Here is a 69,460-nt window from a genome sequence, read left to right as displayed (position 1 = left end):
TCCAAATCCCTCGAAAAACCCAATACTATGCTATACAGTCTAAATACCTCATTCCGGTTATCGAGCATGCATACAGGAGTCAGCATGACAAAATCATTGAGCGGGTCAAACAACTCACTGCTTCAGGACAAAAAGTTTCCTTGGGTGGTGATGCAAGGTGGGATAGCCCAGGTAAGCATGGTTATTACTTTTACATTGGCAGAGTTTTAAACATATAAATTACAGCAAAACTTATTTTGTGTCTTGCTCTGTTTCAGGCTTCAGTGCAAAATATTCCACATACTCCTTTCAGGATGATGCCTCCAAGGAGATTATGCATTTTGAGTTAGTTCAGGTAAATCAGCACACATCTTATGAAATGAATTGCCATGACATGACGTAGGCAGCTGTTTTGTTTGGGAACATTTGTGCATTTTCAACTATGAACATTTTATTCAATAGGTCACAGAAGCTTCCAGCTCAGTTGCAATGGAGGTCATGGGATTTGAAAGAGGCCTGAATCATCTTCTGTACATGGGTGTGGATGTGATGACCACCGATAGAGCTCCATCAATAAGAAAAATTATGAGGGAGAACTATGGCAGAATCCGTCATGAGTTTGATCCATGGCATGTCAACAAGGGTGAGTGTCCCTGCTACACAAGTAACACAAAGTTTCACACACACTTTTGTATTTTTGCAAATGTCAAACAGCTATTTTTTCAGACTTTCATTTATTATGTAGGTGTTAAAAAAAACTTGTTGCTATTGCAAACAAGAAGGGCAATCAGGACCTACTGCCATGGCTCAATTCAATAAGTAACCACCTCTATTGGGCCTGTAGCTCCAGTCATGGAGACAGAGAGGTAAGAATGAATTTACACTGTAATTTTGTCATTTGTGCCAAAGCCAAAACAAAAACAACCAGGCAAGTGCTGTGTCAAATTTTGTTACTGAAACATACACACTTAAAAATGTTGGGTTAAAACAACCCAATATGGGTTATTTTTTAACCCAACACTGGTAAAATATTGGACAGAACACATGCTGGGTTATTTTGACCCAACAAGTTGGGTTGGTTTCCTTAAACTAACAGTTGGGTTGTTTATACAACCCAGTTGGGTTGCCATTTCATATACCGTAATTTCCGGACTATAAGCCGCTACTTTTTTCACAGGCTTTGAACCCTGCGCCTTATACAACGATGCGGCTAATTTATAGATTTTTACTGGCCAACGGCCTCCGGGGGGCGCTCTAGCAGGAAGCGCAAGTGAGACAGACATGTGGGGAAAGATTATGACTGAAGAAGACACTAGTTTTGAGTTTGGGTGCAGTGTTTTATTAAACCAGGCATGTTACTGTCGTGTTGGTGCCGTTCAGGCACAGTTTGAAAAAAAAGCAAGAGGAAGGATTTCTCCCGTGGCTATGCTACATGTTTACCTTAATTAAAAAGCTCCGGAGTAATTGTGATGGTTAACTAGTGAGAACGGAGGTTCTCTGTCTTCACCTGGCGTCTCACGGCTGAAAACCAACCTTGTAACATCACTACAGCTGCTGCCCCGGTCTCCCAGCTCTCGTCTCTGCCCCGCGACACAAACGCGCTCCGTAACATGTTTTGTTCATGACGGAGACTACACAAACACACCCGCCGTAACATCGTATATGTTATGTAACGTTATCCACCGCTCCGTATTGATTTTTCGCCGGCTTCGTTGTCAACAAATGCACATGGCTGAGAGCAGCGCAACTGAAACAGCGGAAAAGCGAGCGGACTTGCACAGTTCCACATCTTCCGTGCACTGTCTTTCTGTGTAAATATCTCATGTTACAACATGAAAAACCTGCGGCTTATATTCAAGTGCGCCTTATATATGTACAAAATCTATTTTCTTTTAAAATTTAGCTGGTGCGGCTTATATTCAGGTGCGCTTAATAGTCCAGAATTTACGGTATATATATATATATATATATATATATATATATATATATATATATATATATATATATATATATAAGCAATATCACACGAGAGGGAGTGCTGTTGTACTGTATATCACCAGTGCTGGTTCTGGTTCTGAGCCCGTGTCTGATTAGCACCGGAGCAACAGGACCAGCGTGAAGACATACAGAGACGTTATCGATACCGTATTACATTTGTTTATCTGCTATGTAATCAATATAAACACAGTTGAAGCTAAGTAGCTGAGCTACGTGGCTAACAACAGCTAGCGCTAATATCAAAACGTAGTTGCCCCTGCGGCGATTTTTTCCCCAGCCGGGTTTAGTAGAGATTCATCACCAATGAGACGGGCCAGGTCAGGTCCAGGTTTTAATGTTCAGGTCCGTTTCTAACTGTAGCAGCAGCAGCAGCAGCAGCAGCAGCAGCAGCAGCAGCAGCAGCAGCAGAGAGATGGGGCAGCTCCTGTATGGGGAGCGTGGCTCTGACTTAGCTCCTGTCCACAGCTGAACAGCGGAGTGATTATGTCTGTAAAAAGTCGCAGTGCTGTTATACTGTATATCAGCACTATGGAACGTCTCTTGTCCAATCAAATTGCTCGGTTGGGACCTGTCGGAACTAACTGTTGTATAAATATATATATATATATATATATATACACACACACACACACAAAAACATAAACTAAGCTATATAAACACCTATCATAGTCTATATAAACGTTATAAATAATGGGTTATATAAAGTTATGGTTGGTCAATATTAGATATTACCAGTAATATGAGAATATCACTGGTAGGTAGGGCTGGGCGATGTGGGGGGGCTGTTGTGAACTCAACAGTCGTTCTGGGGTGAGCAGCCAGGGCCGTTGTATAGGGGAGAAAGGTGATGATAATTCTAGGGGCCCATGCAGCGCCCAGTAGGGCCCACAAAAATCCCCAGTAGTCTAATCTTTGTATAACTGAATTATTCTGCATAAGACCCTGACTAATACTCATAGTAGGGGTGTGCATTGGCACTGCCCTCACGATTCAATTCGATTACGATTCAGCAGGTAACGATTCGATTCGATTCTCCGATGCATTGCGATGCATTGCAATGCATCAAAATTCTACTGCACTCAACACAGCAAATTTTTCATCAGTCATGAGACATTTAACAAGAGATTTTATTGGCTTCTATGTGTGTATTATCACTCTCCTGTATCTTTGACATAAATGTCATGAAATAAAATTGAATGGTATGTATTGGATATGGCATTTAAATCACTTCTAGGGCTGCCCCCAAAAATTAGCCTTGGTCGATTGGTCGCAGGAAAAAACAAACAAACCTTTGGAGCCGTGTCTCAAAATCAATATGAAAGACTATGGGGCTTTTATTTTGAAGGGCCAGATACAGGAAGTCGTGACACTTTTTGTTGTTTTTTTACACGGCACGGCAGGTCTCTCGCTCTCGCTGCATCAGAGACCCCCTGACAGCCTGAGCTCAGTCACTCACCCTCCTCTACTGTGTTTATCGGTGATAAACGGGCATACTGCCTGTAGTGACGGTAAAACCAGACCGGCTCGTTGAATCTCGGACCCAACACAGCCGGACTCATGAGCGTTAATTAATTCTCAACCCGACCGCTGGTGAAAAAAAAAAAAAAGGAAAAAGAAAGCCAGCGGCAACACTGCTACTGCTGGTGCTGCCGCTTAGCAGCTACAGGCTGCGCATGTCGTTGCTCCGGAAATGCCCCCGGAGGTAATTTGGGGGCAATTTTGGCCCCAGGATCATGATTTTTGGGGGCATTCTTGGTCAAATTTGGGGCCAAATGGCCCATGGCCCCCGCTAATTTCCGACGCTGCTCAATTTGACTATACTGCTGGGTTCTTTCTACTCAATCGTTGCTAATTTCTAATTATTCATATTTTTTTATAATTATATAATATTGTTATGGTCATTATTTATTGATTAAATATAATCTGACACAAAAAATTAAGAAAAAATATTTATCAAAATTTAAAATTTACAGAATACAAAAATATTTTAATTAACAAACTTTCTATCAAAAATAGGGAACAGTGATTTACACAAACTTTTAGAAACTAAACATTTGGGGCCCTAGTTTGGTGGCGCAGCACAGGTGGCGCAAGGTAGCGCAGCCGGTGTAATGCAAGTTTCGACCAGCGCAGCCTAGCGCAAAGTCAGATTGGCAGATTGGTAGATCGCGCTGCGCTGAGATAGGTGTGGCCGCGCAGCAGGGGGAGGCGTCACAGATTCAGCTTGGTGCAGTGGAAGTTTCGTGCGAAAATGTCCCGCCGAGGTTGCGCTGAAAGCTCGCCACCTCAAACCAGGTCTACTCTCAGCGCAGGGCGAAGTGCAGCAGGTGCAGTGGAAGTTTGGCTGACTGACCTGCAGTGCACACACGTCACCAAGACCTCACAGGCAGGTTTCCAAAGTTCCAGGCACATTTCAATGCAATAAATATCCACAATAACCACTATTTAATGCAACTAAGGGACTGTTCGTTATTTATCATCAGTGCCACCGGAGGGATTCACGGGACTTTTTTTTTTTTTTTACAAGACCCCCCTGTCGGAGTCGGTAAATTTTAACATGACCCTGCATTAAGCCTTATCAAAAGATACATGACCCCCCCCCAGCCATCGACACGTGACATCGCATCACGTAGCGCGTGACACTACTCATTTTGACAACCATGTGTGGAACACCTTCTCATCAATCCATGCCATTTATCAGCTGTTATTAAAACCCAACTCATCAATAACATAACCGCGATTTTGGACCAGCTCACATTACCCAACAAGCCATTAACAATTAATCCACACTCAAACCGAAGCAACAATAATGTGAACTGCACTCAACAACGTATTATTACAAGGTTTACGACAGATGACAGACAACCTGGGCTGTGTGTGTGTGTGTGTGTGTGTGTGCGCGCCTGCGTGTGTAAGAAAGAGAGGGAGAGAGAGAGAGAAAGAAAGTAGATAAAACTGTTAGCTACCGTAGCTCAGGCGTTGGTCTCCGTCAGGTAAAAGCTGCCGTTTATTCCTCAAATGTAGTTCATGAAGTTGAGCCTCTCTGGTACAGTTATCCATCACTGCTGTTGAATTAGCCGCTAAACTGCCGCTAAAACCGAGGGAGCGTCTGTTTGTTTACAATTCACGAAAGCAACGTGAACGTACGTGCTGCTCAGACTATGTAGAGTTACGCAATGAGGCAGGCAGGCAGCGTAGCCTATGTACAGTACTGAAGTTAAACTCACTCACCCATAAAAGACGTGCTAAGCCGCGGGCAAAATCCTTAGAGTTCTTGGCGAAGCGGTTAGCATCGTCGCCTGCGGTGCGGGAAATCCGAGTTCGAACCCCACTCAGGGCAGACCAGTGCAATATAAAATAACGTTGTGATTTGGGGGCCGTTGCTCTGTGCTTGCAGCTTTGAAATGTCCCGTTTTTTTTGTTTTGTTTTAGATTAATTGCAGTGTCCTCCAGACAAAATGTTGAATGACCCCCCCTCGCTGACCTTTTTTTTTTAGTGGACCCACCCCTCAACAAAGAATATTATGACATGACCCCCCCCCATTTTCCTCCGGTGGCCCATTCCATAAATAACGAACGGTCCCTAATGGAATCAACACGTGAATTTATATCTATATAGATTGTCCCGTCACATCTGACGTCAGATCAAAGCAGAGATCAAAGGCTGTCGGCACGCGTAATGGAAACTCCACCTGAATTAACACAGCAGGGACGAACTGGCACTGAAAAGCAGCTGCGGATGTCCCAAAAGCAGGACTGTCAGGGTGGATGACTGCATTTTGCTGCCGTGTTGAGATACGCACTGTGCCCTTGTGATGATCGCTTTATTTATTTACTTATTAATTCATTAGCGCGAGCGACCACGTCGTCAGGCAGCTGTAATGAAAAAAGAGAGAGAGAGAGACCTTTACGCTGATTTCATCCCGCATGGTGTTTGTTTATGTTGTGATTAGTGTACACCTCTCATCTTTCTCACACAGGGTTTGAATAAATGTGAGTTTCTGTTTATTAGTTGTTGTTTTTTACACTGGGCAGTGGTTCTCAGTGTATCAGATCAAACCTGATTAAGGATATTAGTAAACTCATTATTCGGCCACTCTGAGCTCGGACCTCCGGACCAAAACAGCTGTTTCCTCCTGGGAGAGGTTCGGCCTCTGGCGTCGCTGTCTCCTCTGTCCATGTCAAAGTATAAAATGACAAACTTGCAGTGCGCATCGCCCGCGGCGCAGTTAAAGGTGAGGAGAGGAGCTCATTTGATTGGTGAAGATCCGAATCGGCTGTGTTAATCCCACTTCTCCTCCTCCTGTCTCCCTCCCGCCCTCTCTCCTCCCCCTTTGCCGTTTGCGCCGGTAGGAGGGACAAGGGGCGGGCTTGCACTGGCCTAAGTCGGACTGCGCTGCCCACCAAACTTGGGAAATGGACCTGGACACGCCTCGTTGGCGTGGCGAAGCTGCGCTGCACTTAGACTTTGCTCGGTCTAGGAAACTAGGGTCCATGATCTAATTTGAAACTTTTTTTTTTAAGAATAATTATTTATCAAAATTTAAAATTTACAGAATACAAAAATATTTTAATTAACAAACTTTCTGTAATTGTATTAAAAAAAGGGAACAGTGACTTAATCTTTTTAGAACAAAAAACATTAAAACTATCTAAAAACAATTGTAGGAACTATATCTACAGGATAAACTGGGTGTCCTGGCCTAACTGGAGGCCAGTGATTGGAGCTGGCTCCTGAGAAAGCCAACTGCTGGCGAAACGATTCCCTCCATTTCAAAAACCACACTTTGGAGGAATTGCCATGTTGGCGTGCACTCTCTCGGGTAGTGCAAGTCGAACACATAAAAACTTTTAAAACAGGTATCCACCGCTGCAAGTGCTGTTTCGGCCTCAATCGTCCTCCCCGAGATCACAGAAAATGCCTGAGAATACTGCGTCCCGCTCTCCAGCAGGAGGACATAGGGGCAGGATCTCGACGTTTTTGCCTGGTCAAGGTATTCCACCATGTTGGTTCCGACCTATGATGAGAAATAAAATAAATAAGGTAAGTATCTCTACTGGGGCAAAGCAAGTATCATTAGCTCACAACTCAAGCTCTTTCATTTTTACCATTTCTGAAACTATACCTAAAGCATTGCATTCACAGATTCTCTCCCTCACACTCTTTCTCTCTCTCTCTCTCTCTCTCTCTCTCTCTCTCTCTCTCTCTCTCTCTCTCTCTCTCTCTCTCTCTCTCTCTCACACACACACGATAAAATATTGCGGTCTTTGGCCAGGAGCTGATTTCCTGTGTACAGTGGGTACTAGTTTCATTTGGACGTTTCCCTCACGTAAAGCGTGATTCACGCGTTGCGTGAAATTGTAGGTCACATTGTAGCCACTAGGTGGAAGCATCGTACTGAGATGCAGCTCAAAAGATTTTGGGATAATTCCCCGTTGGACCACAACGTAGCTGCAATGGAGAGTGGCGCTGTTCATAGGCCATAGGCTACTTCATTTGCAGCTGTGGTCGAGAGAGCTAGAGAGTGGATGGAGAGAGGGACCGCTACGCCGGTCAATCAGATCAATGTTGTTGTTTTATTGTTTCACAGTGGTTACAGTAGCCTACGTTCAACAGGATCAGTGGTTCTCAGCCTTTTGGGGGTCCCCTGCATATTTTTGATCTCTCCTGTAGCCTGGCTGGGTGGCTCCAAGTTTGAGTAGTTTGAGTTCTGCAAGTTCTGGTGAATGTAACAATCCACTCACAGCCCACGATCGCTACGTCCGTGCCAGCAGCCTGGACCCGATGCTACTGGACTCACGAGCGGAGCAATAATGCACATCTGTCAGCAGCTGCTCTTGAAGGGACAGATTAGATGCTGATTTTGTCAACAGTGACTTTGTTGCATCCAAACATTTAGCATATCTGTCGGGTGCTGTCTCTTATCCGGTACAAAGTGGGAGATGACAGAACTACTTTAATCGAGGGAAAGCTACATTGTTGCGAGTTGACTCCAGCCGGCGTGTGCACATGCACTAAGCCTGTGAATATTCTCGTTTGTCCCGGACTCCCGGTCATAGTTATCTCAAGGAAATTTTAATCGAATGCAACTGGACTTGGTTATTCGTCTAGGAAGACGTTTCACCTCTCATCCAAGAGGCTGAAGCCTCTAGGTGCATTCAATTTAAATTTCCTTGAGATAAGTGCACACTGTTTCTGCTGTCAAATCGGTCATAGTTCATTTGTAACGTGTTTTCTTCATTCTTCATTAGGCTAATGTTAACACTAGAACCACCCAGATGGTCTCACACAGACGTTTGTGTTTTTCTTACGTAAATGACTTTGTTTACATTAAAACTACAGGTCTCTCAGTCTGTGATTTTTCCATGTGTGATGGTTTCTGAAGCTTACAACTTACACAAATGAAACATTCGATTCCTGGGCATTTATACCTCGGGCCGACAATAGCTTATTTTTTTCTTCAATTATTGTTTTCATCTACAGTTATATTTATCATAATGTGCCCAATTCGGGAGGGAGAGAGGGGGGCGAGTGCCGCGGTCACGTTACATAGGCTAATGTAACAGTTTCCAGAAAATAACAAAACAGGATATTTATTCATGTTACCCTCTGTTTAGGTAGATAAAGGTCTCAGTCACATTTGAATAAAAATAATGCAATTAGGCTAAATATCATAGGATCTTTTTTTTTAAAGATAGGCCTATTTTATTTTTAGTTCCATAATTCAGAGATGATTTTCACTTAACGAAATGAAACGAAACAATGAAGCCTACAGTTTTGTCCTCCCGCTTATGAAAAGTGTGAGGAGAGGTAGCTACTGTAAGAACCGGTTTTTCTAAGCTGACTGAACAGCTGTGTGAAGTTCTGTGGGGGGCAGGGCTGTAGCCTACTTGAGTGAAGTATCCACAAGCACACCTATTGATCAGAGATAAATGAAGGTGCTAATGTGTCGCTGATGTGTCTATTAAGCTGGTCCTACAGACCGCTGCATATAAACCCCACTGTAGCGATTTTCACCTAGCCTCGCTTTCAATAAAACACACACTAGCATTCTATAGCCTAATTGCAATCAGTGAAATATATGAAATCAATATAAAACACAATTTAAATATGAGAGTTGCTGTTAGTTTAATAGCGCTGCAGCTGCATTTGCCGTGCGCCCCTGTCTGTATGTGAACCTGTGTCTGTCTATGTGCAGGCAGAGATCAGAGATGGTGTTTTAAATAACCATGCTAGCGTTTCACCAGCTCTCATCTCCGCCAGTCAGCCTCTCAACCTGCCGCCTCTCTCGCGTGCGGGCGCACCGCACGTAAACACACGTGAGACGGACACAACTCTCCGCAATATTCCATTGATAAATCACACCGGACCCAAGAATGGTGCGGACATGAACACACCTCATATTCCACCCCCAGAATGCCTCAGCACAACCATATATGGTCAGCACGTGCATAATTAAGTAGCCATGTGCGCTCTGTGGAGCGGCAACAAAGTAACAACAAAGACAACGGGCGGAGAGCGTGATTCACCCGGAATGATGCTTCGGCGGACCTGGCCTGCCCTCGCTTTTGAGGTCGGTTGTGAGAAAAATGCCTACTGTCCAGACAACTGTGTTTTTTTTAAAGCACCCCTGCATTACACAAACACACACATACGGTAGCTATATATAGCTGCACATATAGGCTATATCAGTGATCATAATAATGATGATAAGAGAAAATGCATTGTTCACTAAAACTGCACGTTGGGATTCGATCCCAGACTGAAATAAAATTTTTGCTTATAGTGAGAGCTGCTCTACTAAGTGAACTAATACCTTTCTTGCGTTACTAATGTTATTGTGTCTCGAGTGTTTCAGAGTCGGCCGGCTGTAAACCAGCTGACCCCCGACTGACTTTTTTTTTTGCGGTCACATCAGCACGGCTGCATCTTCGGTCGCGGCTGCTGTGGCATTTGCCCATATTGCCCTATGGCCAGTCCGTCCCTGCCACTGGTTGTTTGTGTTGTCTGTCAAAACATGGATGAATGAAACCTATATCCACACATCTTGTAGCCTATTTCTATCGAAGGAAAGTTATTTCAGGATATCCTGTTTTATCGCCCAGCCCGAAAGTGACATAGGCTATTGCCCGTTCATTCATGAGAAATCATCCAGCTACACTCTGAATCAAACAAGGTGGGGAATGAACACTACTGTACAGTAGTTGGCTCATTTTAAAAACACACCGGCAGCATCGCCCACTGAGTTAATTAACTGCTGTGTAGAAAACCACGCTGTGGTCCATAATCGCGGTGCAGATGGGTGTGTTTGGAGCTGACAAGAGGATTCTCATTGAAAAACTATACTGTATTATTATTATATTGCGTTCCCCATTCGTGTTCACTGCTCCGTGCTGCTGTCTTATAGAGGCGATCTGCTGCTCACAGATGCCACCTGGCGGTTGTTTGGGAACATTGCAGCTTCTGGTGAAAACACAATTACTCCTCCACAAAAAATCTGCGTGAGCCTCCCGTGACTCACGCGTGAATCTCGCGTGAAACCGTCCAAATGAAACTAGTACCCACTGTATGTTGCGTCAGACAGCTTGGAGAACAAGTTAAAAGTTGGACTTGATCTAAAAATCCTGCCATTTATTCTGAACCAGAGCAGGGACATATCAGGTGCCCTTAAAAGTCTATGGTATTATTTGGTCAGGAATCAAACACATGACATCTCAAGGTCAGGACAGAAACTTAAAAAACACAACAACCTTCATTAGATTTTACTCACGTTTCTCCGCACTTTTCAATCAGGTGGGACACCAAAATTCTGACCATGGCACGCCTCTGTTTAATCGTTATCAACTGGTCCGTTTCCAGGCTCTGAACAATGGCCCTGCCCTCAAGAACGTCGGAAAGGACAGTGCGGATATCCTGAAAGAATACGGACAAAAAAGGCAAATTAACTACGCACTATGCATTGCTATTGTCCAGCTTCAGTGCTAGAGAGGACACCAACACGAAGGTCATTTATTTAGAGATTACTTACAAATGTGGGAACTGTCTGCAGCACGATTGTGCTTGGAAGTGCAGTCATCTCAGGGGTTGCAGTTGCAGTCATCTCTGTGGGTGCAGGTGCAGTCATTTCTTGGAGGTCATTTGATGAAGCTGGCAATTGGGGTCCTGAGGGTGTGGCTTGTGAGCACACCATTTGCCCAACCTGTGCAGGGCAATTCTTCGCAGCTTTAAACTGACTTTATGAGTTGATAAAGCTTTAACACTTCAACTTCTATGCAGCCTACCACATCCCTGATCAAACCTAGTAAAAGGATTCTGCAGTAATAAGCAAAAGGTGTGGTCCTGCAGGGCGCCAATAGAAGTCTGCCCTGGAGGCTAGCTAGTTAAATATAAGCAGTATTAAAGCATCAGGGCAGATCTGAAACCACCCCCCACTGACCCCACCCCCTAGAATACTCTGTAGCGAAGAGAAATGTATAAACAGTCAGAATGTTCTTTGTACGGTTTTACAGCATGTAATGGGTGATGTTCAACCGGTTCGCTTGGATCAACAGCTGCCAAAGTTTGCGTCTGGATCACACTGTAGGCATGAAAATGTCTTTCAAAACCTTGTGTTTCCCACCTCTGTACAACAAACTTGGTTGTTGGAGTGTTTGTCATCTGACCGAGAAGTATGATGGACTTTATGAGGCCAAACTGGGGTTCACCATCAGGGTCATAAGAGAGGAACACTGTCATGCTTGGTCTGTATTTTGTGCCCTTGAAGGTCACCCAAGATGGCGCAAGAATCTCACTGAAGGCAGGGAAATCTGAAAGATCTTTTTGGATTTCTTTAAATCCATCAATGGTTGAAAGAAAGGTGCTTGGTCCTGGGCCAACCTCTGTATTGTGACTCAACACAGTGCCAGAGCGCAAGTTATAACAAAGTTGCATCTGATGGCGATACGCCATTGTCTTACAAATATTGCGAAAATTGCATGTGATGTGACTGACACGTTTGAAGAAGTTGTGTTTTGCTTCAAATCGCATTGACCAAAAATGCACCAAGGGTCCTAGTTTTCTGATAGCTTTTGGGTAATGAACCATGAAGTGGTGCTTGGGACGCAAGTGTAAATTTGGAAAAAAGTTCAAGGAAGAGGGAGTGATGCTCCTCAATGATCTTGGTCAAAAACAGTGTTCCAGCAACAGTAATAGAGGGAGAGAAAATGAACTCCATGCACAGCAGCAAGAGCAGGAGAAGTTCCCATTCCTTGTTTCCCTCGGGGATCAGGTCACCAATCATGGTTGGCAGTAGCCTAATAAGGCACCACATTTGAGCTGCTGACTGTCGCATAGATGCTTCAGGGTTTCTCAAGTCATTTTTGGTAATGACAGAGGGCTTGTTAGCCTTGTCACAAAAGCCGTAATCGAAGCTTGTGATCCTGTAGTTTATCTGGTCAAGTGTGACATGTTTTTGCTCAGAGTGTTCAAGACGAGTTTTATCTCATAAGACCCTACTCCTTCTAAAATGTCATGCATAATGTCTGGTGCAACATTGTCAGTGATATGATAAAAAGAGAGGTTGTTTAACTCGCTGTTTCTCTTCAACCCTATTAAGGCTTGCAAGTTGCAGATCTGCCTGATGGGTGTGAACATTACGCAGTTGTGCTGGATCTTCCAATGTCTGCTGCGCCGAGACTTGTTTATGCACTTTTCACCACCGGCACATATGGTTAGCTGCGAAACTTTCAGAGTAACCAAGGATGGCATTTAAGCCCAAATTGTCCCCGACTACTTGCAGAACAGAGAACTTCACAACAACTTGAAATGTAGGGGTCTGAAGAGGGAGGCCTTCTTTCTCTAGCAACTGCAGCTCTTCAACAATGGGGCGCAGAACAACATCAAGGCCATATGTTTTGGCGGTTACATGCTGCCATTCCGACATGCTGCCACTCCGACATACCGCCAATCCGACATTCTACTATTCAGACATGTCACCACTCAGACATACCACCATTCCGACATGCAAACGTCCTGCCATTCCGACAGTTTCGTCCCGCCATTCCGACAAGGCTTTAATTACCATAAGGAAATGTGCGTTACTCCGAGCGGCGGTTAGGTGTATGTGTGTTTTTATGTTTTAAGACATGTGTACAGATGTGATACAGTCAGTGGAAGCTTAATAAATAAACAAACACAAGTCTCGCCATTTACAATCACACACTCCGATGTCAGTTTGTAACAATTTCCCTTACAATAAGGATATAAGAGGAACTGGCACAACGCAGTCCTGCTGAAGGCGGACCTAGGCTCGCGCTACTGGTGCGTCCAGGGAAGCAATAATCAAAGTCGCTACTTAGTCTGAGTCTCTGTATTTCACTGAACTCAAAACACGCCCATCACAGGCGGCATATAATAAACAATTACACACAGATCAACAGAACCCGAACCCCCCTATCGCTGTCCATTAAGTCCGAGTCCCAGCTGTGGGAATGAGTGTGTATGTGTGTGGGTGCGCGAGCGCACTGTCACTGTCCGTGCCGGCGTACACAGTCAATGTGTTTGCGTGCGTGGTGCGGGTGAGTGAGAGAGAGTTTGTTTGTCCTACTGTCCACACGGGAGAGGCGCCGAGGTGACCACGCCAATCCTCTCCCTCGTCCCGCTTGGCTGAAAACGGCCCGGCCATGCGGTGTCCAAACGGGCCTTTATGATCCACAGGGTAATCCACCAGGAAAAATAATCCACTATGCCGCTCTCTCACTCTCCTCCCCTCTCACTACGTCACTTCTCCATTTAAACCCTCGGTCCCACTAATGCACTTTTACGCATTACGCACACAACTTACAGCAAAAAAGAAACATTCGGTCATTCATTAAAGGTCCGCACGTCCAAGTGCGCAAACCACAAGGATAATTGATCATTTCCCTGGCCTAATACACAATGAAAAAAGCCTGGGGAGCAAACCTGCAAATCAACTACCCCAGCTCCAATAGACTATGGCCAGGCAAAACCCAGTGTATCACTACAGGTTGTTGCAACTTTTGGGAATTTACTCCTGGTAAAAAGGCTTACAAACATGGACCAGGACGGCTCCATAATACACACAAAAATCCAAAGGAAACGAAAGATAACTTTAAAAAAAAAATAGCAACAGCACAAAGTAGTCAAAATATGTGTTTTACGCATGCCTCTGTGCGTCTGCAGATCAAATTGTCTATAATTAAACTTGGAGCCAGACCCGGCCAGGCTACAGGAGAGATCAAAAATATGCAGGGGTCCAGGACCCCCATGAGAACCACTGATCCTGTTGAACGTACTGTAACCACTGTGATACAATAAAAAACAACATCACTGATCTGATTCACCGGCGTAGCGGTCCCTCTCTCCATTAACTCTCTAGCTCTCTCGACCACAGCTGCAAACTAAGTAGCACAGCGCCAATAATAATAATAATAATGCATTTTATAATCGAGATGGGATGTGACAAGGGCGTTGACCAGAGTCGAAGTGCTGTTAGAGGAGAGAGATGGGCGGAGGCGGTGATCATAGTTATTAACCTACACATAGCCTACATTAATGACCTTATGTCGGAATGGCGGAACGTTTCCAAAAAGGAAAGTACCGCCATTCCGACAATGGAAAAATAAATTGTCGGAGTGGTGGGACGTTTTCAATCAATGGAAGTGCCGCCATTACGACAACTAGACGTCAACGTCGGGGTGGCGGTATGTCGGAATGACCCGCGGATACCTGTTTTGGCATCATCTGACTTGTATACTGCAAGCAGGAAGTGTGACCTTAAACTGGAGAGCAGATCTGGTGGTAGGCTCTTGATTTGAAAGTAAATAAAGCCTAGCTTGTGTGTTTCAGTCTTCGATCCAAGGGGGTTGACTGTTTCACAGTCATCATTGTAAAGAAGAAGTGGGATAGAAGTCTGTTTCCGGAAGAGTGGATGCGTTTTGCAGTACTCCCCATCTAAGACATCCTTAAGAACTCCACCATCTTTTCTTTGCTGCCAATCAAGGATTTTCTGTAAGACGCCAGGCATTTTAAGGACCTTTTCCAAAAGAAGTTTAAGAGGAATACGTTGAAAAGAGTCAAGAACTCCAACTTGTTTGACAGTGCCAGTGGCAGAGTCCCTTTTATTGTTCTATATCTTTTTCCTTCTAATCAGGAATGTGTGCGTCGGTGGACATCTCTAGTGCACCACATCTGTGGTGTTCATCGATGGGAAGAGTCAGGTGTCGAATACACATGTTTTCATGCACCATTGACAGAGGACGAACAAGAGAAGAAAAAATGGATGAATGCTGACTCTTCTGACTACATAGCCCTGAAAATTGTCATCCTGGACAATAACCTCCTGCGTGACTTGCATCAGATGGCCCTCTTCAAGCATACTGGTATGCATTTACAGTAATTTTCTACTGACTTATTGTGAAAAAAAACACCACTCATCCGTAGAAAGGATTCTTCTGTGAGGTGCTGGAGCTGAACTTAGACACTTGACAAACAAAATCAGCAATCGCACACTCAACTCTGTGCATATCTCAGTGTATTTGCAAGCTTACAGACCGAAAGCTGGCAAATAAATTGAGATATGCACAGAGTTGAGTGTGCGATTGCTGATTTTGTTTGTCAACTGACTTTTTGTGAAATTTATTTTATTGTTATACCACAATGAAAATAAGATCCCACAGATGCAAGATAATCTACAGGAATGTTCTAATGTACCACTTCAATAATTGTATGGGTTAAAATTACACTTCCACAGGATCTCTTGAAGTTTTCCATTCAGTGATGCTAAAGTACACACAAAAGAGACTACACTTCTCGTATGATGTGATGCGTGCCCGGACAGAACTGGCAGTGATGGACTACAACGCAAATGTTTGCAGGCCACAGGCCAAAACAAAACAAGGTAAAGACAAATAGTTATGCATACAAACTGTGTCAACATTACATCGGAGAGCATATATAATACTACACTGTGTGCTGGAGCTCAGGATTTACAATATTACATCTAAAATGTGATGAATCTTTGAATTTGTAGTATTGTCAAATCATTGTAATGCCAGCAGCATATCAGTAACAGAACCCACCAATGTACTTTCAGATGATATTTGACTAATGATTATGATTATGGTATATTGTGTGTTGTAGGACAATCCCACTACTCATGTGTGTATTCAAAGGCCACCCATCAGTGGGTGGCTAGACACAAAGACCTCACAGGAGTTCCGTTCCGGGCTTATGAATAGTGCTCTGGAGATGAGGGATGTCCACAGCATTTCTGCCTGACCCCGTCCTGCACCTCATCAAAAGAGACTTTTACAAAACATTGCCCCAATTCCAAGGCCTGAGAAAGCTGACTTGGTCACACACTTGACATCAAGATTCAAACCACTGTAAAATTTGTGGACACTGTTGACAATAAAACACTTATTCATGTACAACAAAAAAGCTTTTATTTTCATTATTCACATATATATTTACAGGAATGTAAATAAGGTGATGAAAATATGTTTACAATATTTGAGACATTTCCTCTGCCCCCTGAAAGCCGTGGTATTCTCCAGTCAGGGATGGATACTTTGCTCTTATTGCAATGACCACACAACTGGGCAGCACCCTCCTTTGTTTTCGGCCCAGTCGCTCTCCCTTCAAACCCCACTCCAGGACGATCCGATAGGCCACCAGCAGAGGTGGGTAGTAACGCGCTACATTTACTCCGTTACATTTACTTGAGTAACTTTTTGGATAAATTGTACTTCTAAGAGTAGTTTCAATGCAGCATACTTGTTACTTTTACTTGAGTATATTTCTTCAGAAGAAGCGGTACTTTTACTCCGTTACATTGAGCTTCATTCCGGTCGCTACTCGCTACTTTTTCTTATTGATCCAATGTGCGATCTGTTTGTTTATGTTTTAATCATAGAGGTTTTGGAGATACTTCCGAGCCTCTGTCACATGACTGCGTTTCACCAATCAGATGTAGCCACTTGCGACGTTTGCCTTCGTTTAACCAATCAGACAGAGCCAGGCAGTCACATGACCGCACACAAAATCTCCGCGGTAAACAGGGCGGCCACTCCGCCTCAAATTTGAGAAACTGTTAGTAAGTAGTAAATGATTAGCTAGTAAATGATTAGGATGACGTCAGCCCTGGTATGTCGTGGATACTGTCCGTGAAGGCAAAGATATTCAATATAAATCGTCTTTGGTGAAGGTTCTCAGTCATCCAGGTCATCTTATTCTTCTTCCTCCCCATGTGACCCCTAGTCACATGACCACCCCTCCAGTTTCGGGGTGTGGTCATGTGACTTTGGTTTCACTAGAAACCAAAAAAAAATGTCATTTAGGCTATTGTCTTAGTTGTTAAATGTTGTTCTTTGGCAATGTCTGAATTTTTCATTGCTATTATATTTTTGTGTATTTGATTAGGCCTACATTTATGCGCTGATCATTAAACGAACAAATCAGAGGTTACTCAGCAGTTACTCAGTACTTGAGTAGCTTTTTCACCAAGTACTTTCTACTCTTACTCAAGTAAATGTTTGAATGGCTACTTTTTACTTTTACTTGAGTAACATTATTCTAAAGTAACTATACTCTTACTTGAGTACAATTTTTGGCTACTCTACCCACCTCTGGCCACCAGCCTGCACTGACTGCAGGGGGAGGGGAAGTGGGGGGAAGAGAAGGGGAGGGGAGGGTGTTAGTCAAGAAGGTTCAGTAATACGTGAATGGTTATAAACAGGTAACTTACATAGCTCATTGTGAATGTTAGTAAATCTCAATCATGCAACCATGATAAAAAAAAAAAAGGTCTACTTACTTTGTGGATAACTGACCGTTTGGCCCCTCTGGAGTTGGCCTTTTCTTCCAATTTATTTTTGGTACATTGAAGAATGTCTCCACTGCGGCAGGGTGGATGAGAGGTGGAAACTCTTCCATGACCGTTATGCAGCGAGTGTCTGTGTCCACCACAGCATCCAGGCACTGCCGAAACACGTCCGACTCCTGGCAGCATAAACATTCATTTTCAGTGGCCATAGGCTGGCAGTGACCACAGCCACACCACCAAACCCCAGAACACAGAGACTCTTCTGGCTGCACCGGCAGTTCTCCCTCTGTTGCTTTTTTCTCCTTAATTTCCCTCAGCTCCTCTTCCGTGAATTCTGGCTCAAACTGATAGGGTTGCATCAAAAAGAAACCACTCATCAGTGTTCACCAACTCCGTAGAGTCATACGTGTTTTCTCTTGTCTGCTACTGTTACATGAATGTTTACACGGGTCAATGTGATCTCGTGTTGACGTCACGTAAAATCTCACGTTTTTTTAGGCGATTTCCCCCTGCAAAATACGTAAATTAAAAAATGCTCATCTGCGCTCATTTCGCGGCCAGCACTCGATAATAATAGTTATAAAGTGAAGTAATTCCATGAAGTAATTGTTCTTCCTTGAGATGCGGAACTCCGCTGCACTCGGTGATCGACTCGTCAGGGCTGCCCCACCAACAAGCGGCTGCTGGAGGACAGTGGGTGAGTTGTATCAAAGTCTCCTTGCCAAGGAAAACAAGCAAAGCTAGCAGATGTTTGATAGCTCGTACTACGTGCTGGGACCCTGTATGTACTGTTGATGAAGTTAAGTGCTGTTCTGAGCATTATTTGTGGCTACGAGTGGCTTTTTGGTTGCGGTTGGACAGTGGATCTGCACAACGCTGTGTGTGGCGATAGTGCGGTCTTTGCTGAAGTTGGCGTAACTCGAGAAGCTAGCGGTCGGGTAAATTGATCTCTCGAGGGGGGGTCTGACTCGGTGTTACGGTGTGTTTGACCATGGCTTAAATTTACGCCGGAATATCCCTTTAACTCTACACAAAAGGATATTATAGCTTTCACACCCTTACTAGCAATACGTTCATTATTGTTGTATTGGAAGTCTGCTAAATATCTTTCTATTCCCAGTGGCTTAAAGACATCATGGCAACCCTTTATTTCCTATTTCACAAATTTAGAGGCACTACGCACCTGGTTGAATGTGTTACTGTTGTACCTTTTATATTGCATGAATAACCAGTAGTATGTGTGTTGATCGTGACAAGCTGAGTGGGGGGTTGTTGGTATAATTGTATTTATGTAATTGGAAGTATCGTATTGTATTTTTCAATAAAAAATATTTGGGAAAAAAGTAGTATATGCGAAATGTTTTTTTTGCATATGTTTGTGCACTAGTTATTGGTTGTGTTTTACAGCGAATCAATGGGCTTTATGCACAGCTCCACTACTTCCTGAAATAAACCAGCTCCTTTATTTCCTGTCTTACATTATTGGACAAACTGATTAATCCAGGTGTGTCTGACCTCACGACAATGGTCAGGTTAAAGAGTAATTCACAAAGTATTTTAGGCCTAAAAATAGCTCCTAAGTCTGGGAGAGCTTAAAAGTCCTCTCGAGGACTCCTAACTCAGTAAGACCTATTCACAAAGAATCGGAAATGGCTGCAGCCAGGCGGATTGTTTTGGAGGAAATGGAGGACTGTGAATTGCTGAAAAGATATCAGCTGAATCGTGAGGGTATAGGTATTGTGGTTGAATTAGTGCGGGATGCAATAACGTCCCCAACTAATAGAAATAACCCGATCAGTGAAGAAATTAAATGTTTGGCAACTCTCAGATATTTAGCAACAGGGAAAATGCAACTTTGCAACGCGGACAATTTAGGAATATCACAACCATCAGTCAGCCGTGCCATAAATCAAACCATCAACGCGCTCTGTAGACCACATATCATCCGACAGTTTATCCGGTTTCCTTTGGACATTCAGCAACTTCACAGGATCAAAGCCAACTTCATGGCAATCGCAGGTATGCCCGGTGTGGTCGGTGCTGTTGACGGGACGCACATCAAAATCATTGCACCATCAATAGATAAGGATATTTTCGTCAATCGAAAGAAAGCCCACTCCATCAACACACAGATTGTTTTTGATCCAAATTTCATAATACTGGACATTGTTGCGAAGTGGCCTGGATCTACTCATGATTTGCGCATATTAATGGAGAGCGGTCTGAGGCAGCTTTTTGAGAGGCACCATGTACCAGCTGGATGTCACTTGCTGGGTGACAGTGGCTATCCCTGCAAGACGTGGCTCTTGACACCCTATCTCAATCCACGACCGGGAGCAGAGTTAAATTATAACATGTAAGTGATTACGCATATGAGTAAAAAATTGTATTGGCTCTTGTCGCTTTTTATTGTGGAATCCATATTTATTATTTTGTTTATTGTTTGTGTTTATGTTAGAGCGCACAAAAAAACACGAAATGTTGTGGAGAGAGGAATTGGGCAGATGAAACGCCGATTTCATGTCCTGCACGGCGAAATACGCCTTAGCCCAGAGAGGGTGAGCACAGTTATTACGGCGTGTGCAATTCTCCACAACCTCTGCAAACGGAGGAACATCCCACAACCAGAAGATGGCGATGACCACGATGATGATGATGATGATGATGATGATGATGATGATGATGGCGATGGTGATGACGAGGACGCTGGCCGTGTGGCACAGAGTGGACTGGCATTTAGGGATCACTTTGTGTATACACACTTTAGGTAAACACTTTGGCACAAATCAGTCAACACACAGTTCTGTAATTCATAACATTTATTATTTATTGTTTTCTGTGATTTCCTTTATCTTCAGACTGTAATATTCAGCCTTTAAATCCAGGAGCCTCTTTTTTGCTTTTAAAACCTGAATTTCCATCCTCATTTTCCTCCTCAATAGTGGAGCACAGGCAGCAGGAAGGAGAGGAGAGGCAGGCGGTGCACAAAGAGGGCCGGTTGGAAGAGGAAGAGCTGGGAGAGGAGGAAGAGCTGGAGGAGGAGGCGCAGAAAGAGGAAGAGCTGGACGAGGAGGGAGAGGGAGAGCTGGACGAGGAGGCGCAGCTGGAAGAGGAGGCGCAGAAAGAGGAAGAGCTGGACGAGGAGGGAGAGGGAGAGCTGGGAGAGGAGGAAGAGCTGGGAGAAGAGGCACAGCTGGGGCGGGGGGGGGGGGGGGGGGGGGGGGGGGCTGTCTGATGTGATGCTGGACTTGCTTGTTGTTGATTTGACCTGTGGGGAAGATATGTATAATTTCAAGCACATTTGTGGGAAGTGGGTTGTACACTTGCACATTGTAATTCAGTAAAGATTACACTAAAAGGTTTTCCACGTCTATTGCAATTATTGCATGCATACCCCTCAAGCTCATGTAGTAGCTGGACTGCAGGATCAGCTGCACCCTCAAGGCCGGTTATGCTGGTGTCTGAGCCAAGGACAGCATACACCACTGATGCAACTGGGGACAGTGGCTTTGGTGCAGATCCTCCCCCAACACATGAAATGTTTCAGTTAATTCACAACGTTTCATATCACTGTAGGCTTTGTTTATTGTTTCTTAAATTTGATATATTGTTAAATAAATTTAATTGCAATATTGTTAAATTTAATTTAATTGCTGAAAATGACTGTATCCGAGTGTGACTTAAATTTAAGTAGTTTACCAAAACAGTTTATTTACCACCGGAAAAGCAAAAGCAACAAAGATGCAGGCACACAGAAAAAACTGACACATTGTAACGTTTCTCTCCAAGGGCCCCCCTCTGTTTTAAACAGCCGGCTCGTGTTGGGTTTTCCTTGATACAGCACATATTTTACGTTCACAGGAAAGTCATATTAGCTCTAGCTTTTCAAGTCCTACACAAGCAACGTTAATAATGGACTTACCTGTTGCCGCGACGGCTCTTTTAAAGTCTGCGATCTCAAATCTACACTGTGATTGCAGCGCATACCACCTCCTCTCACATTCCTCAGTTGTGCGACACACGGCAGGGAACGAAGCATTGATGTTTAGGCATATTTCTTCCCACGTCTCCCGCTTCTTCTTGCTCGTCACTCCCGAGCCAAATTTCCCCTTTATAATCCCCCTCCTCTCCAGCACAAATTGGGCCAACAGTAATAATTGGTCCTGTGACCAGTTGGGCTTGCGTTTCCGTTTATTGTCTCCGTTTTCAGTCATCATGTCAGGAGGATTTGAATGGCGGTATGGGCTGATATTTAAAGTGTTTAGGTAAAGTATAGGGAATGCTGATTGGACTAGGCCTAATAGTTCGCAGGGCGATTGCAATTACCTCCATGATTATGATAATATTCACGTGGTTTTTGTTTACTTTCTCTCTCTTATGTGCACAACTTCATTCTCGTGGTCTGCACAAACGTGAACATAGGAGGAAGAAGCGAGCACTCACCCAAACATTTTTTTTTTAAAGATAGGCCTAAATCTTATAGAGGTGCACCGCTACAGCAGCAGACTGAGAGGGGAGAAAAAAGCCAGCACACTCAATATCCCTTTGACGATTCTTTATTGTAATTGCTTGTCCTGCACAAACGTGTCATCATCATGGATCTATAATATAATACATCTGTGGTCATCATGCGTGTATTCTGCCGACTGCACCCACTGTTCATACCTATTTTATCGGACTAGGTCGTAGCCTATGCCACTTCCTTATTTTTCGACCGCTGGCACTCAACAACCAATCGCCGTGTTGAGCGCCTCTAATTCGTGCACGAGAATTGACGTAATCCATAGCAACGGGGCGTCACCAGGGGCGTCACTCTTAGTGTGCTCTTAGTGATTTATCCTTAGTAAGAGTAGGTGTCAGCGGCTTTGTGAATAGCTTTTAATAAAAAACTCCTACGTAAAAACTTTTAGCGCGAGTTAGGAGCACTCCTAGCGGTAAGATAAAAGGCTTTGTGAATACGGCCCCTGATATGCAACTACAGGAAACGTTTGGTCAGCCCCGGCGTCAGGGGGTCAATTAGGGGGGCAGTGCCCCCCCGCCCGTGCCTCCTTGCCCCCCCATTGGCTGTCAGAGGCAAGAGGAGCAATGAGTTTTTTTTCCTGCTGAATTTTTTTTGGGAGTTTGGGAGTCATAATTTGTTTTGTGTGTCACATTGTATTAATTCATATTCAGTTAACTGAAATCAGTAAAATTTAAAATACAAACAAATATTTCATTATGATTTAATTCATTATGGCAGATAGCTACGTCTCTGCTTGTGTCACGTGACGCGTACGGGCTGCTGCAAGTGACGCGCGGAAGTTTGTTTACATTCACACTGCCGTCTCGGAGCGAGAGGAAATGTGTAGGCTAACTAAAAACTGATATCAATGGATATTAGGAAATTCTTTTCCGATCACCGCCACAAACTAAAACTACCTCTGGTAGGACAGAGCAGCAACCTGAGGCACGAGCGACAGCTGAGCACTAGAACCATAACAGGTGTGTGTGCGTGTGCTTGCGTGTGTGTCTGCGTGTGCTCGCGTGTGTGTGTGCTCGTGCTGCGTGTGTACATGCTGTAAAAGGCTTTATTCTATAATCATAGAAGGCTGAAAATCTCAGGACATGTCCGCTCCAATTATTCAGCAGTATAAAGCTAAAGCATGTGTGGGTCTTATATTAATATCTGACAGTAGCTACAGCTATCAACATAAAGATGAAAATAGGGCAGAAGTGTGGAAGGAGACAGTGAGCTCCATGGTGAAGCAGAGGAATCAGGCCCTTGAAGGCTGGTCCAGGGCGAAAGATTTAAAAACTGAGTTTTGTTTTTGCTCTCCAGCCACAGCTCCCCAGACCAGTTTAATACACTCTAGCCATTCTTGCCATTACAATGGTAGGAACCCCAGTCAGTAGGCTACTGAATCTGTTTTTTTTTTTTTTTTTTTTTTCTCACTTACTTTTTCCACCTGCACTATGAATGCTTAATGGATATGTTCAATAAAGACATTAAATATTATAACTATTTGTGTGGTATTAGGTTAAGCACATTGTGTTTGTTTATACTTGTGATTTAGATGTAGATTGGATCACATTAAATGGCCAGTTAATGCAGAACACTAAGAAATTCCAAAGAGTTCACATATGTTTTCTTGCCACTATGATAATATGATTTTTTTTTTTTTTTTTGCACTATGTTTGTGTGCTGGTTACTGGTTGTGTTTTAAAGAAAATTAATCAATCAAATTATTTAAAAGTAACATGTCAAAATCAAACAGACAATTTCAACAACATGAAGGAAAAAACAATTTTCCATTTTTGGCATAGCTTAGTTTATTAATTAGGAATAAATAATTTCACATACATTGGCATGTTAGAATCTGTTTTCACCCACATATTGTAAAGATATTAAATTTAGGGACTCAAAAGACATGAGCAATATTTCTGATTAGGTTAAAAAAAAAAGAAAAAGAAAAAAAACATGCACAAGAACCCGGTCATTATTTCCCAGGTAAAAAAATAACAAACAAAAAAAACATCCTGACCCACGCTCTGTACTAATAGTAATACACAACCGAACAGTATGCTCATCATTTAACCCTTTTCCCAATTTATCCTTTGTTATTCAGCTTATAAATATAAGTAACTGGTGATGTTGCATCAGGAAAAATTGCCCTTTTTAACTTGTCTACAATATGTTGGCATCACATGAGTCAGGCTGGAATATCTGAAGTGTTACAATGAGTTTAATTGACTTTCTAAACCAGGGATAGAAAAAAGCATAAATCACTGGATTTAGACAGGAGTTACAATAAAGTAGCCAGACCCCAAAAACTGAAAATGCCACATCGGTTGACATGTCCTGGCCGGCAAATGAGGGATAAAAGTAAGGACAGAAACAGATTAGAAACACAACCACAACAACACCAAGAGTCCTGGCTGCTTTTCTCTCAGACTTATTAGCCATCACATGAACTGAACCTTGGAGTGTGACGGTTGTAATGTGAGACCTCATTGTTCGAGCCTGTGATACTGCCACTACAAAGACTTTCATATACAGGACTATGATTACTGTAATGGGGCCAATAAAGGTCAACAAGACATCAACAGCTCCTGTTATGAAGTCAATAACAACTATGCATTCTCCGTAGCAAGAATTATATGTATCTGGATATTTCAGGAAGCCATTTAGTATCACACCGTTATACAACAGAGAACAGGCCCAACATAGACAAACACTGATTTTAACTCTACCCAGAGTGACCTTAGTAGGGTAAAGCAAAGGCTCACAAATGGCCACATATCGATCAACTGATATGAGAACCATGTTTCCTACTGAGGCAGAGGTTAGGATAAAAGAGGCATAGTAAAATAGTCCACATATTATGTTCCCTAAAACCCAGCAGCCCTTTATGAGGAGGATTTGAATCGGCATCAGCAAAAAGCCCACAAGAAAGTCTGCCACAGCTAGAGAAAGGAGAAGGACGTTGGTGGAGGTGTGGAGCTGCCTGCAGAAAAAGAATAGAAAGAAAGAATAACTTCATTGAGCATATAATCTTCCACTGTGGAAGAAAACATTATTGCCTGCAGCTGTATGAATAGCCAAAAAATAAAATAAAAAATGAAATGGTAGGTGAACTGACAGACAAATGAATTTCCCTTTTGGGGAAGTAATTTGTATTCATACTTATATTGTCTGAATATGTAAGTATTTACACAATGAATGGATTCACAGATGTTCTAATGAAAAATACATTCAACTCTTTCTGGAATTTTCATTAAACAATGTTATATTTTGATCAAAAAGTGGTATTTATCAATATTTATATTGTTCAAAAGCCAACTCTAGACAATAGGTGTGTGACAGAAAAAACAACAATTTTAGGTAATGTCTGTAAATCCATGCCTGAAGTGGGAGATAGAGATGATGACCAGCAGATTGAGAGCCACAGTGAGCAAAGAGATGCAGGACAGCAGGATATAGAGGAAGGTGTTCTCAGCATCTTGCTGCAAAGGCTTCTTGCATGAAGTGTTCACGAGCTGTGGAAAACAGAGTTCAGCTTCTTCCAGGGCCTCCATAACAAGGGAGAGAAAAGGAGAGCAGAAGCTGAGGAGCTCTGGCATTGTTTATACCAAAGTTATGTATCATAAAGCTGATTTATCTTGCTCCTCCCTCTCCCTCCTGTAACAAATTTGCATGTCCACTGTGATGCAATAATTACAATCAGTTACCATGACCTTAACACATGGCCTTGTCAACTATTTTTAATTTTAACAAAAACCAAAGCAAAACTTATCAAAATATAGAAATACATGGTTCCATCCTGTGGATCCTTTAGTTTATTGAAAGTTTGTGAATTTAGAAAAAAGCTAGCACCTAGATAAATATCAGGGATGCACTGAAACTAAAATTTTTGGAACACTGAAAGAAATTATCATGCCAATTTTTACTACCGTTGCATTTATGGTTATGACTGTGTACTCACTAGAATAAGCATTGTAATTACATAAATTAATATTCATGCTTCTAAGAATAAATCAATTACAAAAGTATGAACATGTCTATGAAGCACTGACATTCCGACAATGCAAAATTCTAAATAAAATGTTTTAATTGGCCCCACTCATGAATAAGTTATAACTGACTGGCCTATTACTGGCTGCTGAAAGTTTGTAAAATTAAATATGTTATATATAAATATAAATATAAATATATGACAAGTGCAGCCACAGTGGATGTTTTCACAGATACTCGTGTGTATAGTGATATGTTGTTTAATTTTTCATCTCGTAGCACACATTTCTTTTCACAACGCTGCACCACTGGTAAATGTCGTCATGTTTCCATGATGATCGTGTTAACTCATTGAGTGCCAACCACGTAATTTCTTGTTTGTCGTTCCCATGCGTTGAGTGCCAAAAATTAAGTAATTTTACATTTTTTGCTTTTTTTAAATTATGAAAATAGACGCTTTAACACACCTTTATGTGTAAATTTGGGGACTCTACGACGAGCAGAACTGAAATAGATAACGATCAAAAACTCATGACAGCTCACGATCTGGAAGTTTTTATCATAACTCGGCTTTTGCAAACCGAGTTATGAATGCGGATGGAGCGCAGCCGCTCTGCTCTCACCCGCGAGGCTCCAGCAGCTCGGAGCTGAAACAGGAAGCTCTCAGCCGACAGTCCCGCCCGGTCTTCATCTGGAGCAACACCGTGTCCTCCCGCGGTAGAATGTGATGGTCTCTCGGCCAAAGCAGGCCAGCACCACCGACCCGTACCACAGAAGGACCGCGACCACCGGTGGGGCCGGTGTTCCCGACCTGCTTTGGCCGAGAGACCATCACATTCCGCTCCTTTTCTAGAAAAAAAGCAGGGATTTTGGTGAAAACCAGCCATGTTTAGCTTGTGTTTTCTCAGGAACAGAGGCACGTAGAAACAAACGGTTTGTGGCCATTTGAAGCAGAAAGCTTCACCTTTCAAATGAAAGGTGAAACAAATGAGCCAGTATGGGTTTGTGGCCATAATATAGAATACACTGTGGCTCTACAAAAATCGTCAAAAATGGTCTAAATTCCGACAAGGCTTTCAATATAAGGAAATGTGCGTTACTCAACGGTAACTCCCTCCGACTTATCTGGACTCTCTACTTCTGGACTCTCTCAAACTATCTGGCCTGTCCAGCTTCTACCTGGTCTTTTACTAAACTTAACCAACTTTCATCATTGCCTAAGCCCAACCAGTGCAAAATCTTTTGGGGAAAAAATACGCTAGTAAAGGAATTGTCGGAAAGGCAGGATGTTTAAAAATAGAAAAAAATACCGTCATTCCGACCATAGGAGGCAAAAATTGAATGATGGGACATTTGATAGAAAATTAAATGTTGCCATTTAGACAATTAGAGGCCTTTCTCGGACTGGTGGGATGTCGGAATGGCAGTTGCCCCCCAACTTTAACAACAAAGACAAGTATGCAGGTTATATATAGCGCTGATCATTTGGTTTTATAAACGGTTGCTCCTGAGCGCAACTGTAGCTGCATTAATGGAGCTAACTGGTAAACAGATACACGTGTGCAGTGACGGCTGGTATCAATGGGCTAGTGGGGCTAAGCCCCCCCTGCATTACACAACAAAAGATGAGGAAAAAATATTCTCTAAATAACATACAAAAGATTGTTCTAAGTCTTAGTAAAATCGGAACTGGCAACAATATTAAATAGTTTCAAGAAAAACACAGAAAAACACACATTCATTTTCCGACTGTGGATGATTGACAGGTGCCAGGTCCCGCCCTCGCCATTGACCGACTGTTTGGGCTAATTTCATTCAGCCCACAGGCCGAGCGGTTCTGACCAGGGTCAGTGATTGACAGGCGTCATGTCCCGCCCCCTTAGTTAACTTGTCATTGGGGCTAATTTCATTTAGCCCCACACCGCTGTTTTCAGACCAATGACAGGAACCGGAGGAAAAGTTGTGTTGTTGTGGGAGGGAGAAGACAGAAACAGCGGCGCTAGGCGCTAGCATCACAGGTAGCATACTTTACTGCTCTAAACTGTCTTTGCTAACATGAACGAAGTGGAGAATCTAGTTTCTAAACTCACTGGGAGCACCAGACTTAAATGACATGGCGATAACAGACCAGAAAGGCCGTCGATATGAGCTGCATATATCGTCTTCTTTTTTTTTTTTTAATTGAGCAATATCGTCGTGTGTGCGTGCGTGTGTACGTGTGTGTGCGTGCGTGCGTGCGTGAGAGAGAGAGAGAGAGAGAGAGAGAGAGAGAGACTGTGTGTGTGTGTGTGTGTGTGTGTGTGGGTGAGAGAGAGAGAGAGAGAGACTGTGTGTGTGTGTGGGTGAGAGAGAGAGAGAGACTGTGTGTGTGTATGTGTGTGTGGGTGAGAGAGAGAGAGACTGTGTGTACGTATGTGTGAGACAACCGGAGAAGTTTTTTTTTTTTTTTTTTTTTTGACTAGACCCTTCTACTTAATGCAGTGTGTAGGCCTAGTTAGTTGCTATAGGCCTACTTTTGTGAGATGGGATAACCCATAGACTGTAAAAAGAATGGACGTAGCGTCCATGACGTCACCCATAGGTTTTGGGGAGTCGTTTTTGTGACTCAAATATGGCGGCCTGAACAGCGCCATGTTGGATTGGCCGCCCACTGGCCTCGAAGCAGCTGTCCACGGAGCTGCTCGGACCTGTCACTCAACGTTTCCGCGCCCTAATTGGCCAGAGTTTTAACCTAATAACAGTAAAACGGTAGAGTTAAAAAAAAATCACCCCCCTCAGAGTGTGTGCGGGGGTAGAAACTATCGATTGAGAAAAAAAAACGTTCTGACACCAGGCTTTTAACATGTTTATTGAGGGTGTAAAATCAGCGATTTTAACATGGGGGTCTATGGGGAATGCTCCCTTCTGACACCAGCCCCCAGAGGAAGCCGGGGGGATTGCAGTTTTTTGAACGCGGAAGTGAGCTTCACTTCTCAGACCCACAACTGCCCCCATGGGATAACCCTAACTTTTAGCTACTGCTGTGTTAACCATTTAATGGGTATAATTTATTTATTAGCCCACCCAACTAATTTGACCACCAGCCGCCACTGCACGTGTGTAAGGCTGTTTTTTTTGGCTGTCTATTTCCATGTTCTATCAGAAGTGACCCATATCTGATATCTGCAATCACACCTGCTTTGCCTGTGTGAAACAACCCGCTGAAAAGGAAATAAGCTAGTGAACTTTTTTAAAGACGGGAGATTTATTAGGTCACGTTATAATTCCATAATAATTATAAACAAATTCTGGTGCTCAGAGTTATACAACACGTCACTGTAAATCAACGTATCAGCATTGAACATCTAATCTATCCTTACAAAATAAAGTACATGGGGCAGACCTGTTGTGAGATTGTTTGTTTTCCACTTTTGATTTCTAATCAGCTCGTTTCAGTTTTTGCCAGTACAGGGTATCCGCGGGGTCTTGAAAAGTATTAAAAGGTGATAAATCAATTTCGGGAAAATTAAGACCCTTAAAAAGTATTAAAAAGTCTTTTCACGACTTTATAAAGTCTTAAATTTTGAAGGTATTTTTTCTGAATTAGCTGTCCAAGAGTTTGAGTCCTAAAAGACATTGTGAAAGTGTGTGAATTTATTTGTTTTATTAAAAAACAAAGATGAGCCGGTTCATGAAAAAGAAAAGAAGATTGTTGTTTTTGTTTTTTTGAGAGTTGAGCAATGTTTTTTTTGATAAACTTTGCCTTTGATTTATTCTCCCAGCCTTTTTTGAATTCTGTTGTATCATAGCGGTCTAGAGTCTTTATCACAAAAACTAAAACTGTTCAGTTAAAAGTGTCACTGGTGTAAATGGTTACAGCTTGAAGTGGCGGTGAGGTGTTAAAAAATGTTGAGAAGGTCTTGAAAAAGTCTTAAAAAGGTTTTAGAATTAACTTCAAGATTCCTGTATAAACCCTGCAGTAGGAAAACGTGAAATCTGGTGTTTCTCTCGTGTGTGCTCTTTTTTCAGCATACAAATAAATGTTGTATGAAAACAAGAAAAGTGAGGTGGGAAAAGACGCGCGGCAGACACCATGAAAATGAACACTGATCTGACAATATCAGATTCCATGCATTTTTTTCCGTTTACACGTTCATGTCACAGATCTGATCTGTGCCAATTGAGAGGAAAACATTGGAATTGAGCCACTTGAACCATGTAGTGTAAAGACAGCCGAGTCTGTAAGAGGCTGGATTCCAATTGGGCCTACGTCTAACAGGGTTGACACATCTCACACAGGCTGACTCTGTGTGATGTGGATTCACTGTTTTCTCTTTAGAAGTTGATATGTCCACGAAAGCCCACCGGAGGGCACCAAAGCTTTCTGCAGTAGTACATGACACAGTTGTGATGACAAATGCAAGTATATACCCTCCAATTTAAAGGACACCTCCCATGATTGTGATTACAGACCAAGCAAATGTTTAATTCAGCAGAAACTTTTAATCTACGTGAAGCTGGAGGTGTTGAACATAATACAGTCAATTAACTGAGGATAATAACCTCAAAATAGGCTGTGTTTGCAGACATGCATGTTCCTTTACTTCATATTTTAATTACATAAAATAAGCCCCGTATTATATCATCACTGTCAGTCACTGATCAAGCTCAACACATCCTGAGTGCCCTGAGGACTAAATTCAAATGCAGGTCCAGTTGTTACCAGCAGATGTCACCATGTTATTAACAAACTGCTCTGCTCTGCTTCTTAAGTCTTTTCCCCTCCGTCACACAAAGATTCAGAGTTAAATTCATTTAATCAAATTAAATTGGTTAAACACTGATAACGTTTGATTCCTCCCTTGGGTTTTATTTGATATTTACTGTAATAGGGCTGGTTATATTGTTGCTATGAGGTCTCAATTAAATCCCATTAAATTTCAAATTACTTATATTAAACCAATTCCGTCATCCAGATGCAGGTTATTGAAAAATAAAAGTTGCTACAAGATGTAATTCAAAAGTCTGACCTGATGAAAAATGTCTAATCTACAACTGTTAAAACAAAAATGATTTATGATGGTGTTAGTGAAATAAATAAGAACATGAGAATGCATGTTATGAAAGCCTAGTTTTAACGTATTATGTAATACTTGAAAGTATTTCCACACACCAAGCTATATGCCAAACCATAAAGTGGCATTTTGTAGGATATTATATACGGTGCACACTATATGCACATACTCTCTCTCTCCTCTCTCTCTCTCTCTCTCTCTCTCTCTCTCTCTCTCTCTCTCTCTCTCTCTCTCTCATACTGCCCTGCTCCCAGGTCAAAGCAAACTGCTGACCACAGCTGGTCTAAACTCAAAGCTCAAAACACAACAGAAATGTGCGTATGTGTGTATAGTTACTCCGACTGCTTTTGAAAACCATCACAGCAGGTTAAACTCTCGGGCACTAATACGGCCGCAGTAAATGAAATATTTGCCTGTAATCCCGTAATAACCAGGGTCACAGTGTGAGTTGATTTTTGCGATTCTGCTGCTGAAGAAATGAGCGTTGCGCCACAGTAAACTGAAGGTGAATCAGATGGAAGACATAGGTGTAAAGAGGGGACAAGGAGGAAAAAGAGAAGTTGTAAATGTTGAGGTAAGTTGTTGATTGTTGTGATTTGTGACCACTTTTACAGACAGAAACTTTACATTTCAGACAGAAACTTTTACCCGTCATAATTTTGAATAATAATGTGTATTTACACATCTGTTGGTGTACTTCTACTGCTACTTCTACTACTACTACTACTACTACTACTACTGTTTGTTGCTCTTTATCGGAGCTGGGAAACTCTTTATCGGAGCTAGGAAACTTAGCCAGGAATTTATCACATCATTAATAAGCTTAACTACACTTTATTATTTTTCAAAGTTTTCAAAGCATCTGTTCCGTGTTGAGGAGACATATCCAGCTAGTGAAATTATCAATCTAGGCTTTTGGGAGCAAAGGAGAAAGTTGATGATAGTTTTGGTGGATATGAATCAACACTGGAGAGTAAACATGTTGATAAGTTTTCCACCATTCATAAAATGATTTATGCAATCCATGTTTAGTTTCAGTTCAGTATCGAGGCATCAGTGCATTCTCCTTACTTCCTATCTCCATCCATAGATCCAGCACTCCTCCCCTCCCTCCCCCTCTTCTATGCCCTCTGCCTGGCGAGGCTTTGGGAGGAAGGTGAGGTTGCTGCTGCCGTATGTTTGGCCCAAAGGCACCACGGCACTGCAGGGAGTCGTGATGCTGTGTGTGGGCCTGCTGGTAGCGGAGCGACTGGTAAACGTTCTGGTGCCTATTTACTCCAAGAACATCGGTAAGCACTAAAAACACAGAAAAATGTAATTAATGAACAGAAGATCACGTGTTATGAATTACTAAAAATATGTGAGACATAAAAAAAAGGAAAAAATGAAAAGCCAATTTTAACAAGGCAAATGTGAGACAGATGCAAACAAAAATGTACATTACCCTATTGAATGTTTAAATAAATGACATTTCTATTAAATTGTGCATCAGAAAGTGTTAAATATAACATTTGAGATGCACGAAAGCAATAGAAGTTAGTCTGTACAATATAGAGAATTTAATAGATAAACTTAACCAAATCTAAAACAAAACTGTTGTATCATGCTCTTGAAACTCTAGATGGCAGTGTGCTCAAATTTTTAGAAGAGTCAAACTTGTCTCCATGTGATTGTCCTTGTTATCTTCCTGCATCCTCTGGGTTGGTTAGAATTGTATCTGGTCAACAGTGTAAGTTCATTTAGAGCTTTGACTTCAGCCAGAATTGGTTGTGTTTTTAATACAGTTTAACAATATGAGGCAACTGCTTTGGTTAATGATTTGGGATTTTTTATTAATGTGTTTGATCTTTGTTGAGAGGCAGTGTTGATGCTCTGTGACTACTTCCATCCATTGGTTTATTTGTGTTTGTGGGGCCAACGATCTTAAAAATAACAGCCAGATTGTCATAAAAGATGTTTTACACATTAACACTCCCCACAATGAAGAAGGATGCTATAGTCATGGTGTCTGAACTGCTCTTTTGCTGCCTCTGTGTCGTCATTCAAACCTGATTTGACCTGAATTAAATTTGAAGATCGCTCTTATAAACTGTGTAAACACAGTCTATATGTCTCATGGTTTGAATAACTCCACAAACATGCATATCCAGTCTACCTGGATCTGTCTAATTTATGACAGAGTCAGAAGAGAAGCTTAGTGAAACCCACACTCAAGGTGGACAGGATTTAGCCATCCCATGATAACCAGAAGCAGGATTTCAATCTAATCTTCCGAGATCCTTCCCTGCTGCACACTTAACACTGGATCCTGCTGGCAGCGGATGCAAAACTTTTTTCATTATGACTCTTTTAATGCAGCTGTTGTTGGAAGTGTTGTCGGAAAGTTTTGCCTCCCCTGATAGTCACATTAAGTTCCACTTTTTCTTTAACTTAATTTAGTCGGTGCCTGACAGATTAGAGATGTTTGAGGTGATACAGACGTCTGGAACCAGACTAACTTTGTGCTTGTGTGGAAATAGTGACTTGAGGTGGATTTTTGACTGTCCATGGCCACTGGGATTTGTCTCAATATCCTCCATCGTCTGTCTGATACAGTTTGAAGCAACTAAACAGAACAGATTAAAGTCCAAAGTGAATAACTAAAAACAATCATCATGAATCTCAAAACCCAACATCAAGCAGACAAATCCATGAACACAAATGATTCACTCTTAATCAACAAGTTTTTAAAATTTAGTTTAGTTTAATAAGTTTATTTGTCTCAGGGACAATGTACAAAATAACATTATTCTCAAAATGAGGGGAGGCTTCGTATCGGATTTAGCTTACTAGCTATTTTCCATCCACAGTCCCTGGGCAGGTGAGTAAGAACAATAAAAGGATAAAAATTGTCAACTTGCATAACAAAACAAACATCCATACACGTGTGTATATATACACCCTCTCACACGTCACAAACATTCAGTTACAAAACATATTTCATAACAGAAGGAAATAGGAACATACAGTTATTAAAATACTTCATACTTTGACAAAATTTAAAGTAATTTAGGCTTCAGATTGATGCTGACAGGACTGATTCCTTAGGATCCATTTTTTGACTTCACGGGAAAAAACGTTGGAAGTCTGTACAAAGTTTCAGATAAGTTGGGAGGTTGTTCCATGATTTGACAGCTTTAAAAGAAAAAGCAGATTGAGCAAAGGCAGAGCTACGCTCTAGGTACTGGTTAGATCCAAAACTATGACGTACATCCTAATGACCTGAGATTCAGTCGTTTATAAATAAATATTAATAATTAAAAAAATATATAATAAATCAGGTCATGTGGGGTGGTAACATCAGCCTTGACTGTCACATATGAAGGATACGTTTTGGGGCACAGCAGGAGGATGTGTCATCATTTGCCAGGGTCTTTCGTCCGCTATTTTGTACGCAGGACTGCTTCCGCCACAAGGCAATGACCCAGAAGCCTCCACTTCAGAGGAAGTCAGTGTTCAGTTTGTCTTCAGCTGCTTTTCCTTTGAGAAAACTGCCCGTTTGGCTTTTGGAGCTACATGAAAGTATAAGCCAGCGCTGCGAGAATGAGGCCGAGCGTTGCTTTGTGTGATGAGGAAGGCGTGGAAGAGGTTTCAGAGAGAGGGGTGAGGGATGGGGGGTGGGGTATGGGTGGGGGGGTTGGGGGCTGTTGTTGATTTGTGTGTGTGAGTATGTGTGTGCGGAGGGTTTTCTGGGAGGTCACCCCTCCTGCCAGTCATGCTTAGCCAGCATTAGCGGCCTTTTTCGTGGAGTTAACACACCGGTACAACAGACGTTTTGTCTCCGGGTCCGACCCCGCCTCCCACCCTCCGACTCCAGGACCCAATGCCAAAGAGTTGAAAATACCCCCCGCTGAAAACACATACTAGAAAGTTAAAGAGTGTAGAATACACACATTTCTTCATTCGTTTCTCTCAATCTTTTTATCTCATTTTCTCCCCTCTATTCTCACCGAGTCTCTCTCTCTGTCTGGGTCCTCTGTCTTCCTCCTTCCTCCCCTCCTCCCTTTATCTCTGTCTGTTTTTTTGCATTTCAACCTGATTCCCAGCACTTGTACAAAATGGTAATGAATGTGAATGAGAATGTGTCTGTGTGGCAGAGAGGGGAGTGTGTGAACGAACGGCTGTGTCTGGGTGTTCGGTTGGTTTCCACTGTGAGGACAAGATCATAGACCCTGGTTAAGAAAATGTTGTGGATTTGAAGTATATTCATATTATACTTTGCTGCCTAAATCTGACACAAACACAACTCAAAATCAATGGTGACGTTGTTCTGTGCATGTGTGTGTTTACAGTGAATGAGCTTTCTGCAGGAAGCAGCTGGACTTCACTGACTGCCACTGTCTGCGTCTACACACTGCTGAAGTTCCTTCAAGGAGGAGGGGCAGGTGCACAAGTGTGTGTTCATATTTAGAGAGAAATGTGTGTGAAAATAGAAGTTTTTTTTTTTTTAATGTCAGATATTTTAGGTTTCTGTTTGTGTAATTAGGAGTGAATATAATCATGGGATCCTCCTCTTTAACCCGTAGGTACGTCGGGTTTCATCAGCAACGTTCGTCAGTTTCTGTGGATCAGAGTTCAGCAGTTCACCAGCAGAGGCGTTCAGGTGCCACTTAGACTCCCTGTTCTCTTGTTCCTCCTTCGTTATGGTGTTTTGTGTCGTTTCACTTTTAATGTCTATTCCCCACTGTTTTGGTTCAATTAGATGCACAATGATTAAGTTTGTTCTAGTTAATCACAACTTTGGTCTTATTTTCACAGTTTCGGTCATGGTCATATTCACCAGAATAATTGCTTAGCTCTGGGAATAAAGAAAGTGTCTGCAATCTCTTCTTCCGTCTGTGTGACAGAATTATAGTTGGATGTTAGGGTAAAGACTATGGATCCTGGAGGGAGGGGGGAATTGAGGGGATGAGATTCTCTAAACACACTGTTTACATGCAAAAATGGTAAAAGTACACGTGAGATTTACCCTAAGTGACTGTTCCACCTTTCCCCCCACACTGTAGGTGCGTCTGTTTTCCCACCTGCATGGTTTGTCTCTGCGCTGGCACCTGGAGAGACGCACAGGAGACGTGCTGAGGAGTGTCGACCGTGGCACCTCCTCCATCAATAACCTGCTGAGGTAGGATAGGTGCTGTCATGATACCAACATGTTGGTACCGGTATCGGTACCAACATGTTTTTCGATACTTTTCGGTACTTTTCCAAATAAAAAGAGAACACAAAAAATGTCATTATTGACTTTATTTTAATAGAAAATCTTAGAACTAGGAAATCACTCAGTAAATCAATAAACAATCACTGCTGCTGCAGGATTAAAATTGAAATGTCCATCTATATTAATCTGAACTCTTCCTAAATTAAATCATTAGTGGTCTGTTTAAAAATGAATATCAACTGCATTATTTGAGGTCTGAAAACAATGCATCTTTTTTTGTTATTTGTAATTTTTGGGAGAAATTGTTACCAGTAGTTTATAGAATGAAACACAAACGTTCATTTTACTCAAACACACACCTATTGTTTCCCATACGTAGACCAATGTGTGGCGCAGCGCCACAGAATCAAGACCAAGCCACAAATTGACTCTGCTTTTTTTTTTTTTTTTTCCGTCAATGCAATATCGTTGCGCTAATTCATCTCCGTGTAGCTCTTTCGCTCTGGCTGTGCTCACACACTCACACAGAGAGAGAGAGAGAGAGAGAGAGTGCATGTCAGTGATCCGCGGTAAAAAACACCTTGCTTCGTTTGTGGCTCACTCGCTCGCCTCGGCTCAAATTACAATGCGGCGACTTCACGCGGCGACATCACCACTGCCGACGGCGCAAAATGAAAGTACCGGTCCCATCTAAGCGCAGTATAGTACCTTTTTTAAATGCCTCAGTACCCCGGTACCAATTTAGTACCGGTATACCGAACAACCCTAACAGGTGGTCACCTTTAGTATCCACTCACATGACCTGGGTTCAATAACCAGACATGATTTAGACTTTCAGTCAGCTGTGTATAAGGACACATAGTGGGCCGGTAATGACCTGTGGCTGTTTCTGTCTTCAGCTACATCCTGTTCAGTATCCTCCCCACCATCTGTGACATCGTCATTGCCATCATCTACTTCGTCTCTTACTTCAGTGTCTGGTTTGGACTCATAGTCTTCACCTGCATGGTGCTTTACCTCAGTGAGTCATTGTGTCTGTGTGTGTGCATGTGTGTGTTTTCTTCAATTATAGTCATATTTTCCCTGTGGTGATCAGAAGACAATATCTTGAGATAACAAGCTTCTGTATTCATCATCTATCCAAGTTGTTTCCATCACTGACAGAGAAAAAAAAGCATGTATGTATTGTATATTAGAAAATGAAATAATAGATGAATGTATGATAATACAATACAAAACTGTTATCTCTATGAATATGAACACAACAAAAAATAAGTATTAAAATCTAACTTAATTGTTTGTACTACACCAGGATGACAGACATAAAAGGACTTTGAGTAACCACAGCCACGGCTCTCCAGGACAGTTCATTTACAATTTGCAATTAGCTGTAGGACTAAATGTGATATACACCAATTCACACTTCTTTTGGTAAAACTTGATAATCACACTAGTTTCTGTATCTACAGCCTGCACAATCCTGATCACAGAGTGGAGGACACAATACAGGAGAGAGATGAACAATCAAGACAACAACGCCAAGTCCAGGGCTGTAGACTCGCTGCTCAACTTTGAGACGGTAGATAACACCACTGTACAGCTCCTGCTGTTTTACAGCTGGAAAGTGAAACAGTAACTCTCCATTGATCTCTAGCTGTGATTTGGCACCAGTGCAGTACATTTGCATGAGCGTGGTGTTCCAGCGTTTGAATAATAATGTTGTTTTCACAGGTAAAATATTACAATGCTGAGGATTATGAGGTTCGCTGCTTTGAGGAAGCCATTGTGAAATATCAGGTAAGACCACGCATCCAGCTAAACTTAGCTAAGATAGCAACCAGTTAACCCAACATATTTCTGTGAAAGGGATAGTTCAACATTTTGGCAAATTGGCCCATTGCCATAATCCCTATATTCATAGCAGTAGGTTCGGTACCTTTAATTGTTGGTGCAAGCTATTTTTAGAACGGCGGAGCAGAGCCGCGAGCTGCTCAGAGCTACGCTACGGAGGTTCATGGGATTTCTTGGTTTCCCTCATCAAACTCATCAAATACACAATCCAACAACTCCAAAACGCTCTCGTGGACAAGTTGTGACCTGCACATTCACCACGCTATGAGATAATAACAGAACGTTACCAGACAGAGTTGTTTTCGAGGTAAATTCATGTAAAACCGCTGATGCACGATCCCCCAGTTTTTCGGCAAGCAGTCTCTGCATTTGCCTCGAAAACAACTCTGTAACCCTAAGCCTCCGTAGCGTAGCTCTGAGCAGCTCGTGGCTCTGCTCTGCCGTTCTAAAGATAACTTGCATCAACAATTAAAGGTAACAAACCTACTCCTAAGACTATAGGGCAATGGGCCAATTTGTCAAAATGTTGAACTATCTCTTTAAAGAAATTATCGACTGAATCTCCAAATCTTCTGACAACACGTTGGAATATTTCCTCTTTCTAACTAAATGTGTGCTGGTTGTGTTGATGTAGCAGTGTGAGTGGAAGAGCTCGGCATCGCTCGCTCTGCTGAATCAAACCCAGAACATCATCATAGGATCAGGACTGCTGGTTGGATCACTGCTCTGCGCCTACCTGGTCTCCGTAGGACGATTCCAGGTACGAGTAAAGTATACACAAAAGTAGAATCCAGTTGAAATAAATTGACGGAGCAGACACTGCAGATGTGAACTCAGATGTTGGAGCCCAGTTTAAGGTTTTGGTTTTTCCCTCAGTTAAACATATCAGAACAGACCACAGAGGATTTTAAAACTTGACAGTGACATGTCACGGCCCATTTTTAACTTTAAAACTATGTAATGATGTCAGTGGTTGTCTCTGAGGCTGCATGATCTTTTGTTTTGTCTAACCATGTCTGTTTGTTGAGCCCAGTGTGATAATGTGGTTGAATTAAGATGATAAAGCCAGGGTAATCTAACTGAACAATGAATCTCAGCACCAGAGGAAGATGTCTCAGTTTAGACAGACATGACATTAGTGGTTTAGACTTTGACCACATTGACTCAGCCATGATGTCTGTGACCTCACCGTGGCGACTCGGACACCACCCCAATGGTTCGTGCTACAACATTCGTCACTTGAACGCAACCCTCTGTGACGCTGCGGTGGGCCTGACCACAATAACGTAGATTTGACAGTGATGTGGAGAGACGACAGACCGACCTCAGCAGACCTCTGTGACTCAGATACAGAGGCTTGTGCGACTTATTTTTACGACTTCAGTAACACAGACCTCAGTGTCCTCAGAAATCTCAGTGACGTGGCCCATTGTGAGTCAGACGTTTTCTCCACAACATCTTTATAAAACAATAATACAGTGAGTCAATAGTATGTTGTCAGCCGGTTCGGTCTAGGTTAGTGGAAGCCTGATACAGGATAAGCAATGATCTGAGGGGGAAACATGTTCATGTTCAGTAGCTGTATGTTTCCTCCTTCTTCAGGTTGGAGATTATGTTCTGTTTGGAACCTACATCATCCAGCTGTACACACCTCTGAACTGGTTTGGAACCTATTACAGGTGAGAGGAGGCCGATCAATCAGTACGTTTACATGACACTTGAGAAAACCGAATTATTGCCTTAAAGGGACAACAAGGACTTTCAGAAAGCTACAAGACGGACGAAAGCGAAAGCATTTGCCAAGAATATTTTCATTAATCAAGAACGAAAGTCTGAGGTTCGAAGACGATCAGATACCATCGTAGTTCCGACCATAAATGATGCCAACTAGCGATCCGGCGGCGTTATTCCAATGACACTCCGGGTAGCGTCCGGAAACCGAAACTAGGAAATGCTGGGTGAGTCAACCACTAAACAATAATATCAAAATAACTAAAAAGACAAAACGATATATTTATCGAAAATGGACCCAAAAACAAGTGTTGGTAATGTAGATTCATCCACATTAATATGAGACTCTTTTTTAACCAAAAGCAAACTCTTTAATCCGACTATAACTGGACAACTGAAGTGCATGTCAACGCGTTAGTCCGATTAATATCAGAGTTCTCCAACTCCGATTAAGACACCCAGATAATGCGATTGGAAATCGATTTTCTCCAGCATGTATACGCCTTAATTGGAGTTTAACTGGACAATGCATGTGCGCATGCGCCACAACCCCCCGCTGGCGTATCTCGAAATCACTATGACCACGAGGGATAGCGTGCACCTTATCTGCACAGTAAGTAACGCTTACATTATGTACGAGATGAACAAAGCTGTACGATTAACCATCTTGCTGTTGTTGTTTGAAATGCTGGTCTGCCGCCTGACTCCAGTTTATTATGTGACGTAATAGGTCAACCGGAAAGAGGGCCGTATTAACCCGCTGAAACAACGCATTTCGCCACCTAGTGTTGAGGAGGAGGACACGTTCCCATCAGTTATTTGATTTTCTCAGTTGCATGTAAACTGGGACAAGGACAGAAGTCCGAGTAGACGCCGAAATCGAATTTTGAGCACAGCTCGATTAAGCTGTGCATGTAAACGTACTGCCTAACCCTGTCATAAGATTCAAACGTTTGTTTTTGACCTGTTCAGACAACATAATTTGGTGTGAGGCCATGCGCCATGCTAATACTATTTCTGCATTTAATAACACTGATGCTGCATCATATGTGTCCACAGGCTGATTCAGAGTGCATTTGTTGACATGGAGAACATGTTGGCTCTGTTGACAGAGCAGCGAGAGGTGAGTCACACAAAAGACTCAACTTAATCCAGTGGTTTATTCCTTTGTGCATGATCTCTGGGCTTATCTTTGATATTGATAATATAATTTATATTTTTTTATAGCAATAATTGAAAAACAATGTGAAAATGCTCTGTCGGGATGAACCTACAGAGGATTATCATCTCCACTCAGCTTTATGGTTCTTTATATCAGGCCTCAGCTCATTGTCTGTCTGTCAACACCACAGCATCACTGTTCTGGTTCACTCTCATAACAATGTTTTCAGACGCAGCATGCAGCTGTTTTCAGAGTTTCTCTACCCTTTGCCTGCTCAGCAGCAAACAGCAAACACACACAGCCAGAGAGCGGCTGCTGAACATAGTGGAGTACTTAGCAGCTAAAGAGCCAGATGTTTCTCTTAAAACAGAGAGGGCATGATGATGTACCATCATTTTTATCATGTATTGGCATAAAATGACAGATAGCTCTTGCTCAGGTGTTTAGGTATATTTATTTTGTAATTTTAAGCAAACGTCTACGATTACAAATACAAAATCGACATAATAATCTAAAATGAAATACCACATTAGTAAATAAAAAAGCCCAAACCTATGAAGAGTGTTCGGAGTCACTGTCAGTCTGCTTGGAAACACAGAAACTCACACAGTCAGAGGTCAGCGGATTAGAAGGTCAACAAGTGTTTGTGTGTGACTTTGTGCGCTCGTGTGTGTTTGTGCGCATGCACATACCAAAACACAGAGTCCGTCTGTATCTCTGTGTGTGTATGTCCGTTTTTGTGTGTGTGTGTATCTGTGTGTTTCGGTGGGAAAAGGCGTCCTCCGGCTGCCTCACTAAAGGCTCCTACATTCACAGGCCCTTGATATGGTAAACAGCCACATGAATGTAGACAAAAGCATTAGAGCACCTTAAAAACACAGCAGCCCTTTTCTTTGGCTTGGGAAGCTGCAGGCAAGGGGAGTCAGGGAGGAGGAGGAGGAGGAGGAAGGAGGAAGGAGGGAGGTCAGGAAGGAAAGGGGAACTGCAGAAACTGATGGTGATAAATCAACAGAGTGCAATCAAACTTCGCCTCTCCCAGTTTGGCATTTAAAGGCACCAAACAAACTTTTAACAAATAGTTTATAAGGCACTAGAATTTTGTCATAAGCAGATATGTGTATTTATTAAAGTATTTAATTTGTCAGCAACTGAAAATAATGGAAATGTTGATGAATTCTGATCATTTATGTATGTATCAAAGATATATCTGCTTACGTCTATAAACAATTCATCATCTGTAGGACTGCACTGTTACTGTACTACACTTTTTTCTTCACCACATTTTCAACCTTTTCACTTCATGTACTTTATTCTTTCACCCTGCTCAGTCTGTCTTTTTCAATTTATTATTTCGTCATCAGAAATAGAAACTCCACGAAATATTTCTCTGTTGAACCGGACTATTAACCCTTGACCTTAAATTGGCAGTTGGCAACAGGAGTAACAGTTTTCGGCCGCATCACATGTTCTTCATCAGCAGATGTACTGTATCACATGTTAGCTCAATGGAATTCATTATGTCTGTCAATGTTCAATAGCTAGGTTTTCTTATATCAGACAAAAGAGAGGTTGTTCTTCTCATACCTTTACATATTTCGACGGGTTTTTCCATCTTCTTCATAAGCGTCATTAGGTCTTAGGTCGTAACATCAGCTGATAAGACACGTCAATCCGACACCTAGTGACGCTTCTGAAGAAGACGGAAGAATCCATCGAAACATAAGGTATGAAAAGAACAACCTCTCTTTTGTCTGATATAGTATAAGAAACCATGTGTTCTTCATCAGCAGATGTACTGTAGAACTGTAGATGTTAACGCTCTCCATCACCCACTCTGAGCTGTTTTTGCTTTTTCCAGAATTTCCAGAATGAAGTGCTCAGCTTTCAGGAGAAGTCACAGAAGTGATCAGAATAATGAAAGTTTGACTGCAACAAATGAAGAAATGAATGATAAATGATTCTTCTCATCACAGGTTCAGGATGCTGAGGATGCACAGGACTTGCAGCTCACAGCAGGTCAGGTGGAGTTTGACAGAGTCTGTTTCAGCTACGTGCCTGGGTGTGTAGCCAACAACTAATATTTATAGCTTAAATCCATCTTTGTATAATTTGAGACTGTTGTTGTTTGAATAATGAGTCACTGTGGTTCAAAGGCGACCTTTGAGTCACAGACTACTGCTTACATCCACTGACTTTTAAACCATAAACAGACCTTTTCCCTGAACTAAACAAAATGATTTTATTTGGCTAAAATTAACCTTATGTTAAACACGGAGGTGGCCGATTATCAAATCAGTCATTTAAGAAGCCAGGAATCAAAGGCTTTTAAGTTTTGAATGTAGAATATGAAGAAACATTATGTTCAGTTTAAATTTAGAAATAATTGCGAGGCATGTTCAGTAACAATGATGTATTTACAGTTCTAATTGGTATTCTTAGGATATTTTGAAAGACACAGATACAGCACAGCTGGTGACCAACACCTGCTGTCTGTAGGATGACAGACATTGTAAGAAACACCGACTGACTGATTGACTTATATTAATTGGAAGTCTTGTTTGACCTCCTGTGTGGGCTGGCATTTATCTTACAGTCTAGTGCTGGTTCATGTGTATCAACCAGTTCACACTCAACCTCAATGAACCGAGTTTCTCCAACATTTATTTCTAAAATGTTCAAAATCTTTCTTGATTTGATCAAATTCACAACTTTCAGCAACCAGAAGAATCTTTAGGATGATTAATGATGAAATAAAAGTTGTTCTGATCCTAATGTTTTGTACCTGTTTGTGTTTGTGTGTGTGTGTGTTTACAGCACTGAAGTCCTCAGAGATGTGACCTTCACAGTGGAGGCAGGACAGACAGTCGCCTTGGTATGTTTCCTTCTGTTACACCCACACCTACAGTACATTCCTGTCGTCTATCAAGTGTTATTTAATGGATCACTTGTACCAGACCGACAGTTCCAACTCCGTAGAGCTACTGCAGCTGTGTTTAGTTTCAGTCGAAGAATTCACATCATTTTCTTAAGTAAAAGCACCAACACAGCGATCTTGTTCTGGAACAGAACCAGAGCCTTAAAATGCAGAACAGCACCCGAGTCAATGTACTTCTCAACAGGTTGGTCCGTCTGGATCGGGGAAAAGCTCCATCCTGCGTCTCTTATTCAGATTCTATGACCCTCAGTGTGGCTGCATCCGCATCGACGGGCAGGACATCTCCAAGGTAAACACACACACACGCTCGCACACACTTGTCCATTACATTTTCTTTTATTTAGTATTTTCAATTCAAGAGAAAACAAGTTGACAACAAGCTGTCAAGGAAATAAAACAAAAACACAGACGAAAACATGGGGGCTCCTCGGTTGATAATCCTATGTTTAATGTCCAGTGTAGTGTCCTTACGTGTTAATGTGTAGCGTCCTCAATTGTTTTGATAAAAGCAGTCCATTTCTCCCATTTCCTGGGAAAGGTTGATCCTCTAGATCCGAGAGAGAAAGTAATCTTTTCCATTAAACACATTTCATTCACTCTGTCCATCCATTGGTTAATGCTTGGAGACTCAGTTTTAAACCAGCATTTTGTTATAGCTTTTTTTACAAGCCATCAACAGTATTTTACAGAGATACCAGTTTTTTTTAATAATCACATTTTCATTTAAGACACAAAAATAGAGGACCATCACATTGTTAGGAACTGTGTATCCCAAGATATTTCCCACAGTAATACATACATTACCCCAAAAAGTTTGAATTTTTGGGCAAAATATAGTCCATCCCATTTTCATAGACATGATAGCTTTTTTTTGGCATTGACATTCACGCGACTTGAGAAGGAACTGATTAGATGTTGTTGGTCAAAGGTCACAGTCATGGTGACCTCTCCGCCTCCGTTGCACCTCGAGCTCCTTCTTTGTGTGTCCTGCCCGGCCAGAGCCTGGTCAGCTGTTTAATCATGTTTTCAGTCTTTGGTTTTGTTCAACATCACTTGTTTGGTCACTTTTCTGTTCATGAGACACACTTTATAGTTGACTCAGTCAGTAGTGAGCAGTTACTTTAGGGTGCTGTAAGGTGGATATGTTAACAGGATTATGACACTCAGAGCAGTGGGCAGTCAGTGTAGTGCACTGTGTGGAAAACTGGTAAGAATATTTCCCTCTTCTCAATACCTCTCTGTTTTTCTTTATTTCTCTCTCTCTTCATTTCTGTTTCCAGCCTCTGCTTCATGCACTTTGACTTTGACTTTCCCTCTCACTCTCTCACTCTCTCTCTCACACACACATACACACACACACACACATGCACAAAAACACAGCTGGGCCGAGTGTGTGAGCTTCAGTCACACTGTGAATAAATCATAGTAAAAGGTTCCTGAATAATGCAACAACGAGTCCAGACACCAGATGTGTGTGTGTGTATGTGTGTGCGTGCTTGCTTGCTTGCTTGCGTGTGCATGTGCACGGGTGTGTGTGCATGTGAGAAAGAGTGGAGTGAGATAGCCCATTTATTGTAGTTGAAGTAACTCTGTTTATGATTTTCCAAAAGTCTCAATAAAAAGCGAACGGCACAAACGCACTCTCACACGCACGTACACATGTTTTCGCACAGCAAACATACTTGGTCAAATGAAAAGGCTGGTGATGATTATGAGGTTGCTTATTTGTAATTACACAGCAGGAGGGCCATTTAATCAACACACACACATACACACATGTGGTATTCTTTTAAAGTGGATTGAGAAAGTTAATCAATGTTGGGCCTCAGAGGAAGAAGCAGTAAAACTCTTCATTCATGCTGTTTTGTTAGGAAGAACCAGGGCCGGCCCTTTTCGCTAGGCTACATTGAGTAACACAATGAATTTATTTTGTTTTATTTTATTTCATTTTGCTTTCAGTATTTGTCCATCAACCATCTCTCACTATATAGTTTTTGCTGTTAAAATGCTGTAGATTTGAACTTCTGCTAGTCATTTTCATGATAAAACTTTATTAATCAGTAATAATATATCTATTATATACTATCGGTCTGGTATTTATTAAAACTATTAATGCCATTTAAAGAATCGTACACAAGCTATGAAGCTGATAATCACAAGAAGATTCATTATGTGGTACCAACTTTTAATGGTCTAATGAAATATTACATGAGCGGTGAGTAAGAAGTGAAAATGAGAAACTGACACGAAATATACCATTAAATTGGGTGGTAAATCTCTGAAACACATCTCTGTGAAAATGATGAATCACAAAATAGTTGAGTTGAGCAGGTTACCATAAACTCACACCTTTTTTTTCTCGTTTAAAACAGAGAAGGATATTGAGCTTTGGGTTTGATCCCAGCAGTTTTTACACACCATCTGTTTCACATGTTGCCTGTTGTCACTCCATTAAATTCCACCACACTTTTCATGTTGTACTCCATAAATACTTTTTCAGTGTGTCAGTATCAAAGGACTCATTGGCCCATTTTACCCTTTGCAAAAAAAAAGGTCCACCTTAACAAGTCGTGCAGTCTTGTGCCTAATATTAATTACGCTCACATAGTAAACTTAAATGGTACTCAGTAAAGCGCATACCTCTGCCAAAGCCAAACAATCCATCTCACGCCTGTGTGATTGCACCAAATTGTACAAAGTCACTGACTGAACACAATACCATTATTATGTCTTGATTTTTTCACATTAAGATCTATACATTACTACTTCCTGATGAAACTGATGAAAGTGTCAAAAAACCGTGCAACTTTCTGGAACTACTTGTAAGTTTTGCTGTTGCTACATAGCTAACGTTAGCATGAACAGTTTTAATTTTCCTTTATTGGCCAGGAACTGTCTCCAGTAGTGGAAAAAGATCACTTTTGTTTTATCAACTTGCTGACAAGCTAGCCCCGCCCCAGCTAGCCCATCTCATCGTTCTCCGATACCGAGTCACTTTAGCATACCTGAAGAAGTACCTGTTCAGAGGATGTATTATAACAGCTTGCCATGTCAATGTAATGACGACTGGTGGGTAAACTGCTAACGTTTGCTGTGTCCTAAATGTTAAACTTACAAACAACAAACTTCGAAGGGTCTTTCCTGTTCCTCACTGGATGGAAAAATCTTAAAAGAAACAAACATTTCAGCATGAGAAGATCGATACCAACTCCACCGACAATAGAAATTATCTCTTCATCTAACTCTTGGCAAGAAAGTGAATCAACATATTATTTCCTAATTTTTCAAGTGGAGGTCCATTTTCTGCAATTTTTCAGCTTTAAAACGTTAATTCCCATGCTGCCTTAAAAAATGTGGTACACATTTGAGGTACACACTCTCCATCTCCAAAAATCACAATTGCCTTTCATGTACGTTGCCAAAATAGTCTTAACCTCAAGGGCCACTTACTAGGATTTTCCCATGCTTGAAACTTAATCTCAAGATTGTTTTTCTTCCAAGATTTGTTTTACAGCTCACTTTTCATGTTTGTAGACTTTTACTTCTGTAACTTTTCTATATATTTTTTTATCTACTCCGGTTAGTTTAACATGTGAGTCTTATCATTGATGTTCCTTTTTTTCCCCAGCTGTATCTGGAAATTCTCAGAAAGATCTTCTTCTTGTTCCACACAGCTGCCTTTCGATTGTAGAGTCTTTTCCTCCCCCCAATCTGTTGTAATATACAGATTTGAAAGATTGATATTGGTCGCTGTGATCGTTCTTCCTCTGACCCGTACAGTTCATAAAGTGATCTTAATGCAGTGTAACAAATTGAAGACAAAAACCAAAGTCTGAGTTAGTCAAGTCTTTGATTCATTTATGATAGTTGAATTATTTGAAAAAGACTGTAGCCAATTGTACGGCTGTTAATCTTAGTTTCTAAATGTGTCAAGCAGTGGCTTCAAAATCTGACAGGAGTTAGGATTTCAACAGCAGGGAACCTTTTTTTTTTTGCAACAAAAGTGTGTCCAGTTCTTTCGCAACACAACAAACACAGATCAGCCTCTCGGGCCTCTAAGATTGTTTTTGGCCCATCTGTCCTGTGCTGTTGTTTGTCCCTGCATATGGCAGCCACATGTGGCGAAGCTGCGATGAGTCCAGCTCTGCTGACCCTCAGTCAGTTGGCTGGTTGCTGAACGCTGCTGTGCGTCGTCTGTGTGTTTGTTCTCAAATGGTGGCAGTCAGGTTTCCTTTTTTTTTTCAAATTTGAGGTGATATATCATTAGATATTTAGTTCCTGATTCACTGTGCTGGCAATCATTTCTCGTAACTACCCACTTTTTCCTGCTATTTTGTGACAAACCTTCCCGTTGGTCAGGAAAGAGTAGCCAGGCAGAAAAGTTTTTATTAACGCAAAAGGAGAAGTTTTCTTCTGCAACTATTAGATGAATCATCCTGGGTGAGAGCAGGACAGAGCAGCATAGAGCTTCACCGTCGAAACAAAATGTGAAAGGAATAGTTTGACATTTTGGCAAAATCAGCTTCTTACAGAGAGAGCCTCATATCTTTAGAGCTTAGCATTAGAGCAAAACTTTTGACTTGTCGTCCAGCCATGTCAGAGGGGAGAAAAAATACAAAGATTGGGAGGCAAGATACTCATTAAAATACAGAGATAAGGTCCCACACCTCTGGACTGCGTCTTCCAGAAGACGTTCATATTGGTGTCCTTGATTGAACCTGTGAAAAATAACAGATAAGTAGTGCAGAAAGGCAAGAATATCCTTGAGAGAGAATGTCAAACCCTGCTAACATTTTCACCTCTGTGCAGCTGGTGTGAAGTAGGTGTGAATGTGAGATTGTTTTTTTTTTCCAGATAGTTAAAGAAATGATTGGTTTGACGTCAAAGCTTTTGGCTGGTTGACATTCTGACGTTTATCAGATGTTGGGTTTTGCTCACAATGGGAACCTCAGTATTTTATGTCAAAAGGGCTTTGATACGAGTCACTTGGGAGACTTGAAACAAAATATCAGCTGGTGTCTTTATTCTACGTCAAAGTGAAATTGCTGTGAAACATTTAATTCTGTTACTAAACATCAAAGACGGCTTAACACCTATTGGAGATTTTGGACCGAGGTGTTAGACAATGCTCTCCACTGTCGTCATTAAAATGCAGTTCCAGACAGTTGTAGCATGTGGTGGCCCAACTCCTTACTAAGACACTTTACTTTTACTTTTACTTTTTCCCCCTATATTTTACCACCTATCTGTACATTAAACCAAATATAGTGTCATGATGTTGGTGGCCAGCAGTGTGCCTGAAGCATGGACTCAACTTCCACTTTATGAGCAATTATGCATTGATTATATGGACATATTTTGTAGAAAACAGGTTTGATGAAGAAATATTTTAAATACTACATCATCTCACAGATTTTCTGTAATGGTAGTCATTATCTCCTGTGAGCGAGGACAGCTGTCCGACACTAAGACTTCCTCTTTTGATGTGATGTTTCAATGAAAAACATTAAAAGAACCTTTTTTTTTCATTTTCATCCCCCTTTCGCCTTTTTCCCCTCCATCTGTCTCTTTCTCATTTTATAACATTTGGTGTTGCAGCTCTGTCAGCCCGTCTCTATCAGAAACAGATGCCGTGTTGTTCTCGAGTGGAAGAAATAACAAAAGTAAACAGCAAAGATCAAATTAAGGGAAAGTGAGTGATTACCAGCCAAACCAAGCTGGTGCAGGAAATGGAATTTGTATTGTTGTGGCTGCGGAGGAAAGCTTTCCACAGGAAAAACTCAAAGTACTGCACCCTGACCAGAAAGTCGTTGAGAACCGGAAATTATTTCTGGAGAGATGAAGAGCCAGATTCACAGAACGCTCAGAGGTTTATTCTTTTTAACGGGGGAAAAAACATCACGACCCTTTCGCTCGTTGTGGGTGTCTGGTGTCAGGATGGTCTTGCCTGCCTCATCTGCTCCCAACATTTACACAAAAACACATCAAACCAAACAGCGTGTGATGGTTTTGGGTCTGATCTGTTGCCGTTTGATTGAATCTTAATCATTTCAAACATTGTTGATCCCTCTGATCTGGTATTTGATGTAAAAAGTGTACATAAAAATCCTTTGATACAGACAAGGTGAAAATAATGTGGAACGATCATAGTGTTTTTTTTTTTCTAAACCTAAACCACCACAGATTCTCTCCTCCTACCTGCTGCATTCATTTCACCCATAGCTTCTGTTACGTCTTGATATTTTTCCACCGATAATTGCAGCTTAAATCAAATCATTTATAGATGAATGTATTGTTGAAAAGCAAAGAACACGTTTTTACGCCACGATTTCTGTGATAAAGTTTATTATGAGAGAGACAGAGAAGAAACTAAGAGGCTCGAGAGAAGAAGAAGCCTGAGAGAGACGGGCAGTGGGAGACATACAGAAATCAGTTCAGGACATATGTGCTGTCTGTGACCTGGGGCAGCATGCATTATATAGTATAGGGCGAATTTAGCCATGCAACTTTTATGTAGATGTATGCTCAGTGTGTGTGTGCGTGTGTGACAGAGAGAGAGAGAAAAGAAGACCAAGTAAAGACAGACATTCGCCTGGTTGATAGACAGATCCAGAGATACTGTGACCTGCAGATCTGAAGATCCCATATATCCACTTTACACATACCGGTAGTACTTGTACTAAATATACTTATTAGTGTTCTGGTTTCATTGCAAGCAGGAAGCACTGGAGATAGATTGATAACCTGATGTGAGATGTTTTCTAGCCAGATGTTGAAAATTGTGCGAAGAATTTCATCGTTCCAACCCACACAAGTAACCTTTAACAAAAAAAACCTATTGCTGACTGATCCAATCAGATTTGCACTCAGGTCGAAGGAGATGAACCTGGATTTTATCTCAAGATGAAACCCTTGAAAAGACAAATTTAAATGTTACCATGCTGTACCAATTCACAATTTCGGAAAGTTAACATGAATTAAAGGCTTAGTAAAAAATAGGTTGAAGTTCCAAAGCTGGTTCTTATTTAAATTAAGGTCAGCAAAACACCTGGATCTGCTATGATCCATGAAAAAACACGTTTCTTACTGAGTCATCTCTCCTTTTTATCATCAGGAAAAACTGAGGTACAAAGATAAACAGCAGTAATTTAAGGAATATTGTCTTGTTAAAACGACTCTCCCTTTTTGTCCCTGCTGTGCCTTAAGGTGCGTCAGTCCTCTCTAAGGTCATACATCGGCGTGGTTCCCCAGGATACGGTTCTTTTCAACGACACCGTCGGCAACAACATCCGCTACAGTCGAGTTACAGCCACGGACCAGGAGGTGGAGAGGGCTGCCATGGCTGCTGATATACACAATAGGATACTTGAGCTACCTCAAGGTCCGTATGTGTGTTTGTGTGTGTGTGTGTGATCAGTTGATAATGACGATACTTAAAGGGATAGTTAAACATTTTGGCAAATTGGCCCATTGCCATAATCCCTATAGTGATAGCAATAGTTTTGTTACCTTTAATTGTCGGTGCAAGCTATTTTTAGAACGGCGGAGCAGAGCCACAAGCTGCTCAGAGCTACGCTACGGAGGCTAATGGGATTTCTTGGTTTCCCTCATCAAACTCATCAAATACACAATCCAACAACTCCAAAACGAAATCCCATTAGCCTCCGTAGCGTAGCTCTGAGCAGCTCACGGCTCTGCTCCGCCGTTCTAAAAACAGCTTGCACCGACAATTAAAGGTAACAAACCTACTCCTAAAACCATAGGGATTATGGCAATGGCCCAATTTGCCAAAATGTTGAACTATCCCTTTAAAGACTTGATGGCTCTTTGTTTAACCAGGTTATGACACAGAGGTGGGCGAGCGAGGGCTGAAGCTCAGCGGTGGGGAGAAGCAGAGGGTGGCCATCGCTCGAACCATCCTGAAAGAACCTCAGATCATTCTGCTGGATGAGGTGAGGACGTAGGTGGGATGCGAGGTTGTTAACACGCTCTCTTGCGTAGCCATGGAAGCAGTCAACAGCTCCATCAACCCAACACACGCACTTGTTCAGCTCCTGTTGATAACTTTCAAAAAACAACACTCACACACACATCAATGACGAAGGTATTCTGTCTTGTGTCCACACTGAGGCTTCTGCACTTCCCAGACTGCCTGATTTTAATAAACTGAGCATGTCTGACTATGTTAAACTTTAAAGGGATAGTTCACCCAAAATTCAAATTTCACTCATTATCTACTCACCCTCATGTCAACTAAGAGCTGTGAGAATTTTCAGAGTCCTCCGTTCCTTCTCTGAGTTACGGGGGGGTCTGCGCAGCAGTATTTGTCCATATAATGGTTGTCAATGGACACCAGAGCTCTTCGTCCAAAAAGACACACCAAAAAACATCCAAATACCTCCATACTGCTCGTCTGTAATGTCCCTCTTGTATTGAAGCCCCGACATGAGAAATTGTTCCGAAAAAAATTAAATAAGTCTATATTTTAAGCTTGTTTGTAGCGGAAGTTCCCAGTGTCTCAGTTCACTGCTCTGCCTGTGTAAGTGCAAATCTCACGTGATTTGCACTGACCGGCGGAACAATTTCTCATGTCGGGGCTTCAATACAAGAGGGACATTACAGACGAGCAGTATGGAGGTATTTGGATGTTTTTTGGTGTGTCTTTTTGGACGAAGAGCTCTGGTGTCCATTCACAACCATTATATGGACAAATACTGCTGCGCAGACCCCCCCGTAACTCAGAGAAGGAACGGAGGACTCTGAAAATTCTCACAGCTCTTAGTTGACATGAGGGTGAGTAGATAATGAGTGAAATTTGAATTTTGGGTGAACTATCCCTTTAAATATCGTCATAAACACCATGTTGGAAAATGTTCTGCGCCCAGTTTGGGCAGTTAAATCTCTATTTTACAAGGGAGGGCAAAATAAACTACAAATATACTTAAACTCAGTCACACACACACCAGTAATCACATGCACAGACACACCTAATAAAACCTTACAATATTAGTCAGTAGCTGAGATGTGTATTTTTATTTTCATTATACTGCTTATTATTTGTATTATACTCTATTAACTACTGTGTTGGGTCCATTAGGCCACGTCTTCACTGGACACCCAAACCGAGAGGAACATCCAGGCGTCACTGGCCAAGGTCTGCACCAACAGGACGACTATAGTGGTCGCACACAGGTGACATTACTACCAAGCAGTGTCTTGTTAGGAGGAAAGTTTCCTGCTTCCTTTCTTTATAACGAGGAAGCTTCCTGATTAGGTTTGCTTGTTTTACTTAAGCAGAAGCCAGAGTTTCTGTGTTTTAGGTGCCAACTTGTGATCCTGTGGTATCGATATATCGATACTCACATGCTACTCATTTGGCATTGATTTCTTTACCTGGCAGCAAATAATTAGTGACTGGACTTTGGAAAAATACAATTCTCCAGTGATTCTCCTCAGTCATCAAAAAATGAAATGCTGATGAATACTCCAGAGTAGTTTTCGAAAGTGCATCTGGAGACCCAGGAGATGAGACGACGTCATTTAGGACATTTTTACAGCCTAAACAGTCCTGTATTGAATTTGCCTGGTGAACGTCAGAGCACAATACAGGAATGACGTTGTTTCGATTAAACTTTGGATTACATCCCTTCAGGACACTTGGATTGCAGTGGACGAGCAGTAAGGAGGAATATTTCAAGGTTTTTGTGTAGTTTTATGGACGCTTTTGTGTTGGGCGCTATTGACTCTCATATAAAGTTTTCGTTGGACTACGAACCGGCCTCCCGGGTCTCCAGATGCCTTTTTAGGAATAAAAAACTACCCTGGAGTCTTCATCAGCATGAGGGTGAGTCACTAATGACTGAATTTCATTTTTTGGTGAACTATTCCTTTCAGATAAAATCGCCTCCACCTGCTCCTGACAAGAAACCAATGTTTAATAGCAGAGTAAACTTACCAATGGCGTCTTTTCCACACCAATAGAGTGGTGGTGTTGTCGTGTTCTTTCTAATGAACAGAGAAAAGAAACATCCACCACTCATCTGTGGACAATCAGGTGAAGCATGGCTTTGTTCGTGAATGCAGATGTTTCACAGTCCTGTTTTCTTCTCACTTCCTGCGTTGTTTTGGATAAAAAGATGGTCCGTGGTGGAAGTGGAGATGAGTTTTCTGTTCTTTTGACACCGAGTGTATAAACAGACATTCTGCTCTGTAAATGAGAGCGGCCTGTTACAATGTGGTTACAGTAGCCGTGGTACAATACAGGACCAAGACTAAAAGAAAAACCAAATGTGAGCAGAAGAGATGAAAGGAAAAGAGGGATGTGGTGAAAGGAAAACAGGATTAGAGCGCACACAAAGAGAAGGATGGAGAGATTAAATGGAAAGCTGATTGGAGGATATGAGGTGACGCGTGATGACAGGTCAACAACAGCAAAAGAAACAGATGTCTGGTTGTTCATCAGTCGGAGTGATATTGAAAAAGACTTGAAAGGCTGTGACACTCGCAGCCTCTGGTGCTGATGCCTGCGACATCGCATGGACCCTGTTATCATCATTTCCTCTGTACATCGGATTTTGGTTTCCTGTCTTGTTCCATGACCAACAGTATTAAATCATAGTCTCTGTTGTTCAGACGAAAGGCGGCTCATTTGATCAACGAAAGCAAAAAGGTAAATGAGTTCATTTGTGTGCATCAAACTCTCTGTGGGGACAACCTGCTCTCTCCACATCCTGCATCTTCCACTTAGCAAAAACAACAAAACCATAAATGTGAGAATCTCACAGTGAGTAACAAAGCACAAATCTGTACATACATGGTAAGTCTTATTTTTCCTCAACAGGATAATGTGCACACCTGTATGGAAAGTCTGACCCATGCAAACAAACACTGTTCACAGATGTGGACTATGACCAGTCATCCGTGACTGTTACTGACACTAAAGCTTTAAGGCATTTGTCAAACTGTCTTTATTACATCCGTGCTAATTGTTGCTCCGGTAAAGAAAAACACATGAATCAGGCATTATATATATTTTTTGACTGAGTCAACCCAGGAAGCCGTTGGGAAACATGGGTTACGTTTTATATCAAATTGCTAATGATTCAGATTAGATCGTAAAACAGGCCACGGATGGACACACACAAGTCAACCACAACGTCTGAACCAGTCACCTGTATTCATGTCATGGCTCATCGGTGTAAATGTCTGATCTGGTGCCTCAACACCTCTATCAGACTGGACAAACCAGCCTTGTATTGTGTTACTAGAGTTGCTAAACCGTACTACAGATTTGTTTTTATCATATAAAAGCTATGTTTAAGTATCTGTAACCAACATACTTCAACAGTCCAGCTTCTTGTTTGTACAAGACGTTATTCTCTATGAATCATCTCATTCTGTTTTCAATTTATTCTTCATCTGTTTGTCCTATAGCCTACACAACCAGGTAGGATAAATCTCATAAGTCTTTTTAATTAATGGCATGGTGCTCATTCTGCAGTGCGAGTCTCTCTCCTAGATCTTGATTATATATTGACCAGTTGTCTTTGAAGAAGTTGATCCAGCAGCTTCTTAATCTTTCAATACCGGCAACAGATGGAGTCTGGTTGCAGGATCAGGGCTGTTTATTAACTGAATCAGTCTGGCCTCAAATTAAATTAAAACACACACAATCACAGAAGAGACACGATGATTGAGATTTTAAATGGAAGTCTCTGAAATGCATTTTATCTGGATTTTTTTTCCACTTTCTCCTGAACGTGGCAGCAGTCTACTGATAAAAATCAAGCTTATTTATGACATACTGAAATATACCGCAGTAATCATGTGCAGTTGTGACGTGGTTGAACTCTTAAAGGATTTGTGTAGCCCGTGTCTGTTGTTTCTTGGAGTCTCATTGCTTCAAAAACCTCTTTATCTCATCACACTGCCTGAAAAAGAAAAGCCTGAATGAGTCGAGGAAAAGAAAAAACCCTTTGACGTCTGCAGTCTCCAGAGAGAGATATTTCTACCTGTGACCGAGGTTTTCTATCAAATATTGAAGGTGGACGTCCGGAGATGTCTTGGTGACATTAAAGCGGAGTGGTGGCTCTGCTGAGGCTTTAAAGTGACATGCAGCAGTTTGCAGAGGCATAAGCTCTGTGTTTTCATTTCTATTTTCTGTTCAATATATTCACCTTAAAGAAAATTGCTAGAAAATGAAATTGCAGTCTTAGAACACACTGGGACTGGTTCTCCGATGCCCCACTGGGTCACATCCTGAACTTGGCTGTGTAGCTGAGAGCCATTTAGGTTGCTGAGTGTGGCTTTAATCAGACTCTCATCAGAGAGTGGTCATAAATATTAACTTTAATAATTCACAGACAAGTTCATTCAGAGTTCTCCAAACCAGAGTGACATATTCAGCCGTGTGTGTGTGTGTGTGTGCCTCGGTTGGTTGTACGTGTGTGACAGAGCTGTAGTCTGTATGTATGTCTCTGTAAGTGATTACTAAGGAATGACTGTGTATTTTTTTACTTTTATAGGACAGCTGAATATATTTAAGATCAAACCACACATTATGACCACCTCCCACTCTCTCTTTCTGCAGATATGTCTCAATCTCTTCCCATTTCCTCATCTTATCCCGTTCTTCCCAACCTCTGACACTTTTAGATTTACTATCTTGATCCCTTCTCCTCTCTCTCATTCCAAAGTTCGATGCACTTGATTCGCACATGTGTGTGTCTGAGGAATATTTCCGGTTTGTTACAACTTGGATCCTGTTTTTGTAGCTGAGGCCATCATCTCTGTTGTCAATAATAACATTATTCCATTCGAGGCAACACTCTTCAGAACACGGCGTCATTACTGAGAAGGATCTCACATTTATACAGATTTCAAACGAAACCTCGGGGGTCTCGTTTCCCAAAAGCATCTGAAGCCTAAGATGATCGTAAAATCCATCTTTCAGACCTCCTTAAGCTGAACAGGTGTTTCCCAAAAGCATCGTAACCGCAGACGTTTTTATTGCACATTAACGGGCCTCCTGCAGGAGGTCATGGGAGGCTTCTTAGGAAGTTTCAAAATCTGCAAGAGGAACCAAAAACTACAAGCTTTGTTGAAGTTGGTATTGTTTTTGTTCACTTTTGGCCAGAGGGGCTACAGCAGGGTGCACTCGTAGAAGCACATGTAAAAAAAAAAGTGTAAAGAGTGTGGCCTTGTGCTTTTAGAAACACGTTTGGCAGAGGAAGTAGAGGTGAGCAGTTATTCCTCAAACTTTCTCAGTTATGTAGTTAGTTTCTAAGTTAGATAGTTAGCTAGTCAGCAGTCATGTTGTATAAAGGCCAGACTGAGACTGAGGAACAAGATAAAGTACGACGTTCTAAAGGTTTGCCAGAATTATTTTGGACAGTCCCATCTGTGGTTATAAACATGTGAACTCTGGTGTGACAGTCGGGCTCTTTGTGCGACCGCCATCCACTCCAACCATGTCCTGTTAAAGCAAAACTCCACTCATTGAGGATAAATAAAAGAATAAAAACAAGAACACCCTCTGACCGTAGAGCGGCCAGCGATCACGACATTGTAATTAGGAACAGCTCGCGGTCTCATCTAGTGAATGTCATCTGTACTATAGGAGACAGGGTTGAACTAGCAGGCGGGTGACATGAGGAACTGAGAGATCATGATTGTGTAATGTTGCAGGTTGTCCACCATCGTCGGAGCGGACCAGATCCTGGTGGTTCAGAACGGACAGATCGCAGAGAGAGGAAGGTGAGGTTTTCAACTGCCTTCTTCCATCTTATCCTCCCACCACGGCCGCTAATGAATTAGTGTGTGTGTGTGTGTGTCACACCTGGATGTCTTTGTGTGTCCTAAGTGCTTGCAAATTTGTTATCTCTAGATCAAAACCTCGGAGTGTGTTTTTCCACCTGACCCTTAAACCTCCAGCTATCTTTCTACTAACCCTAGAGGCTGATGGACACACACACACATGCAGTGGAGCTGTCACTTAACTGATGATGCATACCATCTTTTGATATAGGAGCTTGCAACGAAGACTTCCTGTCTCACACACAGTGGTTACACACACACACACACACAAAAAAAAAGGTGTCAATGAACACACACCTGAGAGCGGAGCTGGCCACATCCAGAGCTGTTAAAGACACATGCAGGTGTTTACCCATCACTCATCGCAAAGCTTGGTTTGCCCCTGCAGGCATGGGTAAGGAACCCCATCCAGAGAACCATTCGTCTTTTGATTGACACTGTGGTGTAAACACAAGACAGGTCCATTTAACCTCTGGTGTCAGAATACACACTATCTCTATCACTAAAGTGCGGGAGTGTATCAGGAAACAAAGACAGGAAGCGGCCTCATCCTGTCCCCAGGGTGTACCTCTGCTTAACACGCTTTACATGGACTCTCCACACAAATCCAGCTAATTCTGAAAACGCTGTTAACGTGAGAAAACTAGCTTCTTTAGACGGCTCTTAATTATAACCACCTATGTCCACATTTATACACCTGAACAACAGAATAAGGGTGAACTCAGACCTGTGGCTCATTTGCTTTTGCTCGTTCAGGGACTAAAACAATACAAATTGTTGCATTTATGTTTTTGATTGCTTGTGGTCACATGGAAATAGTCCTAAGCGGTCCAGAGTTGTAAACAAATGCCATGCACGAACCAACTGTTCTCTCATTGGTCTTAAATCTTACCTGGAAGGAGAAGGAGGTTACCTGGGAGGTCTCAACGGGCCTGAAAACTAAAACCCGACTCGACCCGAACCGCGAAGCCCGGACCCGATCGGAGTCAATTGTATATCCTGTCAACCTGAACCCGGTCCAAAAAAAACCCCCAGAAATAAAAGTAACCTGACCCGAGTCATCCTATATATTTCTGGTCCGAATCCCTCCTCGAGCAGCGTACGAATTTGGGACGGCCCTTTGAGAACTGTGGAACATCAACAGCATGCTGCGTGTTGTGTCAGTTGCCGAGTCGATTCAATTTCTAACTGCACACGAACCACTCCTCAAATGAGGTCAATGACCACTTGGCAAGTGGTTTAGCACGTCTTTTATGGGTGAGAGTTTAACTTCAATACCACTAACCGCCACACGCTGTCACTTCTTCTTATCGGTACCCCTTGACTGTGACTGTACCCGCGGACCTCCGTTACAGAAGTGAACCCAGACCAGCCCTTCTTGGGTCTTCTAGACCTGCTTGTTTTATCCCTCATCCGAGCGCAATTGCTGTGATCACATATGATCAAACAAACTGATCTTTGGGGTTAAAGGCTCCCAGTTTCGGGGCAACTGCTCCAAATGAGCCAGGTCTGAATACACCCAAAGTCTCTTTTCTCCTTGTTCTGTTTCGTCCATAAACATCTGGTGAACAGCAGGACACATCACATCCCTGTGGTCACCTGTGCTATGTTTCAGTTTGGCCATACTCCTGATTTAAATCTTCTTATTTTCATATTTTGCAAAGTTTATCATAACACAACTAAACAAGTGTCACATTTGTTGAGAGCGACACAGTAAGTTAAACAATAAAATAATAATTTCCTGATTGCAAGCTCGGGATTTGGATGTGACAATCGACCACAACCAAGAGAAAATATGTGTTTTCAAATCTAGCTGCCTCAGGGTGGAGGTATTTATAGGCTCTAGTGTGATTGCACATAATTTAGAAAAGCCTCAGCATCACTTCTCTCTCCTCTCCTCTCCTCTCCTCTCCTCCATGTCTCTGGTCAGATTGACCACTTGACCTCTTTTCTCTCTCTCTCTGCACCCAAGTTTTCTCTTCATGTTCCCTGCTCGTCTCTCTACATCATCCCATCTCTGCCTTCGTTCTTTTAGCTTCCATCTGTTCATGACCCTGCTCTCTCTCTTTCTCTCTCTTTCCGTCTGGCAGTCCAGACAGTAACAGACTTGTGGTTTTATTAATTCATAGTAAAGTTGGTTCAAGTCTGCGGGAGGATTTCAGACAGCTCAACTTTGCACTTCTTGAAGCATCTCTGGTGTCACAAGACATTATGAGTGACCCACCTCCTCCTGCGCCTGCTCTGCTTTTCCTGTAAATTCGGTTTCCTCCACTTTTGCTCCTTCTTTAATTTCTCTCTCTGCCAGTAGCATCTGAATCTCTCACAGACAATGTTAAAGGCGCTTCTGGTGAAATATTTGTTTAAGGGTCTGTTCAACTTATTTAACTTATTTTTTATCATGATAGATGTCCACATATTGTATCAGGGGAAATAAGGGGTTTTCTTAATATCTGATCTGATAAGTTGAATCAGAGACTCACATGAATGATTTTTCTTTTTAAATTTGCATTTTTGGCCTTGTCTCATCCCATTGTCTTCTCTTTTAGACACGAGGAGCTGCTGGTCCAGAAAGGTCTGTACGCAGCCATGTGGATGAAACAGCAGAAAACCGTCAACACACCAACAGAAACACAGACCAACAATCAGACTCAAGAAACTTGATCCAGCCCCCCACCACATAGTACTCTTATCTTATCATCATATCTGTTGTATTATCATGTATCTGCAGCCGTGGCTGAAGTAAAGTCTGGAGAAACTGAAACTCTGCAGCTGGTTATAAAATGTCACGTGTCTTCATTCACGCACTGAGGCCGAGAGGCAGGAGGAACGGTTTGCAGCAATAACACGACCATATGGAGCTGTGACCACCTCACCTGTTCCCCTCAGAGCAGTACTTTCCATTAGAGTTAATGAAGCAGCAACTGCCTAAGAACTACAATGTCTGTAGCATTCAGTTATCTGTAGCTTTAGCTGTTTCACCCTAATTAGCTTACACACACACAGTTCGGGTGGGCTGAAACCATTACCCCTCAGGTCTCAAACTTTTTCCATTACTAGTAAAAACTGCTGCTGTTACACTTGTGGCCTGTAGGTGGTTGCAGATGTTAATGCAGCAGCTTTTTCTTATGATGAGACAATGAATAAACCTACTGCTGCTATCATTGTCCTCCCCAATAGGTGGCATGTATAGCAGTGGATTGACGAACTAATAAGAAACCCTGGCAAATGAAGTAGCTACAGGTGGAAAAACAGCTAAAACCGATGTTGCAGAGAATGCTAACATTAGCCAAAAAAACAATCATTGACTACGTTTATGCAGTCAATATTCAGGTTTCTGCAACATTCGGAATAACCCGATTACATGCGTGAGCAAGCAGAGTTATTCCTGTATACATGGTAATTCTTATCAATTGGGATATCCCAATCTAAACAGCAACGCATGGACAACGTCATGACGCAATGCATGTCATTTCAGCTTCTTCTTCCCGTATCCAAAAACAACAACAACAACAGCAGCAGCACAGGGCTAGTAGCATTCGCCTTTAGAACACAAATTAATGTTCCTTTCGTTGGGGATATCCCGATATCCCGATATGTACATGACCTGAGGTGTATACGTGACCAAATATTCGGGTTAGAAAAGGTTTTTCAAAAGGGTTGTTGGTGATAACATGGCCATGAGCAACCGGATTATTGCTAATATTCCGGTTATGAAGGGTTATTGACTGCATGTAGACATAGTCATTGAAATCCCCTGATGACCATTAGGAAGGATTGACTACATTTCAAGATGAAAGTCCCTCTAAAGTGACCACATAGTCCGGTGACGCTTCAAACAGAGGTGATTGAGTTACTGTGGTTGTTTTGGTGAAAACATCCTTGATGGGCTGAGAGTGTCGGTGCCAGAGGTCACTGTTTAGGGTAAAACTATACCAGCAGCCTGAGGGCCAGAAAGAGAGAGAGAGACACACACAGATGGAGAGAATGTTTCAGCAAGAATTGCGTCTTATTGTAAAAACCTGGAACAACAGCTGTGTCAACAGCTGCTTTTCTCTATAAAACACACGGTGATGCACATCAGATAAGATCCTTTCAGACATAAGATTCAATCTTTGTTGATTCTTTGTAGATGAAACTCAAACTTGACACAGCAGCACAAGGGGAAAAGATAATAAGAGATGAAATAGGAATAGAAACGGAGTAACATAAGATAGGATAGTATATACAAAGAAAAATATAAAGTACAGTGCAATGTTGGCTGTTCTATGCGCGATATAACAATACAACAACTAAATTATTGTGCATTTTGATTTGACCCTTATCACAGCAACTCAGGTTTGATGACAGCTCTTATACTGTCATTATCATAAAAACGACTATAATCAATACGTTTATGGCGATGCAGGACATTACACTGTGTCAGTTTCTTCCCACAGGAGTTAAAAATAGATCTTAAAGAGAGTTGAGGGACACCAGCACAACTCAATGAATGTTAATGTTGCTCAGTAGCTGCTGGATGTGAAGAGAAGCATCTGTTTCCTAAGTAGGTTTAAGTTTTGACATTTGACAAAAACATTAAGAAATTGTGAATGTCTTGTTTTAAAGCTTAACTGGAATGGTCAGTAGGTTTAGCCTGTGGCTATACATGCTCACTGAGCAATTTATTAGGTACACCTGTTAACTTATGTTATTGTCCAATGCCAGTCAGGCTGCAGTGTAGAGCATAAAGTCATGTGCAGAAGCTTCAGTTAACGTTCACATCAAACATCGTCATCGATGAGTTCAGTGACCCTCATCGGCCTCCCCTTGTCTCCAGATCTGAGTCCAGTAGAAGAACTCTGGGATGTTGTAGATCAGAAGATTGGCAACATGAATGTGAAGCTGACAGATCTGCAGTTATAGTGTGATGCAGTCATGTCAACATGGAGCAGAATCTGTTTCCAACATCTTGTTGGATCCATGCCACAGTGAAGAACTAGCCAGTATTGGTGTGGTGTTCCAAATAAAGTGTTCAGTGAGTATATACAGCATGATCCCATTAGTTGAGAGATGCTGCAGAGCTTCCAGCTCCATGTGCTTTATTTGTTAGCCTTTGATTCTTAAGTTCATGCCTGAAAGAAGCATTCAATCAAACCTAAAAACTAATGTTACATATAAACATTTCCCTTTAATGGTGATGTTTATGTACCTCCACATGGAAACAAAAGAATTCACTGCATATCATCTAGACTGATAATAAATATCTCAACTCAATTTGACTGGATGTTGTGAGCAGCCCAGACACCATTACTTTAATACGGTTTCTTCACTTCTTAATGCAGTGCTACATATTTGTAGTGGTGAAACCCTGGATCCAGTCCAGCTTTGCTGCTGCATTGCCTTTTACAGTAGGTTTTACATCAAACCAGTTCCTCAGGAATTCCAACGATAACTCAGCCTGTGCTGAATTTATCTTGGCAGCAACTCGGACTCATCACCATCAGGACAGAGCATAAGAACTGGAAACCAGACGAATAAATCTCTTCACTGCTTTCTACAAGTATTTTATTGACTAGATTTTTGTGATGCTGCATGCAACTAAAAACAGTTCAGCTAAATTACATCTCGTATTCTGTACAGATCATTACACAAACTGTGAATATGCACACGTCAACCTGTTGGACACAGTCCTGGTCCAAAATGTCCCACGCATATGGAGAGTTGATCTTCTGATAAACCTCCATCTCTTGAATAAACAAATCTCTACTGTAAAATCAGTACAACAGCAAACATCAGTACAAAACACGGCTGGGGAGGGAGGGAGATGCACACTGGGCTGAGGTGTATTTACTGTTACTGGGATGAAGAAGGACAGGAGGTCATGTACTCACAAGAATCACAAAGTACCAGCAAAAGACAGCACGTACATTGTTAGTGTGTAGGGATGGGTTAATATTAGAACGTGTGCATGTTTCATGTGATGGAGCGCACACACACACAGACACATACACACGAATACACACACCCACTTGCAAGTTGTGCCTTTATTAAAATACCATAGACGGTCTGTGTAGCAGTGAGGGCAGTCTCAGTGCTTCATATCTTAATCATGATCACTGCCAACCAATCTCTCTCTGTCATATCCCAGCTGTCTGTGTGTGTCCCTCTTCCTCAGCATAAAGTCCTCCACCTCTAGATGTTAAAAATAAACCTCCTGACTTCAGACACAAGAGTGTTTTTGTGTAGAAATCCAAACTTGCATACTTATTTGTAGCATTGTCCATCATTCCATGACGACTTCTGCAACTCTTACAGAAGGAATATGATTAACAATTATGATAATTAATAGAGAAATACTTGAGAACTTAAATTGTAATTTTTTGATTACCTGATCTGGTTGTCACAGCACTTTGTTGATTGCCACAATGCAAATAATAGTAAAGTCGTATTTAATAGACTAGAATGCTTTCTGTCCAGTTTGTTCAAATCACTAACAATTACCTACAGTATATTTAGTTTGTTTGGGTGTAAATCGTATTTGATTGGACAGGATACTTAAAAGGATAAAGGTAGGGCTGGCAAGCAACCCCATGAAAAGACCAAAGCCTCTTGCCACAAATACACACAAGAGCTCAAAATGTGTATTCATGCACAATTTAAGATGGATTCCACAAATGCAACACTTCATCTTGTTTGAGTGGTGTTTGCTGAAAAACAACAGTTCCTTGGTGTCCAGAAAATACTTGGCTTTGAACTATACGTTTATATTTACAGCTCTGGGAAAATGGAAAATGGACCGGGAGGGGAAAGGGTGTGTGTGGTGGGGTTGAAATGTATTGATGGACGAAGTAACACAGTGTTGGCTTTGGTCTTTTCAATAGGAAAAATACAGGATGTACTTTGGAAATAATAATTCTACTTGGCTAATATGATGTACTGAGTTAACATCTGGCAAACTGATTCAAAAAGAGCAAGCAGTCATCTGAGTGTCGCCATCATTATCAAAAAATGCTGAATACTGAACTTCAAAGCTCTCTCTTATCCATGGAAGTAACAGTTTGACAAAAAAAATAAAAAATTAGAAGCTCTGTCGAAATGTGGAAACTAATTTTTTTTTTATGTCGTTTTCATTCATTCATTCCTAAGATCAAATTCAGTATCCATACAACACATGGACGGAAACTATGTTCAGTGTTTTGTCACATCTGCTGTCTTGTGACTAATTCCCTCCAGTATTCAACTGTTTCAATGTGGCCAGACCAGGGAAAGAGAGAGTGACAGCCAAGAAGGAAGGTGGATAAAGATAAACAAGTAGAAAGGGTAAAAGTAAAATGGTGGAAAGAGAAGAAAGTTGTGATAGATGTTTAAAAGTCAAGCAGAAACAAAAGTAAGAACAACTGGAAGAGTGACATAAAGAGGGGAATGGAGAAAGATGGAGCAGTTGAGAGAAATAAGAAATGCTAGAAAAGAAAGAAGGAGGCAAGAAATATGGTAGAGATGAGGTGAGATGAGGAGGATAGGGATGGAAGACAGAAAAAAGGAAGAAGAAATAACTGTCGTAAAGATTTGAATGGAGGCGGATGATTGGCTCTGAAATGTTAAAGTGCCCAGGAGATGTGGCGCACACACACACTTACACACTGACCTGAGTGTAAGCTAGCAATTGTCTCCAAGAGTGGTTGTCCTCTTGCTGAACTCACAAACACACACATAGACACACACACCCACTAACACACTGTTCACATGGTGTTCAGGACACTCCCATTGGGATGAGCTGTCATCACCATGGTTACAGTCTCGGGTTCAGAGTTAGGACACAAAGCACACACATAGGTGTCCACCGCGTGCCCTGAAGCTAACACACACACACACACACACACACAGGCACATATGCACATGTTCAATGCAAACATTTGTGCGCGTGTGTGTGTGTGTGTTCATAATTAATGTTTCCACTCAGTCGCTCTCTCTCTCTCTCTCTCTCTCTCTCTTTCTCTCTCTCTCTCGTGGTCAGTGTCAGTGTCAGTGTCTCTCTCTCTCAGTTGCTCCTCCGGTGTTTCTGGTGCCACAGCGCGGTCGGAAGGTTCTGGCAACCTTGGTACTCTCTCCGCATTTCTCCATCAGTCAGAGGGGGTGTGGCGTTGCAGGGAGCGCCCGCCAATGTCACGTTCAAAAGGCCGGCCCACGGCTCCAGGAGGCGGGATATCCCTGCACCCTGATGACATCATTGGCGAAAAAGAAAATTAGATGATCATTTAGAAGATTGAATGAAAAAAAAAAAGTTTAAAAGCGATAAATTACCTTCCCCAGGTGGTCCAGCAGGCAGACCGCAGGGCTGATGAGGGACCAGCCGTTGTCCTCCGAGCCTGGGTCCAACCTCTGGTTCTGGTGGTTATGGGTCTGCCGTGGTTGGCTTTGGATCAGGACCACGTTGAGGTGTTTCTGGGACCCTCGCAGCCTCTTGGACAGAACGCCGCTGTAGCTCTGATCCACAAACAGCAAAACGCGAGTCGCCTTGCAGCCCGCCAGGTCGGCCAGCAGCTCATTGACCGAGTACCGCTCCTTTAGATCGGCCTGCAAACAGAGAGAGAGGGATTTTTTTTATAGTCCTCCTTTTCTACTAGATCTCCATGATTAGCACAATAGCTAGCTAACATGTTGGCTGTAGCATAGCATCTACCATTTTCCCCCACCACAGGAGGAAACTGTGCAACCACAGGGAAGACCTGTCTAAAGTATCAAAGGTTTTACCTCAGTGAGCAACGAGCTCTCTGATATAACATTAACAGAATAACAAGCCAATAAAGTCCTGATTACATCAGACCACAGCCTGCTGACATTTTCTACTCTTGTGTTGGTGATCTGCCTCAAAGACGCCAATCTGTTGTTTACAGTGTGTACATAACACCCATCAACCCGTTCTTCCTCAGTGCGTTATCACTATGTATAAGTCTCTCTTACAATGCCATTGAGGTTGGCGTCCCACAGTAGCATGGTGCCATCATTTCGTGTCGGCGAGTTCAGGTAGAGAACCAGTGTGTCTGCACAGTGCTGCTTCCTGCAAACGTACGACACGTGGTTTCGGATCACCGCCTTCTCCGTTGCCGAGTACACACCTTCTATATCGTCTGTTGGCAGTGCGAGAGGAAAATGTGATCACAACCTTTGTTTATCTACTTTAAAATAAATCACTTGAATTACTTTTGATGCTCTACGTTCCCAGAAAAAAATGCAGTCTCACCAGGAAGTTGTCCACTGCTGGCAAAGAAGGTCTTAATGTGATCTTTGTGAAAACCGTTGTTGCGGAGCATCCTGTAAAACCTCTGCAGATTCTGAATGTGATGCTGGAATGTCATCTGCTGCTGCCAGCCACCTACAAACACCACACACCAGTGACTTTATCAATGTTGAATAAGCAAAGAGTCCTCCAAACTTGATGGCAATGGGGAGCCAGTGTAGATTGATAAGTAATCAAGTGATATTCTAGAGCATCTGTAAATGTTCCAATGTGCACAAAGGAAGGCACATCAGAACAGCATCACTATAGTTGTTGTAAGAGATAACCATGGCCTGAATTATAGAAGATTGTGGTCATGGCTAAAACACTGACTGCCAGTTGGCCATTGGAAACAAGCAGTCTGTTTACTTCCTATGGCCACCAGAGGGCTTTGAGCTTGTTGTTTTGGGGCATTTGCTGAAGAGACTGAAACTGATTTACACAACTGCTATTAGCTGTTGTGCAGATTACCTGTATTCAGACCTGACTTCCAACCTTCAGTTTCAAGACATTCGGAGGGCTCAAGAATTTGAAGGTTTTCCCAATCTTTTTCTGGAGATAGAGAACTTCCTACTGCAGGACCAGGCCTTCAACTTTGTTCCTTGGCTGCACTTTCAGTATCAGATAAGGTCCTAATCAAGCGCAACGGTTTGGCTTTCCCTACATTAGCTCTTGAAGCACATTAATAAAACCAAAAATGATTTTGTTTAGGTTCTCTCCACTTGAGCCCCCTGCATGTTTTCAGTGCAGTGGTGGTGATTGCTTCTTGTTGTCTTTGACTGCTGCTCATTACTGGCGTTTGGAGATACATGTGAGGAGGATTTAGCCATGGAGAAATTCAGTCACACAATGTTGTACCTGAGATGAGCACAGCGTGGTCACAGGTCTGGTAGAGTCGGCAGGAGAGATGAGTGGCCAGTGGTTGCTGGTGGCAGCGTCGGGTGTTTTTATTCAGCTCACAGCTGGAGACCGGTAAACTCGGGGAGCCCATGGGCAGAGGCTGAGGGCACCTTGCAAATTCGGCATTGTCTATCAGAGGCAGGGCCATGTGGGAGATTTCAGAAATGAAGAAGAGTCAGCATCACAGAGAGCACACAGGTGTTAGTCTTGGAAGCAACTTCTAAATAGAGCAGAGCCTGAGCACTGAGACCTGCTTACTCAGCCGATAATGGTTTTAAATGAGACACAATCAAAAGTTAAGGAATACTTAATCTCTACATACTTGCAGCATGCCAAAGGTGGGCTTGTGGTTTTATCCCGCGGATTGTTAGGTTAAGTTTGCCATAACAGCAAAAAACATTTTCCCAGAAGTTTTTTTTTTTCTCATGACGCCCAGGCTGCTGGCAAAAGCTGCATGAGTGGTTGATCTTGGCAGAACATAAAGTCTATGTCTCACTGAGAAAGCCTCCTACTAGGAAAAGTAAAACCAAATACCAAGCAAGTCATAAAACTCAGGTGGATTCCAATAATCCCAGTTGTTATGATAATTTGACATCCGATTAGTGAGTCATTTTCTGCACCCAAAATCAGCAAAGTCATCCCACAGAGATTCTAAAGTTGAGGGTTCAGGTTATTTCGCTGACTTTTCATCAAGTGCCACCACCAACATTTTCGGTCTTGAGTGAAATATCTTGATTGGCACTGGATAGATTGGCAGGAATGTGGCACAGATATTCGAGATACTTAGAGGATGAATCTTATTGACTTCCCCTGATGTTTTATCTTGCACAGCCTACAGGTCAATGAAGGGACACTTGCAACAAGGACTGGTGGACTTTTATTTGGAAAACTGGTGATATTTCATCAGTCTCCGAGGTACTTTGTCTCAAATGTTAGCATGGTAACATGTTAAACTAAGAGGGTTGGCATGCTGATATTAGCATTTAGCTTAAAGGATGAGTACATCCTTTCAGAGCCATCCCTGCTTGAACTTTCTTTGGTGTTGCGTACAAAGGTCCATTTTCCAATAATCAAGAGTTAATTAAAATTTGCTGATCATTTTAGCCCATCTTAGCACAAATAAGGAAAGTGGGGAAAACTGCTAGTCACCAATATAAGATAACACAAAATGTTATAGAAATTCCCCTTCCCACTGCTTCAAGGATTTTGTTTACACTGGCCGAAACTCAGTTAAGATGGTGCGTTCAAACTCACCCACGCATTTAAG

At 42.0% G+C, this 69,460-nt stretch overlaps 2 protein-coding genes across 2 annotated transcripts; one reads left to right on the top strand and one right to left on the bottom strand.

The window, feature by feature from the left end:
- Positions 1–24,465: 24,465 nt before the first annotated feature.
- Positions 24,466–25,856, bottom strand: LOC311004076 (trace amine-associated receptor 13c-like; the record flags this gene model as incomplete). Its single annotated transcript, XM_083996025.1, has 2 exons — positions 24,466–25,285; positions 25,684–25,856. The coding sequence occupies 2 exons, from the start codon at positions 25,854–25,856 to the stop codon at positions 24,466–24,468; spliced, it is 993 nt and encodes a 330-aa protein (XP_083852151.1).
- Positions 25,857–31,860: 6,004 nt separating this feature from the next.
- On the top strand, positions 31,861–60,698 carry abcb6b (ATP binding cassette subfamily B member 6 (LAN blood group) b; the record flags this gene model as incomplete). The annotated part of the gene is made up of 19 exons (XM_083996024.1): positions 31,861–31,920; positions 32,437–32,635; positions 35,678–35,770; positions 35,912–35,988; positions 36,392–36,507; positions 37,443–37,564; positions 38,013–38,122; positions 38,275–38,340; positions 39,029–39,154; positions 39,997–40,073; positions 41,185–41,248; positions 43,261–43,346; positions 44,102–44,159; positions 44,407–44,511; positions 51,429–51,603; positions 52,062–52,174; positions 53,320–53,414; positions 57,909–57,977; positions 60,584–60,698. 19 exons carry the CDS (start codon positions 31,861–31,863, stop codon positions 60,696–60,698), a joined length of 1,926 nt encoding a protein of 641 aa, XP_083852150.1.
- Positions 60,699–69,460: the final 8,762 nt, after the last annotated feature.

The sequence above is a fragment of the Trachurus trachurus genome, assembly GCF_905171665.1.
Source record: "Trachurus trachurus genome assembly, chromosome: 21".
Lineage (NCBI taxonomy): Eukaryota > Metazoa > Chordata > Actinopteri > Carangiformes > Carangidae > Trachurus > Trachurus trachurus.
Note: the sequence above shows the minus strand (reverse complement) of the source record. Positions and strands in the feature narration are given on the sequence as shown.